This window comes from Lactuca saligna, chromosome 7, assembly GCF_052625555.1.
Source record: "Lactuca saligna cultivar CGN05327 chromosome 7, ASM5262555v1, whole genome shotgun sequence".
NCBI classification, from domain to species: Eukaryota; Viridiplantae; Streptophyta; class Magnoliopsida; order Asterales; family Asteraceae; genus Lactuca; species Lactuca saligna.
Genome location: NC_136423.1, coordinates 5382687 through 5454775, shown reverse-complemented (window position 1 = coordinate 5454775; position 72089 = coordinate 5382687). Strand labels below are relative to the sequence as shown.

The following is a 72089-nucleotide window of genomic DNA, read 5'->3' as shown; positions in this document are numbered from 1 at the left end:
AACACCCAGATATGCTAGGTAACTATCCGGTTGAAATAGACCAAAAGGGGAGGCCAGCAAAAAGATATACCTGGTTAAGTATGTTATTGTATGTGTGTGGTATGATGGGGGAACTCACTAAGCATCGTGCTTACAATTTTCAGTTTTGTTCCAGGTACCTTTTCAGCGATGGGGAAGGAGCCGGCACGGTAGCTGCACATCACACGCACATCAGATTTCTGCATTATGTGATTCATGGGATTGTACTATGATATTATTACTGTTCGATGTTTTGATTTCGAGACATGTTTATGATGGGTTTAGGATTGATATGTTTTCGGCAAGTGTTTCTGTAAACGATTTTATAATCTCCTTAATTAAAAACAAAAAATTTTAGACTTGAAATTTGGGATGTTACAAGTTGCTTAGAACCCTTTTCTTGGAAGTAAATGGCCATTTTTGGTGCAAGTCGGAGTCAAACTCAGATCTGTACTTATCACAAGGATATGGTTCCAGATCTGGACCTCTCTAAGTCCCCAATGACATAAAGTTGCTCACTTTATCTAGCTTAGTCCCTTTCCATGCACCAAGACCATGTAGGAAGCTTAGTTATGATGATATAGCCTTGGAGGGCCTTGCATGCACGTAAATTTGGCAACTTTACGTAGTTTTTGCACTACGGGAGGTTGGATATGAAGTTTGGGACCTTAGAACCACTAAAAAAGGTTGAACATTAAAGGGACTGAAGGAACTCATCGAGTCCCTTAGTTGAATCGACGAGTCGGTGTGGGGTTTGCCCGTTTTTGAGTTTCTGATTGAGTGCAGTGAAGGATTAGGGTTTGGTCTGAATGGACTTTAGGCTTTCAGGACATTTGATGAAGTCGACGAGTCACATAGGTGACTCGGCGAGTTGGCTCAGGACTCAGTGGAATGAACTCGGAAGGAACTCGACGAGTTTCTGGACGCACTCAGCGAGTTAAGGTCAACATGGACTGTTGACCTTGACTTTGACAAGGGTGGACTAGGGTTAACTTTGAGGATATTTATTGGGATTATGATAAGTTAAGCACATATTGATCATAGGCAGTTGAGGAGGAGCAGTGTGTGGGAAATATCTGGTCTTAGCCTATCAATTCAGCACTTGAGAAGTGAGTCTCCTCACCATACCAAAGGGTCGGATGCACTAAGGCCAACCCATTTATGATCTGTGATACTCGAACTGAATTTATATTTTGAGACATGATAGTTGGTTATGTGCTAGGATTGTATACTTGTATGGAAGACTATGGGAGATCCCATGGCATCTGGATGTAAGACCATGTGGAGATCCTATGGTTTTCCTACTAAAGATCATGTTAAGAGCCCATAACAATAGGATGTAAGACCATGTGGGGAGCCCATGGCTTTCCTATTAAAGACCATGGGAGAGCCCATGGAATTTAGGTGTAAGACCATGTGGAGAGCCCATGACATACTGGAGTAAGACCCTGGGGATGAGCCCACGACATCCCTATATGTTATATGCATGGCTTATGTGGTATATGTAGCTTTTGTAGTTGATATGATATGTGTTTATGTGGATTATGTGTGTGGTATGCTCTGGGGAACTCACTAAGAATTAGCTTACAGTTTGTGGATTTGTTCCAGGTACATCTGAGCCTAAGGGCAAGGGCAAGGCTTGATAGCGTAGCGTGCACTCTCCGATAATTGTTTATATGGGACACTCTGATGTTGTGAATAAAATGTTAATGTTATGAATTTTGAAAACAGTGATTAATGTTACTTCACGCTTTATGGAAATGTTTGGTTAATTAAAAATAAAAATTTTAATTCGAAAAGTTGGGGTCATTACAATCATGTAGTTTTTCGGGCTCAAAAACCTTTACAACTTGTTCATGCAGACTTATGTGGTCCTATTACACCTACGTCTGTTGGAGGAAGTAAATATTTTCTCCTTTTAGTAGATGATTTTAACCGGTGGACGTGGGTTTACATGCTATCGGAGAATTCTCAAGCCTTGAGCACTTTCAAACGGTTCAAGTTAGTGGTTGATAAAATTTGTGTTATCAAATGAAGACACTTCGAACGAATTGAGAGGGAGAGTTCACTTCAAAAGAATTTTCATTATTTTGTGAAGAAAATGGTATTCAAAGGCATCTTACGACACCATATTCACCTCACATAACGGAGTTGTAGAAAGGCGAAATCAGACCGTTTGGACATGGCAAGAAGTTTGCTCAAAGAAAGAAAGAAATGTCTCGGGAGAAGTGGTTAGACATTCAGTTTATCTTCTCAACCACCTGCCAATAAAGATACTTCCCGACATGAAGCCTTATGAAGCATGGTTTGACAAAAATCCCAACCTTGAACATCTAAAAGTTTTTGGTTGTGTTGCTTTTGCTAAACTTGTAGGTGGTCACTTGAAAAAGCTTGATGATCGAAGTAAAAAAGATGGTGTATTTAGGTGTGGAAGATGGAACTAAAGGAAACCGTTTGTTTGATCTATAAGCCTGAAAGTTATGAGTTAGTCGCGATGTTGTTTTTGAAGAAAACGAAGAATGGAATTGGTACAAAAACAAAGAAGAGATGGCGACTCCCAAAACCATTATTATAATTGAACCACAACCTAAAATACACCTCGAAACACCTCAAAATGACCCCACAATCAACCCAAAACAACGAGACAGTCCCGGGATCGATGCTATCCAAGTTGGACAACCATATGCTGAATTTGACGAGACTGAATCAACCCCACAACTCATGTCCCATCCCCTTTTTCTTCAGCCTTACCCCATATGGAAATCCCTTCTAGTGAGATTGGGCCAAGGGGATTACGTCCGTTAACCGATATTTATTTTGAAGCTGAAAATGTGTTCCTTGAACCCGACAAATTGTTGATGATTGCAGTGGATCAACCCTTGAATTTTAAAGAGGTAGTAACCTCTAAAGCATGGCAGGAGGCTATGCAAACAGAGTTGGAGACAATCGAGAAGAACAAGACATGGCAACTCACCAATTTGCCACCCGGACACATAGCAATCAGTTTGAAATGGGTGTTTAAAGTGAGGAAAGGCAACTTGGGAAAAGTGGTGAACCATAAAGCTCGAATTATAGCAAAAGGATTTGTACAAAAGGAAGGAGTCGACTTTGATAAAGTTTTTGCACCGGTAGCACGACTTGACACCGTAAGGCTCATCCTTGCATTAGCAGCTAAACATGGGTGAGTTGTCCACCATCTTAATGTCAAGTCGGCTTTTTTCAATGGATATCTCAAGGAGGAGGTTTATGTCACCACACCAGAAGGATGCGTTGATAAAGCAAACAGTCACAAGGTGTTCAAGCTTTATAAAGCTCTTTATGGTCTAGGACAAGCTCCTTGAGCTTTGGAACATTCGTTTGGATAAAATCTTAAAAAAAAACTTGGTTTTATGAAAACTACACAAGACCCTATTGTCTAGAGAAGGAACTCGAAAGACAAAATTCTTATTGTTGGTGTATATGTTGATGACCTGATCATTACCAGTTCTAACACCAACGACATTGTTGAATTCAAGGAACAAATGAAGAAAGAATTCGAAATGAGTGCTTTTGGATTATTTTCTTAATACCTTGGAATCGAAGTTTCGCAAAAGAAGTGGGGAATATCTTTGCGGCAAACGGCTTATGCAAAGAAGATTTTAGAGCAATTTGGGTTGCTAGATTGCAATCCGACAACGTCACCAATGCAACCTAAGTTGAAGGTCAAGAAGGATGAAGATGGTGAAAAACTTGATCCAACTGAATATAGGCGAAGGGTAGGTTGTTTGAGGTACTTGACTCACACTCGACCATACCTGTCATTTTCGGTTGGAATTACTTGTCGTTTCATGGAGCAATTGGCCACTTCGCATTTCCAAGTTTTAAAACACATCTTACGGTATGTGAAAGGAACCATTGATTATGGACTCAACTATGGAAGAGGTCGTCAAATTGAAGATTTGGTTGGTTTTACCGATAGTGATCTTGGATGTGACCCTGTTGATAGTAAGAGCACAAGTGGAATGATTTTCTATCTGGGAAGGAACACGATAACTTGGCAATCCCAAAATCAAAAGATTGTTGCTTTGTACACATGTGAAGCCGAGTTCGTGGAAACTACAAAAACAGCATGTCAAGCCATTTCGCTTGCAAATCTGCTGAAGGAGCTCACGGGACATCATATCATGCCTATCACCTTATACGTCGATAACAAATCAGCAATTGCATTGATGAAAAATCATGTGTTTCATGGTTGAAGCAAACACATTGACATTCGTTATCACTTCATATGGGAATGTGTTGAACGTGGGCAAACTATAGTGGAATATGTCAACTCGAAGGATCAACGGGCAGACATCTTTACAAAGGCTTTAGCATACGTGAAACATGGTGAAATGTGAAACATGATTGGAGTGAAAAATCTCGATCCAAGTTCGGTTTAAGGGGGAGAATTTGAGTGTAAACCTAACTTTGGGTGTGAACCTGACATCAGTAGTTGCACCTCCATCTATGTTGACAATAACGAACTCAAATGACAACTTTGTATGTTCACATAATAAACACAATAAATGGTAACAATAATAATTGTAGGCTTGTTTAGGTATAAATAAGAGCTCTAACTTCAGTTGTAGAGCACCACAAAACAAAGAGTGATAAAGAAATACTTAGATTGAGTATTTGAGTGAAAAGGGTTGTTTTCTTTTCTTGTAATATTGAGCTAGTATGTAACGACCCAAAATTTAAGACCAAAAATTTCTTTAATAAATCATTACTTAAAGTAACATCATCATTCCAAAACATAATATGAGTATAAGTTTTCAAAACATATGTTCGTTATCAGAGTAAACATTCCCAGGCTGTCTAATCTATGGTGTGTGCCATGCGATCACCCCGAGCTCTTTCCTCCGCTACCGGAAGTACCTGAAACCAAAACTGAAAACCGTAAGCACGAAGCTTAGTGAGTTCCCCACCCTACCACATACCATGCATAACCACATACTGCACATACTGGGCCACGCCCCCTATCTTGGGCCTCGCCCCCTACCTCGGGCCTCACCCGCTACAATGGCCCCGCCTGGCTCCGAGCCCCGCTCGGATACAGATCTGTTTTACTTAGGCCTCGCCTGTCACAGGGCCTCGCCCATCAACAAATAATAACACATAAACATTTCATAACACATACTAACACATGCAACTGGTTCTGTCCTAAGGCCTCGCCTTTCCTGGGCCTCGCCCATGTCCTACTACTGAGGAGTCATGGAACCCCATCCATGCTCCTAATGGTAGTGAGGTACGGGCCTAGCCCACTCTCACTCCTGTTCTAATTCGGGCCTCGCCCCTAATCTGCTACTAGTGAGATATGGAACCCCATCCACACTCTGCTATTGGTGAGATACGGGGCCTCGCCCACACTCACCTCCCTACCAGGTACATACATGTATCACACAGACAACAAGTATAAACTATCATATATAAACAATTCCTTGGGCGCCCGCCCGCTATTACTGGACCTCGTACTGCAAACAATGCTAGCATACTGTGCCTAGGGCTAACCCCCAGGTCTTCTACTCATAACTACATGGGCCGGCATTGTGGCCTTAGACCCATTCACACAAAGGGAAACTCACCTGAACTGGCTGAACTTGCTGATGATCTCACTAGCTGCTTCCCGACAACTCACGGAACTCCTGCTCCCCTTGCTCTCCGAACTACCAATATCAATGCAACACTGAGTCTAACTGACCCCCGAAAGACAATCAAGTCCACCCTGGTCCAAAGTCAAAGTCCTGGTCAAAGTCAACCTTCCAGGTCAACCCTACTCGCCGAGTCACCCTAGTGACTCGCCGAGTTCAAAATGATCAGATTCCTTTCATTCGCGACTCGACTCGCCGAGTCAGTCCATGACTCGCCGAGTCTACCGATTTCTGAGTCCAGACCTGATCAACTCACTGAGTCTCCACCCGACTCACTGATTCGAGTCACAACTCGAAGGGTTTGGGGTTTCGCGACCTGACTCGCCGAGTCCAAGGCAATCTTCATACGACTCGACGAGTTTTTCATCCCACTCGTCGAGTTTCTCCAAAACTTCATGCTACTCGCCGAGTCCACTCAAAGGACTCGTCGAGTCCCTTCAGATCTCCTTACATGCAGAGGATTTTTGGGTCATGCATGGACTCCAAACTATAGATCCACCCTTCCCAAGCCTATTCCACACGTAAAGTTGCAAACTTTACATGTAGAGAAGGAGATCTAGGCAAGATACGCCATTAACTAGGGTGTAAGGCCAAGGGACTTCAAAATCGACTCAATGGCTGATACTTTATGCTTCTTCAGGCCCTAAAACACTTGAATCTGAAGTAGCAACTCCAGATCCGGCTTCTAACCCAAAATAATAACATTATGGAAAAAGAGCCCCAACAACCACACATAGATCTAGGTGCAAAAAGGGTCCAGGAACTAGTTTATTACCTCCAAGTGCTCAGAATGAACTCACAATCCCAGATCTATAGCTCCTTCTTGCTTCTCCAAGTTCCTTCTTCCTTTTCCAAGCTTTAATGCACCTTCCAAGGCTCAACTAGGAGATATGATGGCTAGGGTTTGATATCCAGGGCTAAAGAGGCAGTAAGGAACCCTAGGAAGAAGATTAAGACATTTATATAGGCCCCAAGTCCCGAATTTAGGGTTTTCCACGCACAGACCAGACTCGCCGAGTCACCTTGACCGACTCGCTGAGTCGGTCGCTTACACCTCGACCCGGCTCCCGCTCGGACTCGCCGAGTCCCTCACCAGACTCGCCGAGTCGGCCCTTAAATTAGGGCTTTTCTTTCCCTTCTTGGCCTTTGAAACTTTGGGTGTTACAACTCTCCCCCACTTAAACTAAACTTCGTCCTCGAAGTTTACTATACTCTACTATCGGCGATCAACCTCCAAAGCCCCACCATCTATTCTAGCACCAACTGCCTAACTTTGCTGGCCTTCCGTTTAATCATTCAGACCAATGCCAATCCTTATAGATAATAACTTCGGATGCATCCTGACCCTGAACATCCTGGAAACACAACTTACTCCACCAACAATCTTTCTGGTAATCTCTGAGTACTGCAACATAAGGGTCCACCCCTTCTTTCCTTGCGCGATTTCCCTGTCTTCCCAAGGCAACGCTCCATAACCATCTATCCCTTCTGCCGCTGTGAAGACCCTTTCCTCACCAAATCTAATACTCCTGCCACTCCCAGTACGGGTCATCGTTGCCAGTACCCTCTGGGCATTCATCCTGCTATCATTTGGTGTTGAGCACCCCACGATCGACTAACTGAATTCCACCATACTCTGCATCCCCGCACTGCTACTGACTAGGAATCCTGCTATTCTTATCTGGCTTCCGAATGAATTGAGACCATCCTGGTCCCTACCAACCTATCAACAACTGGATTACCGACCCTCACCGATTATTGACCCAGCACAACCACTAGTCGCTCCCAGCGACATTCGAAGATACTTCCGCCACCTATACAGCTCAATCTATTCTACCATGCTGGCACTATAATTTCCTGGGATCCCCGATCCCCTTGCCTAGACGCTAAGATCCTACCAGGTCCTACCTGTGCTGCTAAAACTCACGGGCCTCGCCCACGGGTCTCACCCAACCGTACTACTAAGCCACCCGGCTCTCAGGTCTCACCTATACTGCTATCCTCATACGGGCCTCGCCCACGGGTCTCACCCGACTGTATCCTAGAGAGGCCTCTTCCAAGGTATCATCTCTCCATGGCTATATAGGAAACTCCATACCATTCTCATCCTTTTTCCATTCCCGATCCCTATCTGAATGTTAGGAGATAAGGGCCTCGCCCCGACTCCGCCAACGAGCTACTACAAAATGCTACGACTACCCCGTAGTCTCACATCACTTTCCACCACTGACTGCTGACACGAAAACATCTCCTGCTATTTGACCTCAAGATCCCCATTTCGACTCACATGAGCTCTACATGTGGCCCTTTAACCTGAATCCGAACCACATACCCACCATTACCCTTCACACGCACGCACTGATGGGAAGTTCTCAAACTCCCAACCCTGAACTTTTAAACGCTGAACTACCCCTTTTCCTTATCAGAAATCATATACCCGATCTGGATTCGTGTGCCCTTACCCTTATACACTCGGAGGATTCTCCCCCACTTGGATCCTGCTTACACCTCGATGATCGATGAGAAGAAATCCCAATCCTTGCTACCATAATCAATCCGCTGAGGAATCCCAAGCTTACCATAGCTAAGGATCCAACCTGTCCATTTTAAAACTTATACGGCTCCGAACTAGCGAGATATACCGAGTCTCTCCGAGGCATGCTACGGATGCTGCACTCAAAGTAACTTTCTTCGATACAACTCATCCCTTAATTACTAACCAATAACCAAGGTATGCAAATGGCATATAACTCGATCCTAATGAACCCGCTCGAAAATAAAATTCTCAACCGCTAATGATGCAGAACCATAACAATATAATCATGCACAAAATAAAAGAACTGAAAACGGAAGTCGCATACCTGCAATGTCCGGCGTTGCTCGCATCTCCAAAGTAGCCATCTGAAAAGCCCTGCCTCCTACCGCAGGCGCCTCCGCACGGCCCTGACGACCGTCTGTGATCCTCAAAGTTGCAGGGGCGGGTGCCATCACCCGTCCTGCTGAAAACAAACTAGGGCACTGGGCCTTCTTGTGGCCCCGCTGGTTGCAGTGAAAACATATCAAGTCTGATCCCTGGGTGATGGTAGCAGTACAATCTCTGCTAAAATGACCCGTCCGACCGCACCTGAAACAGCCAGACTCACCACCACTACCACTCCTGCACGCGCCCCCGTGCGTCCTGCCACACCTTCCGCATCGACTGCGGTCCTGATAATCCCTCGAACTTGAATCCGTTCCCTTGGGCCTTTTTCCCGAACTCGCGGCTACCTGAACCTCATCCGGCTTCCTCTTCCGGATCTGCTCCAAATCAATTTCCCTCTCCTTGGCCCGAGAAATCATATCCTCTAGAGTCTTACATCCGGACCTGCTCACGAACTCCCTAATGTCATCCCTCAGCATCTCGTGATATCGTGCCTTCTTCATCTCCTCATCCGCGACATACTGCGGAACAAGAAGGGCTCTCTCTCTGAACTTGGCGGTGATCTCCGCCACAGTCTCAGTAGTCTGCGTCAAATCCTGAAACTCCCGGGCCAACTGTTGTACCTCAATAATCGGCTAAAACTCCGCTCTAAACCTCGCTGAGAAATCACTCCAAGTCATCGCGTCCAACGCGACATCATCCCCTAAAGCGTGACCAATCTCCTCCCACCAATCCCTCGCTCTGTCCTTCAGAAGACAGGAAGCGAGTCTGACCTTGTCCTCCTCAGGACACCGGCTCGTACGGAATGCGTTGGCAACTTCAGCCAACCATCTGCTGCTAGCGATGGGGTCCCTAGCCCCATAATAATCTGGTGCCCCGCAAGCCCTGAACTCCCGAAATGTCAAGGTACGCGCTCCCAACAAAGCCATCATCTCCATACGGAAGGCTCCCAGCCTCTCATCCAAAATCTCCAATATACCCTCCTTGACCGTGCCAAAGATCACAGGAGTCTGAGCTAGAATACTGCGCGTAACCTCCGCTGATATCAACTCCCTCATCCGCTCCTCGAGCTGCTCGACCCCTAAACCCGAGCCTAATCCCTCTCCGGCGCCTGATCCACCCGCTGGTCCCTCTTGCAATGTCACCATACTGAAACGTACAACATAACCACTATCAGAATACTCCTCACTACTGCGAGACCAAACATACTCACTACCAGGTTCCCGGTCTTGTCTCGACCTTCCCTGAATCGAGTACGGATCCTCTGCTTTCAGTAGTACGGGCCCATACTACCTTCCACATCTATCCGTACTTTCCTCAGGAACTGCTTTGACTCCACCAGGTCCCTTTTTCTACTTCTACTGCTCCCAGCACTACCTCATCCTAGGCTTACCCTAGGGAAACCTTTGACTCAACTCAACCAGTCCTCAGCTGCTGAAGGCCTCCTCGCAATGCCAATTATCCATCACCTGGATACCATCACATGTGATGAGGCTTAGATAATCCTTCAAGTAAAAGACTCGTTCCTACAACGGTTGGACTCAAACAAGAGCTGCGCAATAGGACCAAATCCAACACTCTGAGATTATTCAACCCTGATCACATGTGACGTGACGTATCCACCTAATGGCTAACTCCCATCACTTAGAATCCCACAATGCACAAAGCAAGCAACATTCATACAAGGGAAAATCTAACCATAACATACTCAAGAAATCATATCCACATAGCAAGAATCTGAACTAGCATGCAACACAACTCATAACTCAGGCATAACCTCATCAGGCTATCCTACTACTGACTATTCAGCACTATCATGCAGATCAAAAGCACATATAACAGGCACATAAGGCATCCTCCCTAGATCCTTAATCTAGCATGCTGCTCTATTAACTGATAGTCAAAACATAAACTTGTATGGGTATTTTGGGGTACTTACTTGAGCTCGGTTGATTGCATGCATCACACCTCTTTTCTCTTTTCAAGTTCTTTTCTTTCTGAATTCTTTTTACTTTTATAAATCCGTTTTCTTTCTCAAAACTCTCTTTACAAAACTATCTTTTCGCTTTTGAAAACTTTTTATCCGACCCCTCAGTTTGAGTTCAGGCACACCCGAGAGTATGCCCGAATCCCTCAAACCAAGGCTCTGATACCAACTTGTAACGACCCAAAATTTAAGACCAAAAATTTCTTTAATAAATCATTAATTAAAGTAACATCATCATTCCAAAACATAATATGAGTATAAGTTTTCAAAACATATGTTCGTTATCAGAGTAAACATTCCCAGGCTGTCTAATCTATGGTGTGTGCCATGCGATCACCCCGAGCTCTTTCCTCCGCTACCGGAAGTACCTGAAACCAAAACTGAAAACCGTAAGCACGAAGCTTAGTGAGTTCCCCACCCTACCACATACCATGCATAACCACATACTGCACATACTGGGCCACGCCCCCTATCTTGGGCCTCGCCCCCTACCTCGGGCCTCGCTCGCTACAATGGCCCCGCCGCTCCAGGCCCCGCCTGGCTTCGAGCCCCGCTCGGATACAGATCTGTTTTACTTAGGCCTCGCCTGTCACAGGGCCTCGTCCATCAACAAATAATAACACATAAACATTTCATAACACATACAACTGGTTTTGTCCTAAGGCCTCGCCTTTCCTGGGCCTCGTCCATGTCCAGCTACTGAGGAGTCATGGAACCCCATCCATGCTCCTAATGGTAGTGAGGTACGGGCCTAGCCCACTCTCACTCCTGTTCTAATTCGGGCCTCGCCCCTAATCTGCTACTAGTGAGATATGGAACCCCATCCACACTCTGCTATTGGTGAGATACGGGGCCTCGCCCACACTCACCTCCCTACCAGGTACATACATGTATCACACAGACAACAAGTATAAACTATCATATATAAACAATTCCTTGGGCGCCCGCCCGCTATTACTGGACCTCGTACTGCAAACAATGCTAGCATACTGTGCCTAGGGCTAACCCCCAGGTCTTCTACTCATAACTACATGGGCCGGCATTGTGGCCTTAGACCCATTCACACAAAGGGAAACTCACCTGCACTGGCTGAACTTGCTGATGATCTCACTAGCTGCTTCCCGACAACTCACGGAACTCCTGCTCCCCTTGCTCTCCGAACTACCAATATCAATGCAACACTGAGTCTAACTGACCCCCGAAAGACAATCAAGTCCACCCTGGTCCAAAGTCAAAGTCCTGGTCAAAGTCAACCTTCCAGGTCAACCCTACTCGCCGAGTCACCCTAGTGACTCGCCGAGTTCAAAATGATCAGATTCCTTTCATTCGCGACTCGACTCGCCGAGTCAGTCCATGACTCGCCGAGTCTACCGATTTCTGAGTCCAGACCTGATCAACTCACTGAGTCTCCACCCGACTCACTGATTCGAGTCACAACTCGAAGGGTTTGGGGTTTCGCGACCTGACTCGCCGAGTCCAAGGCAATCTTCATACGACTCGACGAGTTTTTCATCCCACTCGTCGAGTTTCTCCAAAACTTCATGCTACTCGCCGAGTCCACTCAAAGGACTCGTCGAGTCCCTTCAGATCTCCTTACATGCAGAGGATTTTTGGGTCATGCATGGACTCCAAACTATAGATCCACCCTTCCCAAGCCTATTCCACACGTAAAGTTGCAAACTTTACGTGTAGAGGAGATCTAGGCAAGATACGCCATTAACTAGGGTGTAAGGCCAAGGGACTTCAAAATCGACTCAATGGCTGATACTTTATGCTTCTCCAGGCCCTAAAACACTTGAATCTGAAGTAGCAACTCCAGATCCGGCTTCTAACCCAAAATAATAACATTATGGCAAAAGAGCCCCAACAACCACACATAGATCTAGGTGCAAAAAGGGTCCAGGAACTAGTTTATTACCTCCAAGTGCTCAGAATGAACTCACAATCCCAGATCTATAGCTCCTTCTTGCTTCTCCAAGTTCCTTCTTCCTTTTCCAAGCTTTAATGCACCTTCCAAGGCTCAACTAGGAGATATGACGGCTAGGGTTTGATATCCAGGGCTAAAGAGGCAGTAAGGAACCCTAGGAAGAAGATTAAGACATTTATATAGGCCCCAAGTCTCGAATTTAGGGTTTTCCACGCACAGACCAGACTCGCCGAGTCACCTTGATCGACTCGCCGAGTCGGTCGCTTACACCTCGACCCGGCTCCCGCTCGGACTCGCCGAGTCGGCCCTTAAATTAGGGCTTTTCTTTCCCTTCTTGGCCTTTGAAACTTTGGGTGTTACATAGTAAGCTCCTTTTTTTGTTTTAGTTCTGAATAAAAGTGTGTTTCAACCCCAACATAAACTAGTATTGGCTTTAGATTTATCATCAGAAGTAATATGGAGCCCATTATAACCATAGCAATATAGCAATGCCAAATTTTCCAATAGAGGACTCCCAGATATTATATTTGCAATCAAATCTTCATCTAAATACATATCAGAAATACATAAACTCCTAAGATTTTCACAACTAATTGCCCCACTTGGATTCAACTTGCATCCTGATAGTCTCAGATCAGTAAAACACGAATTCATGAATATAAATTCACTTAAGAGAAACTCTGCTTCCCCCTCCCAAATGTATAAGTTCAGCTCTTCTACAACTTATAGCATAACGAATCCAATTGTTGAATTACGATACAAATTGGATATCATAAAAGGTATGTACTTTGAATTTCTTAAGTTTCAATTAGCAACATTGAGTTAGGTTTTATCCAACAATAATGTGAAATCAGACCTTTACTTATGGTTTTTTGATAGTTAGTGAATGATCTGAATGTGTAAAAATAAGAGTTGGTACCTAATTCCAAAGATGTTTCCATCGCTTGAAGAGTGTACCAGTTCTAATGGTGTCTTTTGTTGATGGTAAACGAAACAGGATTTCAAGAAGCAGGCAATCAGGAATCGCACTGATTCTATCATCTTCCATGTTCTCCTTGATTTCTTGAAATTTAGTCCGTTTCTGGGAAATTTTACATTGATTTTGTCATTCTTCCAACATCTTTCGACAGAGCCTTGTTTTCCCCCATGAAAAATTGCACAAAACTCAATTAGCCCTTTTTTGTTCTTTTGGGATTTTTTTTTGGGGGCTAAAAAGTTCTTTTTAACAAAATGACTTTTTGACTTTTGGTTTTTCACAAAAGAATGTTTTGAAAAATGTTTGGTTTATCTTTTGAAGAACTAAAAACTAAAAACTCAAAAGTCATAAAAAATCACTAATTTATGACTTTTGAAATAGCCCCTTTTTGTTCTTGCCAAAAAGTTGATCTAATAAACTTTTTAAACTGTCAAACATCTTTTTTGACTTTTAACTTTTTGAAAAAGAAAAAAGTCCTAAAAGTCATTCTCAAAAGATATATCAAACACCCTCGTATACAATACATCTATACATCTGAAAGTTTTGCTTTACCACCCTCTCTACTTTGAAAATATACTATTCATTCTATTAAAAATAAATATTTTTTCATATTTAAATTATTAATCCATCATTAGCCAAAGGGATAAATGGATAATGACTTACAAGGGTAATATATTTTTTTAATTTGTATATATTTAGTTACTGAGTTTTTTTTTCGTCTACATTTACCCTTTCAACTTGTTAAACTGTACACATTCAGTCCTTATGACCGGTTATTCCAGGGTAATATATTTATCACTTTGTACACATTTAGTCCTTAATATTTTTGTATATTTAGTCATTTTTGTTTGACAAAATTACAAAAATGGTCTGTATAGTCTGCCAAAAGTCACGAAGTCAGACCCTCCTAATTTTTTTGATACAAATGGTCCTTGTGGTTTGCAAAACTTGCACTGATGACCTTTTTACTAACGTCGTTAGTATTTAGCCGTTAGGGACTGAATCTGTAAGGTCATTCTCGTCTTTTCAAGTATACAAGGACTAAAGTCGTGATAGTTGATAAAACATAGGGACCATTTTTGAAATTTCTTTGCCGAGCCTGACAACGACCAGCCTCTGATTGTTTCTATTTAGATTCTATAAAATCACGCTACGAGGGTAAGTTTCACATTCCCACCTTTTAATGTTTTCGGGGTGGGGGGGGGGGACGCATGCTAAATATTGTATACAAGTTAATATTATGTTTATATGATAGTATGTTCTTATCATCATAGATAGTTATTAACCGGGATATAGTTGTCTCGTATGATATATACCTAGAATATACCTGATATTTTTAAAACATACGACTATCTTAAAATTGCTAGCATGTTGTTATTATAGTTTATACTAATATAGCCCCTGAAGTTATATTCGGAAGTTCTATATATACTTGTTAAGTATGTTGTTATTATTGGTTTTATGTTAAGATAAAACTTGGTTTTACTTCAAGTTATAACTATTATACTGCCTAAGTATTATGAAATTAGGAGTAATGTTTAAAATCATAGTCAAGTAACTTAAGGTTTTAGACACGAATATGCTTTTGTTATTAGAACTATAGGAGGTCGACAAAGTCTACATGATCTATTTTATTCATCGAATAAGATTGGAAATCTTAGGGCAAATCCTCTGACCGTAACTGTTAATCATGTGTGAGCGAGGAAGTTGTGTGTATAGATTTATGTGGGTTAACACCCCACTCGTGGTTGCTAGCTACAACCTAACGGTTTTACAGGTGATGAACTTGCCCATTTTTTTCTATTCTGACGTAGATGAAGCGTCCAGAAATCTATTATTAAGGTGCAACACTTATAGCATCATTCAGAGGTAGTGGCGTCGTATTAGCAGCAGTTACGGACTCATGGTAGCACAATTTTAGAAGCATTATACTTTGTCGATACAATATGAATGTTAAGTTTAAGTTTCCTAAACAATTATACTCTAAGTACAATGAACTTGTAGGTATACTACTTGGTCATCAAGTAGACAATTATACCTAGTACACATACTCATATAGAATTTAAATAAGATTTATACGTAGCGGTTTTACTCATATAGAACTGAAATAAGATTTATATGTAGTGGTTTTACTCGTATAGAATTGAAATAAGATTTATACGTAGCGGTTTTACTCGTATAGAATTGAAATAAGATTTATACGTAGCGGTTTTACTTGTATAGAATTGAAATAAGATTTATACATAGCGGCTTTACTCGTATAGAATTGAAATAAGATTTATACGTAGCGGTTTTTACTCATATAGAATTGCAATATGATTTATACGTAGCAACCGTCATTTTTATGGGATTACAAACACTTAAATTCATAATATATGAGACTTATAGATATACTACTTATTTAGTAAGCAAACCATTATACCTAGGATATATATATACTATATGTTAGAAATAAGTACGAGTCAGAATGATATTTTCAAACTATGTTTTATACTTTTCAAACTTGGAAAAAAAATACTATTTTACTCAGAGTCAAAACATATGGACTTACCAACTTTATGTTGACGTATTTTTAAAATACATGTGTTTTCAGGAATTTGATAACTTTGATACAAGGAATGACGTTATACCGTCCGATGTTTCCACCATCAGCTGGGGGCGTGACACACGATGTAGCGGTTGACTAAGGTCAACATTAGCCATTAATGTTTTCCGTTGAATTTTGGCATGGGTTAAATTTTAGTCAAATTTCTATTTTTAGAAAGTAGACTTAGGGTTTGCCTTGTGTGGATTGATAGGATGTGTTTAACACCCATCTTTTAGCGGTAAGAGCTGTTAGTTACGGTCGTCGTGACATTGAGCAGGGGTGAGTCTCTTCACTGCACCCGTGGGTCAAAGGTACCAATGTCGGCCCATTGGATTATGTTTATAGGATGATAGTTATTTTTGTGAAAATTGTTGATATGGTTGCATGTGCTTCTTGTCTTTGCGACTCATGATCATATGTTTGTATGCTTATGTCTGTGTGGCGAAACGGACACGGGGGTTGATATGGACCTGACACAGCTACAAGTTGTTATATAGAGTCATTATTCCACAGAAATGTTTTAATAACAATATTATCATCTTTTAGGAACAAATTTCGCATCAATTTTTATACTTTGAAATAAATTAAGCATAAATAAAAAGCTTTAAATTTGCGGTAAAAATTGAGATGTCACAAGTACCGTAAAAAAAACCAAATTAATACAAAATTTTCACGCAAAATGAATAAAACAATTACAAATTCAACATGATTTACAACAACTTGCAAAGTTAACAGAAAAGCAGGGAAAACGATCAACAAGTTTTCAAGACGATGCTTCAAAAGTTTCAATTTAATAACAATAAGAGGCTGTTGAAATTTATCCATATTTGTAAACTTTAACCGCATCCCCAAAATGAATAAAAGAGTACAGTAGTGATAAAGGTGGTTCAAAAGGTACCAAAGTTTCCAAGATGAGTTACATTATTTTATCAGATGCACATTCTGGGCTTTATTTGAACGGAGAAGATGAACTCGAACTTGAAGAGGTAGTTCGTCCGATAGATATTGATAAGGTGAAAAAGAGAGGGTTTCGTCGAATACATCGGGAATTGGAAGAGGAAATGTCATTCAAAAGGTTGCTAGTAATCTCAAAATTAAAATTTTGAATTCAAAAACCGTTTGAATTTTGAAAATGAGAAATTGGGGGAGAAAATAAAACTCAAGAGGAGAAGTAAGAAGGTGAAAAGAAAAAGCAGTCGCGATAGAAAATTTCAACAAAATAATTATCGATCATATCATCGAAAACGAGTTCGATATGGTTTTGAGAGCTAGAGCGAAAATCATGAAAAAATATGACAATTAGTCTTATTTTATAGTGTTTTAATTTAATTAGTGTTTTAACTATGTAATCGTTTTTATTTAAAATAATAGAATATTTTTCTTTATATTATTATAAATATGTATTTTAAACATTTATATAATTAATAAGGTACATTTTAAAAAAATATTGCAAAGTATGTTACCACTCCTATCAATTTTGTGAGAGGAAGGAGCATGGGAGAAAATAATCTAACTATATATTATAAGATATGATACCATATCCGCAGGTCTTAAATATGTTTTTTTTTCTTTTTATCAAATTCAAATATATACTTAAAAGAAATTTTAACTGTTAGCGATTTAATTAAAAATTGGAAACAATTACTTGTGCGTAGAAGAAAAGTCACAATAACTTCATAAAAGTCTAAACTCATAACTCTCAAGTGGTCCCACATCTACCATGTCATCACCCCGTAATATTTGAAAACTGAAAAGGATCACTTTTGAACTTTCAACGAATTCCAACGGTCTACTCTCCTGTTTCATCATAATTACACACCGTACGATCATTTGGAAACGGCCCCTTATTTAATTTTACCCCCCTCAACTTTTCAAAAACTGTGCAAAGAAACTTACAAACCATTTTTTCTTTGGCAAAATTGGGCTGTTGTTATTGTGAATTTGTGATAGTTGAATAATAAAACTGGTGTTAAATAAATCACCTAACAAATATGTGAAGTTTATCCTGAATCCTCAAAAAAGTTGAATCTCAAACAACCACCAAATACCCATATCAAAGAGACTCGATTCTCACATCTTTTAATTGAATAACCGAGTAAAAAACCATTCTAAAAAAGGAAAATTATTATGAAGAAAATCTTTATAATGCTCTTGACGTTATTATATGTAATTATGTAAAGTTGGCTAAAACGAATACAATTTATTAATCTAATTTGACGCAAACCTAAATTTAATAGATCCATTGAGATTTAATGTGGTGTCAAGATGATATTTTCGTGAACACTTTATTTAACATAAATTTACTAAAATTTAAAATTAATAGAATATACAAATAATTAATATTTACATTTTTACTATAGGGTTTAGCATCATTATTATTATTCATATTATTATTATATTTTTATCCATTTGAAAAAATTTGATAGTGTCTATGAATCTAATCCATGTTATAACTCAAAGCACGTAAAGCTAGTTGCGGATGTAGAAAAAAAAAAGTTGGGATCTGCATTTGATTGATCTAGAAATAATTTTATATGTCAAAACATAATGAATAATATTAAATAAAAATATCATGATTAATTACATTTTCACTCAATAAATTGGACAGGTGAATAATTCTTTATTTCACAAATTACATGATGTTTATATAATTCAAAATTTCAACTGCAAAAACAACATTCACAAATATACAATGATAATACTTTGTTAATGATCTTAGTTAACATTATTTTTATCAAATATTGCATTTTTTTAAAACATCAAATATGTCGAAACCATCAACTTACAATGGGTTTTCGGAACAAATATGACAAACAGTCTCGTCATGTTTTTCCCACGTTTTATTAAGAATTTTTGAACTCTTTAAGGATAAGTTTGATTTTTTTTAAAAAAAATCAATTTTCTTGTTTTGAGAATAGGTGGTGTGATTTTCTTAAATAAAAATGATATTTTTTAAAGATAAATAAGATACGAAACATCTATTTTATCCTCATCACTTATCACGACGGTGCTTTCTTGCTTTCTCCGTATGCAAATATTTTGAAGAGGATATGCAAGATTAGTTGCAATATATAATTTTTTTTTATAGAACATAGATAATCACATTCTTGTAAAAAGTCAAGCCATATTTTTATTTACAATAACAAATAAAGATGCTAGACGATCTGCTATTTATAGCTAATAAAAAAAACGTACGCACAAACACTGCATTTTGGGTCCGTATATGATGATGTGATTCTAATTTTTCAACGTGTTATCTATAAATAAAGTCAGTTTTATAGTGACGTTCGTTAATATTTCACCAATCCCCGTTTCTATAAATCATTTCAAATGCATAGTTATGTAATGAAGGTTTGTATAAGGTAAATAATGCAAATTATAGAACAAGAAGGACTACTATCGTTAATCTCAAAAACCAGAAGGATATTTGGCCTGCTACCATTAACCAAGGTATATTTAAAAGTAATTTCTCTCTCCACACCAACACCCATAGAAGCCAGAGAAACGATGCAGTCATAACTTGAAATATATGCATAAACGCTTGTACAATTTCTATGATTTTGTGTTTTTACCTCTGTTTACTCTGAACAGTTGTTTCATAAAGTGAATCTTGGAGCTTGCGTCTGACATTAGAGAGGGATTCGAAGCAGTAGGAAGAAGCGTTTTTTTGATTTTTGAATGCAATTGTTCTTGTCGTCGTGCTTGCTTCACTCCATTGTCATCCATTTGCGAGCTTGATCGTCTTCATTGCAGGTAAACTTCTAAATTTTAAATTTTAAATTCTTCCCTGATTCTTGTGCATTTCCGTTTTTGGATACTACATTTGACCGTTGGGTCTTCTATTTCTTCAGCATTTCATGGTCAAAGTTGGTGTTTTTAAGATCAAATCTTTGGTGGGTGTTCCTAAAATTTCCTTCAGATCAATCTTTACCATTTATAAGGTGTTTCGATATCTTTAGAAATTTGTTGTTTAGTCACTGTTTAGGTTCTCTAAGTTTAGGGAAATTTGTTATTTTAGATCAAATTCAATTCTTTGTTGGGTGTTTTTGACTGTTTGTCAAAGTCAACACTTCAGTTATGAACTTATGATTTAACACTTGTGAGGTAATTTCGGAAAATAGGTTTTAAAGATTAAATCTTTGAGGGTATTTCTCAAAAGCCAAATTCTTTGAGATTGCTGCATCTATTCTTGTCTTTTTTTTGGAAATTTTCGGAAAATAATATTTGAAACGTCAAACCCATCATTACCCTTTTGATGGAATTGTTCTAATCTATGGTGGGTGTATTCCAAATTTCCAAGAAATTTATGATTAAATCCTTGATTGTGCATTCTAATTTTAGATAATAGTGTTTATAAAGATCAAATCGTTGGTGGGTATGTCTACAAACTTTTAGAAACTTATTGTTTAATCTTTGAATGTACTCCGTGAAATAGGAAAAATAGTGTTTTCAAAGCATGATCTTTGATATTGTTTTTGTACAAAGCAACAATTTTCAATTCCAAAAGCAATACCGATTCATATTGTGCATTAAAACTTATACATTATCCGCAATTGGTCTAAAAAAGGGTAACCTTAATCTTTAGGAGGGTATTTCACACATTTCTTAGAAACTACTTTCCGAATCCTAGATTGTGCTTTTAACTAATTAGGAAAGTTTTTTTTTTTTTTTTTTTTTTTTTTTTTTTTTTTTTTTTTACGTAAAGTTCAAATTTGTTTAAAAGGTTTTTGCTTGAAGTTCTTCTAAAACAACACAGCCAACAATACCCCACCAAAGCCCCTTCCTTTTTTCAAACTCTCTGATTTTAGTTTTTGTTAATTATTCATTTTGTATTTGTTCTTCACAGAAGCATTAGTCTTGGATTTTGAGTAATTCAAACGATGGCAAGAAACCAATCACATTGAGGTATGGATTTGATCTTTGTATTAATTGCCCCAAAATTTAATTTGCATTTGGTGGGACCATCATCGACATGGGTATAAATGAAATTTTAATTATGGACCCATAAAAATTAAAAACAATAGAATAAAAAGATGAACTTTAAGTTAACTTGGGTATTGATGGATAACCGATTGACCTTTGTTTAAATTCGAATATTACTCGGTCCCTATAACTATATGGAGGTTCGTTTTCAGTGACTCTAGAGCATGAGTCAACTACTCGGTCCCTATACCTATGTTTAAATTCTGATTCCACCGGGATGTTCCTTTTTCCAAAAAAAAAAAAATAAATAAAAACTTTTAGTTATTTGAAAAATAATTTGATGGGTTGGTGCCATTTCAATTTTGTAAAATATTGTATTGTATGAGTTTGTAGTGAGGGTTGATAGAGACCCTCTAAAGTCCCCACTTCAAAGCAAAGTCTCGATTCAGTTTTCTTCATTTCTAAAGAATACTTGCTCTAAAATTTTGGAAAAATCCAACTTTTTATATTAAAAACTCTAACATCATAAAACTATTTATAGTTTTGTAACACCAACATGTTTTCATTCAATGTAGTAGTTATCAAATCTCGAGCTTGAAACGAAGCAAAATTCGTTTGACTTTATAGCTAGAAGTTAACTCGATTGACTCTAGATTCGCTTTTCGAAAATAAGATATATAATGAGGACAAAAAAGGCCCAAATTTGAATCTTAGCATTTCGAAACATGACTTCACATATACATATATAATTTTCTGATAAATAATAGACATAATTGTCCTTTTACGGTTTATTTCACAGAGAAAAAAAACGTACATGTCATATCATTTTCATAATAAAAAATCAGAAACTTTCTTGATAATTGCCTTTAATAGGCGGCTCTTTCTTAGCCACTGAAATGTCGTCCCCTCACTTTCATCATCTTTACACTACAATCGTGTAAAGTAAATCAGAAAGAAAAATAAGCAACAATTTTGTTCATATATATAGATAGATATATCTATATATAATTTCTTTGTATTATTAGAACTTGATTGTCATTTCTCATTACACACATGTGGGGTTTGCATTTCCTTGTAATTACTTTGCCTCTCTTATTTTTAGTAAACGGATTATATATGACGATGCAAGATTCTCCAATCTTCTATACATTGGTCCCTTTTTCTTTCTTTAGTCTTTTTATTTAATTATTTGATAATTTGAAAGTTAGGTGATGCAAACTTTTCTATAGTTTAACGAAAAAGTTGTGATTTTTTCTGATTTTTAATCTTATTTTCGATAACTTAACTTGAGCATGTTGGTTTCTCAAAGCTTCAAGAATCAAATTTGATCTTGGTTTCCTTAAATTTCTTGATCTTGCTCCCTTTTTTCTTATTTATTTTATTAATAAAGTTTCATGTTGGGATTTTTCCACATCTTTTAAGAACGAGGTTCGATTTTTTATCTTGTTTTGGATCGCTTTGCTTAAACATATCGGTTTCTTTGAGCTTGTCGATTCAAATTGACATGAAAAAAGTCAAAATTGAGGTCTTAGATCTATAATATCCATGTAAAATCTATATGTACATCTTTTTAGTCTTAAAGCTTCGATTTTTATCGATTTTCAGTTCAGTATGTCGGTTTCATTAGGCTTACAGATTCAAATTTGACCTCAATAACTCAAATTCGAGTTTATTTTAATTTAAACCCCTGAAAATATTGCCTTTTGTTTCGTATTTTTTGCAGATTAGAGTTGGTTAAGTTTCAATGGCCGACCTCCGATTAGCCGATGAGTCGCTTTCACGTGCTAAAGATCTTGTTCCGGTGGCTTTGGAAAAGGCACGAGAAGTGAAAGAATTCCCAGGAAGATGGAAAATGATTATATGTCGATTAGAGCAAATCCCATCTCGTTTATCAGATTTATCAAGCCACCCATGTTTCTCGAAGAACACGTTATGCAACGAACAATTAGAAGCAATCTCCAAGACTTTGAATGAATCAATCGAGTTGGCAGAAACATGTTCAAAGGGAAAATACGATGGAAAGCTCCAAATGCAAAGCGACCTCGATTCATTATCAGGAAAACTCGATTTGAATCTTCGAGATTGCGGGCTTTTAATCAAAACCGGTGTTCTTGGTGAGGTCACCATGTCAACCGATCTTGAAGGTACAAGTCATCGAAGCACGGACAATAACATCCGGGAATTACTTGCGAGGCTGCAAATCGGTCATTTGGAAGCTAAACATAAAGCTCTCGACACCCTTGTTGACGTGATGAAAGAAGATGAAAAGACGGTTTTGTCCATTGTGGGACGTAGTAACATCGGAGCTTTGGTACAACTCCTCACCGCTACTTCACCAAGAATCCGGGAGAAAACGGTTACTTTGATCTGTTCATTGGCGGAATCCGGTGGTTGTGAAAGTTGGCTAGTTTCCGAAGGTGTTCTTCCACCTCTAATCCGGTTGTTAGAATCCGGAAGCTCAATCGGAAGGGAAAAATCCGTAATCGCCCTTCAAAGATTGTCAATGTCTGAAGAAACCGCAAGGGCGATAGCGGGACACGGCGGAGTCCCGCCACTCATCGACATTTGTTCCACCGGAATCGGTGATTCCGTTTCCCAAGCTTCGGCCGCTTGTACTTTGAAAAACTTATCTGTAATCCCCGAATTGCGCCAAACCCTAGCCGAAGAAGGAATCGTGAAAATCATGATTTCGGTTCTCGATACCGGAATCTTGTTGGGATCAAAGGAATACGCGGCGGAATGTTTACGGAATTTAACCTCGAGCAACGATGATCTAAAAAGATCGGTGATTAACGAAGGTGGGGTCCGCAGTCTATTGGCTTACCTCGACGGCCCATTACCTCAAGAACCTGCGGTTGCGGCTTTACGGAATTTGGTCGGGTTAGTGTCAATGGAAACCCTAATTTCACTCGGACTGCTTCCGAGAATTGTACATGTGTTAAAATCGGGCTCACTTGGGGCCCAAAAGGCCGCCACATCATCGATATGTCGTATTTGTAACACGACGGAAATGAAAAAACTCGTGGGTGAAAGCGGGTGTGTCCCGTTGTTGATCGGTTTGCTCGAGGCTAAATCGAATGGGGTTCGGGAAGTGGCGGCTCAAGCCCTTGCGAGCTTAATGACAGTTCAATGCAACCGAAGAGAGGTTAAAAAAGATGATAAAAGTGTCCCGAGTTTGGTTCAACTGCTTGATTCTAGTCCACAAAATACGGCTAAAAAATACGCAGTTTCTTGTTTGGGTTTGCTTTCTTCGAGCAAAAGGTGTAGGAAACTGATGGTTTCCTACGGGGCAATCGGGTATCTCAAGAAACTCAATGAGTCAGAGATACCCGGTTGTGGGAAGTTGCTTGAGAAGTTGGAAAGGGGGAGGTTGAGAAATTTGTTTGGGAAAAAGTAGATTTTGTTGTTTCATTATCTTGTATGAAACAGAAACACTAGTGAATGTATGAATTTATTAACTTTTGGGATGTTTTCATAAGTTTCTACAGAAATAAGTAATTGTTGTAAGTAAATTATTTATTGTGTTTTGGGTTGTTACTTTATCTTTTGAAGGTAGACAGTATTATGATGCTATGAGAAAAGAAAGTACATAGATTCATATGCATTGAATTATAGGTAAATTCGTCGGTTTGCTAAATTTTGTTTCTAATGGATTAGATGAGTAAAAGCTAAAAAGGTAAGGATGAGTAGAAACCAAAAGTTATTGGATGCGTAGAAAGGTCTCGATTATCACATGTTTGGTTTGATCCAGCTGTGGAACACTAGAACCTGATTTCTTACGTATAGAACTTCAAACTCAGTATTTTCAGTTTAATTAAGGGTTTTTTTTTTTTTTATTTATTTTTTATAATTGTTTTTCTTAAATTAATAAATCGTGTTATGTTAGTGATTTCATCACATATATTTTACGCAGCTATTATAAGCAATTTTTGTTGCTTCTAAACCTCAAATTTGTCATACCAAATATTGAACGATTGGAATGGGGCATTTGCTTGTAAATGTTAAGTGTATATATAGATAATATTTGTATAGTCCCATGTATTATATATAATGTGAATATATTAGCTACGGGAAATGTGTTGTCTAGCATGTTAGTGGATATAGATGATAATCGTATAGGCATGTGTATTAGACCATTTATTATATAGCCCACTCTTGTATATTGTATATATATTATGTTTAATAGGAAGATAAATATATAGTTATGATATTCCCAAGTGGTTGATTTTTACCAACCCTTGGTTTCTGTGATCAAATCATGTTGTCATCCTCAAAGGTCCTTATTGGTTTCAACCAAACTCCTCGCACATAGTTCTATTGTTTTACCTCATTTACTACATGTATGGGGTTCCATCACAGCCACACAAACTCTTTCTTATATATCACATAATGTCAGATTAAGAGAATGGAAACCAAAAGAAGTGTAAAATGCTCTAGGATTTATATCTAAAAATCTCTTTTGCACTCATTGGTGTTTTCCTTTCATATTTGCTCCATTATCATAGCCTTGACCACACATATCATCAATTTCAAGACCAAGAGATTTTAACTAATCCTCAAGTGTAATATCAAATAGTTATTTTCCAAAGGTATCATCAACATTCAAAAAACCTAAAAAGGACTCCTCGACAGTAACAGAATTATATGATAAAGTTAAATATCTCACTATTATAGTCATTTATTCCTGGTGACTTGAATCGGGAGTACAATCAAGTATGATTGAGTAGTACTTTGCTTCCTTTATCTTCTTGATAAGTTCTTTTTTAATTTCTTGAGCTGACAAAGATATTAGTTTGTTTTGGATTAAGTGACCAAGATAATACACATGAAGCCCATCACTTGTGATCTGTCGCACATGCTCTATGATAACTGGGTCAAACTCTTCCAACATTTCAATGACACTCAAAAAATTTCCGTTACCTATTAAATACAATTAATAAATAAGAAGTGAAAGCAGTCATAACAATTAACAAAAAGGTATTTGTTAGAATTAGAACAAAAAAATTACAATTTATAGTTACCTTTTTATATAACTTTTCATTGGATCCACGAAATGCTAAATTATGTTTAGCAAGAAACTTCACTACTGCAACGATTCTCAAAATGACTTGTTTCCGTAATCTCTTTCTTTCTTGAATTGCTAGTATTAAACTTTATCAATTGTTTCATTCGAGTTCAATCTTTTACGCATATCAAACCACTTATTCTTATTTGTAAGATCATCCAATGAAATTTCATGTTTTTTAACCCTAGTGGTGACATGGTATCAATCTGCATAACCTTCACCATCTAAATTACCGTTTGAAATCCCTTTTCTAAACACTTTACAACAGAAACAAAATACCCTATCTAGATCTTTTGAATATATTGGCCATTCTCTATCACACTTCTCCAAATTTGGTAAAGTTCTTGTATATAAAGCTACCGAAACCCATCTACCAAATTTATCGTAAGGACCATACATAATACTGTTATCTATTTTAGGGCCTTTCTGGACCAAAAGTTTAATCTCCTCATAATTAAGTTTTTCCCACCTTCTTGGATCATATACATCAACAAGCTTTTTAACGGGCTCTTGCTCTTCTACCTCTTCTACTTCGATATGCTCTTTCTCTTCAATGTGCTCTTCAACATGTGTCAGCCTTTCTCTTTTCTTCATCTAGTTTTTTTTTTTTTTTAACGTTTTTGACTACCGGATGGTTGTTTAGACTTCATCTCTACAATTTTACAAACAATAAACATAATTTGATTCTTTAAACACTATGGTCTCTGAATTCCAAGTTTCTAATAAACAATTATACAATAAACATAATCTCATAATGTAACATCCCAAGTTCGGAACAAGAAGTGAAGGGTGCTAAGTGTAATTTCGAAGAAGGGACTCGACGAGTAGGTACGCTTACTCGTCGAGTCGTAGGGGGTTTGGGTCGCGAATTAAGTAACCAACTCGTTGAGTCGGAAGCTGGACTCGACGAGTTGGTATTGGAATAAGAAAAAACCCTAAACTTAGGGTTTGCATCCTATTTAAAGGACTTTATGTCCTTCTCCCAGCCTCTTATTCCCCCCAAAGAGTTTCAGGAAAACCCTAATTTCGTGTGAGGCTTCATTATTGAGGAGATTGGAGCTTGGAAGAGGAAATTGGTGGGAAAGAGCTTGAGGAATTAAAGGATTGCTGCAAAGGAGTGGTGTAGATCCAAGATCTACTTCAGTTGGAGCTTATATTGGAGGTAATAATATGTTGCTTGGGTTCTTTTGCATCTAGATCTTTTATCATTTGAAATTTTAGGGCATTCTTGGTATGATTAATAGCTACTTCGAGTTAGAGGCTTAGATCTAGGCTTGTGATGGTCCATAATGTCATAAAGTTTCAGTCTTTAAGTTGTTGGTGAATCCCCTTTGTCCAAAACCCAAGCCCTAGTGTGTTTTGGGCCTAAATCTCCATGGTTTCACGTAAAGTTTGCAACTTTACATGAGGGTTAGATTGTAGAAGGGTGGATCTATGGATTTAAGCATCTGCATAGCTCGAATAGCTTCTGAATGGGTTGAGAACTGGAGAGACTCGGCAAGTCACATGGGTGTACTCAATGAGTTGTATGAACATAAGCATGGACTCGGCGAGTTGGAAGAATAACTCGGCGAGTCTGTTGAAGATTGCCTTGGACTCGGTGAGTCTGTTCTTGGACTCGACAAGTCTGGTCGCAGAACCCGACCTCTTTTAGTTAAAGCCTTGGATTAAGTGAGTCGGTTGGCGACTCAGTGAGTAATTGAATTGAAAATTTAATTGGATTAATATGACACAATGACAATACGACATAGTGATAAACAATTAAAAATTCATGAACAACATTCAAGAATCTAAAAAAATAAACGGCTGAAGATAAACAATTAAACAATTACACAATTAAACATAACATGAATCTCAAAATTTGATAATACATTCAACTGATTCAAGTATGTAATTGAATTGAAAATTATAATTTACAAACTCATAATCCTTAATTCCTTATTCCTCATTCCTTAATCTCTCATAATCTATTACATTCACAGGACCAAGAATGAAGAATCATTTTCATTGATAAAGTGATAACAGTAATACATGATAAATGATAAATGGATAATCGTATAATTGTCTAAGACTCTAATCGACCCTCACCTAGAACATGTTGTATCTATATTCAATGGAGGATAGATGATTATTCAATTCGATGAATGATAATCGTTGATTGATGCACGTTGTGCCGATGTCGCTGATGCACTGCCCTTTCGTTTCCCTGCCCTGATTCCACTGATTTGTATTTGTTGATTGATTCAATCGACTTTTTGTTATAACTAAAACGAATAAGATGAATCGATGATGTATTGAATGAATGATCGATCGCTACTGTCTTCACTAATTCGCTTTGATGTTGATTTCCGAATCCAAAATTCTAATGATGTTGGATGGATTGTTTGGGGCTGAAGTGTTGAACTGATATACTACTAAAAAAAATTGGACCCCTTCAAATATTGGGCCCTGTTCCATTGCCCATGTGGCACCTACCCTAAACTAGACCTGCTTCAGAAACTTCCAAAATGTTGAGTCGTTTTAATGAAGTACAATGTCATTTTGGGACTCTAGGAGAAAAACACGATCTTGTAACGGGAAGCATAGTTGTGTAATCATGTTGTGGATTGCCTGAGATGCTTCAAAGGTTGTATAACACTTGTGGTAGTCTTACACGATCATGTAATCTTGGCGTGGTTTTATGCATGAGTAAATGGTCCATAACTTCTCTTACATGGTCATGTAATAGGGTCACACAACCGTGTAAAGGCTTTTCCATGTGTTTCATGCATAAATCTTAAGTTTTAGCTGCTTCCATCCAATGCCCATCTTTTATTAGTATTCAACTCCAATTATGCTTCAATGCTTCCTTAAGTGCATCCTCAAATCTCAATGTTCTCGTACCGATCCAATTTACCCTGAAAATTATATTAAAAGTGAATAGTAGTACATTCTGCAAAGAAAACTGAGACATACACAATTTACTGAAAACACAAGGGAAACCGCCATTAAATGATAAGCTAGAAGTAATAAAAAAAAAACATGCTAAAAGATGCATAACAATTGCATCTAACACATATCTTTCACATATATTATCAAGTCGCCACACCCTTAACACCCCGCTCCCGAGTTGAATCAAAGAAAAGAAGAGAAAAGAAAAGGAAGTAAGGAGAGAAAAGAAGAGAAAAGAAAGGAAAACAAATTTGTCTTTTGTGCTCTTGAGTTGGAAAGAAACGGAAGGAAAGTTAAACATTTTATTCTTTCTTTTCAAATCCTCCCAAATCAGAAGGAAAGTTAGGAGGGAAAGTGATCCTTCCACTTCTTTCCTTTAATGAAACTCGTGAGCATCAATCTCTCTTACTTTCCTCTCATTTTCACTAATTTCTTTTCTTTTCTCTCCTTAAGTTGAACTCAGGAGCCGGGTGTAATGGTTTATACTTAACATGTGATTTTTTTTCGAACGTTGTCATTAATGAAGTCTTCGATTCACTCTAAACCGTATAATTGTCTCTTGTAAAAATAGTTCACATTTACCACACAATTAAACAAAAATATAACTTTTGTTTACAAGTAACTTATTCAAAATTTTAAAAGTACTTGTTTACTCATCATGTTTAACGAAACCAACTTCACATTTCTTTCAGAAAATAATGTTTAGATTTCTATAAGAAAATAAAGGAAAATCTTATAATACTTAAAGTTAATGGCCCGATAATGGTTTTAGTTAAGTAGCAACATCATATCACATTGTGAATTTAAGGGCCACATGTTTTTGTTTAATTTGTTTTTATCATTATCTATTAACAAATGGCCAAAACTGTCACTAAGAATGAATAAAGCAATTTCTTCTTTCATACAGATTTAACTCTAATTGAATGAAATAACATATTTAATAGTTATATGAAAGAAAAAGTTGAATCGTATGAGTATGCAACCACTCATGTCACATTGATTTAAAATAGGAATTTAAATAGAAAAGTTTGTAATGATTCATCTCATATTGATTATGCTAGAAATCATCTCGCATTGATATAAAATAAGAATATATATATATATATATATATATATATATATATATATATATATATATATATATATATATATATATATATATATATATATATATATATATATATAAAATAAAATGATCAATTATCTCAAACTCTTGGAAACTTTAAGGAAACCTTTTATATATATATATATATATATATATATATATATATATATATATATATATATATATATATATATATATAAAAGGTTTCCTTAAAGTTTCCAAGAGTTTGAGATAATTGGTCATTTTATTTTGCCTATTAATTATTTTGGAATTTCTTTTTTTTTTTTTTTTTTTTTTTAACTAAAGGGTTTGACATAACTGGTCATTCTATTTTGCCTATTAACCATTTTGGAACTTTTTTTTTTACGGGTTTTTTTTAACTAAATAAAGTTTAATACATATCGATGGAATTGCCCGGTTTTTTCTTGAAGTTGCAATTTCATCCATTTTTATGTTATTTGTATTGGGTCGGTCATTCCTTCTTGATCCTTTTGCACCGCCATTTTTTTCTGATCCATTTACTAATTCCATCGCTTTGAACCTACTACACGTCCGTTCAGGTCCAAAGCTACCATCTACATGGTGTTTTTTCCTCTGAGCTTCTATTGCCCATGCAGGAGCTAACACCGACAATATGTTAGCGATTGAATCGTCTCGCTGTTGCCACCATCAACATCTGTCGCCGCCTCCATCTATCTATCAACAGCACCTAATTATATTGGTTACGAATCAGACCCTAAGAACTTGAAGGGGGCGTTGTTCACTGTGGTTTCACATGCTACGTAGGCTGAAACCGCACTCTACTTCCTCTGGTCTCAGCCCTTTTATCTACTATATAAGTTCGTTTACAGTTACTTTAAGACATAAAAAATAACCTTATTTTCGAAATATTGGAATACTGGATTAGTCGGTATACGAAAGTTGGTTTGGAAATCCACGTTAGGGAATTAGTTCACTTTACAAAAATAAAAATTAAAAAATAATCAATTTAGAGTACCATTTTGTGCATTATTTCGTCGGGTTTTTCCGCTACTTTTAATAGAAAAGTTTGTAATAATTCATCGTTCATCTCATATTGATTAATACTCAAAAATTTAAGCAGTTGACTAATAAGCTATCGATTAAACGTGCTATTGGAAAATAGATCGGAGTCCGTACCGATATTATGTTTCAGACTTTCGTTGGTTAGTCAACTATGTTGGCCAATGGTTTTTTGAACATAGGTTAAAGGAAAACTATAAATCCAAATGGAAACAATTAGTGTGCTTAACCTTGATAAGCTAATAACTATAAATTTAAACTTTCTCCAATTATCGATCTGAACAAGTTTAATAATATAATAAGAGTGTTTTTGTTCCTTTCTATTTAAGGTGTTAAACAATTTTTGATAAAAGTGTTTGATGACTTATGTGACGACAAAAGTTTATAAAATTATTTGATTTAGGATGGAGAGAAACTATACGTTGATAATCTTATGAAAATATTTTGATTAACTTATAGTCGTTATATAGTAATTTTAGATGAAGAATCTACTCTAATAAATAAATGTATTTTTGTCACATGTCACACTCTCATTTAATTTGTCAAATATTATTTTATGTAGGGGTGAAATTGGTACGGTACCAATTCATTTTTTTTAAAATCGTGTACCGTACCAACTATAATTGACATAAAAAAATTATTATCGGTACCGTACCAAGTATAATTGGTACCAATTTATTTGACTACCAACAAGTTTGGTTGATACAAATTGGTAATGGTATATACCAATTTCTTTTAATTTTATATTCTAAGATTTAAAAATAAGCAACGACATCAGGATTTTGATATGTAGTGTAGAAATTAGTTACATAATTATTTTAGTTTACAAAAGAATTCTAGTAAAGTAACGCTGAAGTAACATTTTAATATTGTGCTTTAACGTGGTAATAACTATTGACTAATACGACCAAATGAATAATATAATGTTATTAAAATTGTAAACACTAAATACAATTAACAGTTGATATATATATATATATATATATATATATATATATATATATATATATATATATATATATATATATATATATATATATATATCAAATGAATTGGTTGGTACATATTACCATAGTATTCCAATTTTTATACCATTACCGTACCAACATTGATCAATTGGTACGATACTACCAATCAAACTTGTTGGCTACCAAATATATTGGCTACCAAGTTTTTTGGTTTGATTGGTAACATGTTGGTTGGTTTTCCATGGTATAATTTTACCAGCTCTAATTTTATGGCTATTTTGAATTAATTTTTTTCCACATGTTATTTTATAATTTTTTTCTATATTTTTAAATTATACATACTATTTTAATATAATAATTACAATAAATATAGTAATAAATAGATATCAATTTTATTAATGAACTCTAAAATTTTCAAAATTAAAACTCATTAGTTCTTTTATTTATTTATTTAAATTATTTGTTTAAATTTAAAAAGATAAAATACATTTTCATTATAATAATTCATTATTTTTCTTCTTTTAGTATAAATTCAAATTCTCAAATATATCTTTAAATATTTATATTTAATTGTTTTTTAAAATTAACCATGTATTATATTGGTAACATAACAATTGTTTTAACATTTTTCAAAAAATTTCATTCGAATGTTTTCAAAACCATTTTTCTATTTTTCAAACGGTTTAAGCATATGACTTCTTATCAAGCGAACAAGTCCAAACACCCCTTTTGTGTTCCCTTTCAAACAAGCTGACCGGAATAGCGGCCCTCACTTGTTGCCTGATGCGCCGAATCACCACTAACAACCGTCCGAATCAGGTACGCCTCCCCTCTCCCTCTCTTCTCAGCCGGAAAGCCCTACCACCCTCCGCAGACCACAGCCACCAGAGCATTCCTTAGCCAGTCACTCCATCACCATTGTCAACCTCAGTTGTCCCCATTCCAACATTGAGAATCACCGTTCTCCATCACCAGGAATCGAATTCTATCTCCTCATCTCTAGTCTTCCTTCATCTCCAACCCATCTCCCTGGTATCCCTCTCCTTCTTACCGCTTATCCCTCTACAACTACTACCGCCGGTAAACCACAACGCCGCCATTATACCCTGCTACTTCGAAAATCCAGTGCGCCGACCACCTGTCACCATTGCGACCCAGATACCCCTCCTCCCCTTCACGACAGAACCATCGTCACCCACGCATTCCCCCCTCCCCTTGCCACCGATGGCCAGAAGCCTCACCCCTTAGCTGATGACGATTCCCAGCCCCTCCACTCTGTTCGCGATTGAAAGCCAAACCACTACCCATCCCCGCCGCTTTTAACCACAGCGATATAACCCCCAGACCATTGAACACCTCACCCAATCCCCCATTTCACCGGAAAACCCACGAGTCTTCCCCATGCTGCAGTACTCATGCAGAACCCCATTTCAATCAATGACCCCAATCATAACCTCCCCCTGATCTGAATTGATTTGTTTTTATGTGCATTTTGCAGGTTTTTGGACACATAGGAACAGTTTTTCGAGCTTAAACAAGTATTTGGGAGGATCAAACCTCAATTTCAAGTACACTTACGTATCCAATTCTTGTCTAATGCTTTTGATAATGTTACTGAGAATAATTTCCCATGCTCGATGTCCAGCATTGGAGCATACATCTGTTTTCGATGTCCAGCATTGGAGAAGTGTCATCTGTGTGCGGATTTAGTAATATGTTTCTCTCATTGCAAGCAGAAGTTGGAGCTTTACTTGTTGTGTATACTGTTTAGTGTTTAGTATGTCCTGATTGGGAAAACACAAGTTAAGAAGAAGAAGCAGTGGACACAAATACAATCAGCACCTGAATCGAAATGGCACTTTGAGGAAAAATTAAGCAATGCAAAAGTGATTGCCTACAAGACAAACTTGTCAAATGATTTCATGGTTTCAACTTACGCTGACTAGGCTACATGCATCAAAGAGGGCTCCTATGCAACCAGCATTTTATAGTGTGTGTGAAGAAGCAGCCTTTATCACGAATAAGATGTTGGATTTTATGATGAGAAGACATAGTCATAGACAGTCCTATTAGATAGAGTATGTTGTGTTAAGAATAAAAAAAATACCATTGGCAGGCATGTTTACCTCTCTTTTCATTTGTTTACACACACAAAATATGTAGTTAACCGGCGAAATGAGTATATGTAATAATACTTGTTAAATTGAACAAAGTTACGATACACTCTTAGACAATGCAAGAAATAGCAATATACTATCATTGATTAATCTGTGATAGCATCTTACTTTCATTTCTTTTCAGTTACTAAATCTACCCAATTATAGCAATGTGGTATGCATACAAAGGAGCTTTTATTGCTATAATTGGGAGAGGGAAGGAGAGGATGTATGAATGTGAAAAGATCAAAATGACCTCATGAGACTTGCACATGAGGGTGGTTGACTGTGTCAAGATGGGTGGACCAAACTTGCTAATTTAATATGAAATAAGGACCAAACTTGCAACAAACAAGATAGTTAAATCGACCAAATGTTAGGGACCAAAAATGTAATTTACTCAAACCATAATTTAAGAATTATTTTACTCAAAGTATTCGTGAACTCATCTGGCACCAAATTTGAACACACCGAGTTGTATTTATGCATTTATTACATTAAAAAAACAAATCGATGTTGCCTAAGTTGAGAAAAATTGTGCCATAGCCCTCCCAAAATTGCGGCTGCTAGTTAGCACTATTGCTCATAGGGATTAGGTAATTTAATGTAAACTAATAAGTTATTATTTAATACACCAAATTTGGTGTTTTTATTTCAACATTGTACATGCCCATGCCTTGATCATCTTGCCAACTAGTAGAGCCATAAAGGTGCACTGGGCCTGACAAAAAGGGTCCGCGCCCAACCTGAGACCGATTAACACAAATAAATGTTTTGATCTTTGAAAGGTTGATTGGTTATGATATTTCAAAAATAGACTGATCATTTATGGTGTAAAAAAGTCCAACTAAGTTAAGGACTAACCAGATGTGTAGTTATTTCTTTTATCTTTTCATGAAATTTTTAATTTTATTTTTTGTAACGACTATATGGCCATTCTGGGGCATTTTTGTTACCTTTTTTGACCACATGCCCCCTCTAGTATATCTTAAAAGGGCTAATGTCATAAAAATCCTTACATTTTCAGCATTTTGTCGGTTTTGTCCAAAGTTGGATTTTATGTTCGTTTATGCCTCAAACTTGCATTAATTTGTTCACTTTTACCCTCTAGCTGGTTTTTACCTTCAATAGCAGGTGACCCCTTAAGCTGATTGGACGAAGTTGCTGAGTTGGAAGCCAAGTCAGCATTGCTGACTTTTGTCTTCAAGTGAAAAAGGTGAAAGAATTAATGGGAGCAAGGGATTCAAACCCAAGTCCCACACGAATAGAAGAGCTTTTTCCACCAAGCTGATATAATATTTGTGAACTGATTTACAATATATCCTATTTAATATGTATTCGTCTGGAACTTTTAAATAATAACTATTATTATTATTATTATTATTATTATTATTATTATTATTATTATTACTACAATTTTTCTAACGTGTTTATATATTTAAAATTGTAATTTTTTATTTTTAAAAACATATTTATAACGTAGAAAACGTATTTTAACGTATTTATTAGGTATGTATGTATTTATTTTTCATAAAAACATATTGATGCATTTTTATATGTATGAAAAAAATTTATACGTTTAAATATGTATAACAACGTTATTTATATGTATAAATAAAAGCATATCGATGTATTTTTATATGAATGAAAAACATATATAAACGTATAAATACGTTTTTTATAAATAAAAAAACGCATCAATATGCTTGTATATGTAATTATATGTATACATTACACAACAAGGAAAAAGGCCATTACCGGCGACAAAAGTCGCCGGTAAAAGTCCCAAATGTCGCCGGTAATGATAATAGCGGCGACGCGTCGCCGGCAATGAGTCGCCGGTACTGACTCGTCGCTATTGATCAACTTGTCGCCGCTAAAGATAATAGTCGCCGCTATTAGTATGTCGCCGCTACTGACAATTGTCGCCGCTAATAATATTGTCGCCGGTAATGACATATGTCGCCGCTAATAGTGTCGCCGGGAAAAGTTGTCGCCGGTAATGATAACTGTCGCCGGTAAAAGTGTCGCCGGTAATTTGTTTTTCAATTTTTTTTTTTAAATAACGATTTTCGTTGCCGGTGATAATATCGCAGATAAAAGTGTTGCCGATGATAATATCGCAGGTAAAAGTGTCGCCGGTAATAACAATATTCAATTAAATATCAAAACCAATAGTGTCGACGCTAATTACAAAACAAACATCCTATTAAATATCAAACATAATAGTGTCAAACAAACATCCAATATACAATTAAATATCAAAAGTCATACTATCCGAGTAGCAAAACAACAACATATGCAAATAAAACCCATTCTTTACATACCCTCATCGTTGTTCCCATCGTTTCCTTGATTGTTTTGGGATTGAAAAAACGAATAAAGCTCATCCCTACATGCCGGGTCGGCGAGCATTGCACGAAGATTTTCCAACTACATAATTAATAACAATATATATAAAATTATAAGTTAGATCGTCAAACATAAACAAAGTACATTGCTATATTTTCCAACTACATAATTAATAACATAAACTATCAAAATACATTGTTATTTTTAAAGTAAGATAGAAAACCAAAGTACATTGCTATATTTTGCACTTGGGACAAAAACTAAATTACCAAACTTTTTAGTAAATAACCACCACAAAACCAAAACTACCAAATCAACATGCATTTTACGATGCTAAAGTAGATTGCTATTTTACCTGTGATGGTTGTGATGGTGGTTGTGATGGTTGCGAAGGCTGTGGAATCGTCGGGAGACCAGAAGGTTTGCGGCCAATGCCTCTAATGTGGCCACGTCGCTCTCCTAATACTTTCTCGAACGTAGCTCTTTCTTGAGTTGGCGTAAACTCACTTTCACCTTGAGTTTGTTCTAGCAGCTCTTCAACTAACCGATTCTGTAACTCCCAAAAGTGAGTAACAATTAAGTATAAATAAACATTTAAATATATGATAAAATTATAATTAAATACTTACATATTGTTGTTCCGATTCAGCAGTAACAAATACACCATTCTTATCGGTGTGAGCTTTGCGAAATGTTTCCACTCTCTTAAGGTTCTGTTTAAGTTTAAAAATTAGATTATATTTTAAATAAATAATTACATGTATCGTACGGTACCTTCTTATAGCAAGTACTGCTATACGAGCTCGAACCCCCACGATTCACAGTTGTTTGCTTTTCACGGATTTTTTTGTTCCTTTCTGAAGCAATTTTGTGTTCGTCAGTTTGAAAATACTCAACTGTCTTCTCCCAGTTATCAACAAGCATACCATCCGGAGGATTTGCCAATGCTCTCGGGATATCTTCATAACCTCCGACCATGTTGAAATATTCTTTTGCGTCGGCTTTACGCTCTCGAAAACCTCTTAACAAGGCTGCTTGAAAACTCTCTGTCAATAAAGTAGCTTGTGCATCCTGGTACATTTGATTGAGATCAAACTTTGTCTACAATTAAAAAAAAAAAGTTAACCAAGTAAGAAACAATTATAGTTAAACCTATAAAATATATTTAAATAAATAATTACCGCTAAATGTTGTAATACAGTTTCCTTTATTTCAGGGGAAACTCTTTTCCAACTCCATTTGTCGAAAGGGACCATCTGCCACATTGTTTTCCCAACTTCTCGGGAAAACATGTCTCCCGCCTCTCCTACGGGATTAAATGTGATATCTCTATCAAATTGCATGGCTATTGGTTTCCCCTGGTTCTGCAAGATTGCTTTTTCAAGCTTTATATTTTTTGCTTTTCCTCGAGCTTTCCTTCGGGCACGTCCCTCAACTACAAATGTAATTAAAAATTATTAGAAACGACATTTAATTTATGATAATTGAACAAAAATAGTAAATAAAAATTCATGATAAGACTTACCGTCCTGCTCGTGCTGGCCAGGACCTCTACCACCTGGGAAAGGTGGGTCCTCAGCTCCGTCTCCCCCATGTCCACGACCCATGACAGCAGCCATGGTAAACATAAACAACAGCCACACTCTCATCATTTCCTGAAAAATTATAAGATATACAAATACAATTTTTATTATAGATACACATTACATAGGAATAAACATTTAGATAGGAATAAACATTTCCATTTAAACTAGAAATCCAAATACAGTTCATATTATAAACACATATTACAAATACATATTACATAAGAACTATTCTAATCAGAATCTTTCTCATATCCTTCAGTGTCTTCTTCGGTATCATAGTCAGAATCGGTGTCATCGTAATCAGTATCGCAATCAGAAACATCATTGACTCTACCAGTTGGCGGAGGAACTTCAGATGCACTTTCTACATCAACAATGACTCTAGGAATGTTTTGAAAGTACATGCTGAAATCGATAAAAAGTGGAGCATCGGATGAAGAGATATTTTGAAGTACATCGACATCGTCTACATTTTCGTGTGAGACATTGTCAACATTTTGAACAAGGTCATCGTTCGATGGTAGATCCCAAATACTTCGATGATTAACATGCTCGACAACACACCGATGGTTATTGTTTGGCTCTCTGATGTAGAACACTTGTTTGGCTTGTGACGCATATATGAGTTGATCATCTTTGTATGCTTCGCGTCGTGTGTCGATACTGGTGAAACTATCACTAGAAATAACTCCTATTCGAGTATCAAACCACTTGCAACGAAATAGTACAGTTGAATAATCATGTGTATACCTCAACTCTATAATCTCTTCTAACTGACCATAATACTTCTCGCCTTTCTCACCCACCGCTAAAACCCCAGAGTTTTGTGTTGTACGTTGTGTGTCACGACTAAGTACCATAAACCTAACACCATTGACTATGCATGCGGTGTAAGAATAGGCATTCATTTGCGGGCCCATTGCAAGAACCGACAACTCTTCGTGGAATTCTGGAGATTTTTCTATTTTCATTTGATGAACCTAACAATTATAAATTAATATGTATTATGTATTCGTTAGATCAATGAAAAAAATTTGTTTATTAATTTATATTACCTTTTCACGAAACCAATTACAAAATTCTCTCTTTTCATCACTTTGGGGATGCTCAGATTTGAATTTCCTATGTTGATGACCAAAAGATATAGATTTTAAAAAGATAAAATATAAAATTAAGAATGAAAGTTAGAGATAAGATTAATTACTTGATATACTGTCTGACTTCTTCACAGCTATTCAATACAAACCATTCCATGTTATGCATTTCCGTTAAATTAAGAGTTTTGATTTGAGTTGTGCTGGTCGGTCGACATTTAGACTCAAACATCCAAAACTTTGTTTTTTCAATGACAACATCTACATTTCTTTCCGGACGATTCTTTACATCTCGAAGGTACATTGAACAAAATGATAAAGCTTCTTCAGCAACATAACCCTCAGCTATAGAACCTTCTGGCTTCGCCTTGTTTCTGACATAGTTTTTTAGTTTTTTCATATATCTCTCGAATGGAAACATCCATCTCATACAAACCGGGCCTCCAGCAATTGCTTCATCAGGTAAATGCAAAAGTAAATGAACCATAATGTCAAAAAACGCCGGAGGATAAATCAATTCTAACTTGCACAAGATTGCAATAATGTCTACTTTTGCTTTCCTCATATCCTCCACCTTCAATGTTCTGGAACAAAGTTGCTTGAAAAACGTACAAAGGTCTACAATAGGTGTATAAGTATCTTTGTCTAACAACCCTCTTACTCCAATCGGTATCAAACGTTGAATAAGAATGTGGTGGTCATGCGATTTCAACCCAATAATGTTAGTATTGGTATCGTTCACTTTCTTACTAATGTTAGAACCAAACCCATCCGGCAACTTAACCTCTTTTATAAATTGACAAAAGAGTTGTCGACTAGATTTCGTGAAAGAGTATCTTGCCTGGGGTCTATGAAACTTGTCACCATTTTTTTGCAACCATTCATTTCTCCGAATGTTTAGAATTCTCAAGTCCTCTCGTGCATTTGATGTGTCTTTGCTTTTATCGTTCATTAGGAGAGTACCTAACAAACTCTCATCCACATTTTTTTGGACATGCATGACATCTATGTTGTGTTTCAACTGTAGAGAAGACCAATACTCTAGTTCAAAGAAAATGCTTCGCTTCGACCAGTTCAACTCATAATCTTGCCGCTTTGGCTCCCCGCCTCCATGCTCAGGATGTTTACCCGGTTTACGAGTTAGTAGACGACCTAGTTGCTCTTGTATGTCATCATTATTAAAGTGTCTCGGAGCGGGTCTTGTCTCTTCCATCCCATTAAAGTCCAACCTCTTTCTTAACGGATCATTAGCATCTAGGAAACGACGATGACCGATGTATACGACTTTGTTTGTTGCACGGTACGAAGGAGTGTCTTCATTGCAAGTAGCACATGCTCTATACCCTTGCCCACTCCAACCCGATAAACTACTACGAGCTGGCCAATCGTTTATTGTCCACAACAACATAGCTCTCATCGTGAAGAATGTGTTTGTCGCCGCATCTTTAATACGTACGCCTGAGTTCCACAAATGTTTAAGCTCTTCCACCAACGGTCTAAGGAAAACATCCATATCCTTACCTGGAGCTTTCGGTCCTGGAATCAACAAAGTCAACATGAATGATGACTCTTTCATACAAAGCCAGGGTGGCAGATTGTATGTGGTGAGTATGACCGGCCATGTGCTATGTGGATTACACATGTTTCCAAATGGATTGAAACCGTCAGCTGAAAGACCTAGGCGTACGTTACGGGGTTCACTCGAGAAGTCGGGGTATTTTTTATCAAAATCTTGCCAATGTTCCCCATCAACAGGATGAATCATCACACCATCTTCTGAACGTCTGGTACTATGCCAAATCATATTTTTGGCAGTGTGCCTCGAACAATATAAACGTCGTAGTCTAGGGGTCACAGGAAAGTACCGTAACACCTTATGAGGTACTTTCTTACCCTTGGTGTTTTTATCGATCCATCGGCTCTCTTTACAAACGGGACAAACTTGCAATGAATCATGTTCTTTCCAAAAGAGACAACAATCGTTTTTACACACATGTATCGACTCATACCCCAGGCCAATAGACTTTAGTTTCTTCTTGGCTAGATAATGTGAAAGGGGAACCTTGTTGCCTTTGGGAAATGCTAATTGCAAGAGCTCAAGGAGTTGATCAAATGAACTATCAGTCCATTTGTTGTTCACCTTGATATGCATTAACTTTGCTAGAAACTCAAGGGAAGAAAAGATGCAACCAGTATACAATTGAGTTTCCATTTCCTCCAACAACTGTGCAAAATCATCATCCACACCGCTACCCCTTGTATTCGAGGTTCCTTCATCGAGGTTGGTATCATTTTCTCTCGACTCCCACATCACATCGTCGATTAAATCGGCCATTTCGTTACTTGGCAAAACGACGGGAGGAATAAAAGATTCACCATGATAGATCCAAATTTTGTACGCCTTACTGAAACCATTTATAAATATATGGCGTTCAACTACAGTCGGGTACTTGAAGTAACGGTTATCACATTTTTCACACGCACATCTGATTTTACCATTACTATCAACGTGCAACTTCGACTTCTCAATAAAAGCTTTGAGTCCTGCTTGGAACTCGGGATGGTTTCGATATGGATTAGTAGTCCAGCTTTTATCAATAGACATGATGTTGCTGAAACATAATTTTGGGTTTAGAGTTTAGTATACAGAATTAGCATTGTTTTTTTTCAATCCACATTTTTTTACATCTAAAATAATACAAAAATTAAGTAATAAAGAAATGAAAAAAATAAATTAAAAATTTTTATTTATGCATTTTTTTAATTATTTTTAATTAAAATTACTTGTAAGTTAGCTTGGGTAAAAACTAGAAGCTTTCTAGTTTTTGTATATAAGTTTTTAAACAATTTTATAGTTTTTTTTTGTGTTTTTTTTTTCAATTTATAAAAATAATGTATTTTTTTTCAATTATAGCATCCTACTTATAAGAAAACCACATACTTTTACATACGTATTATGTTGTTATGTTGTATTTTTTACCATCGAGATTAAAATGTATATAAGTTTTTAAAGATTTTTATAATTTTTTTTGTGTTTTTTTTTCCAATTATAAGTTAACTATATAACTTATTGGTTAATTAATTTGGAGTTAGCTTGGGTAAAAACTAGAAGCTTTCTAGTTTTTGTATATAAGTTTTTAAACAATTTTATAGTTTTTTTTTGTGTTTTTTTTTTCAATTTATAAAAATAATGTATTTTTTTTTCAATTATAGCATCCTACTTATAAGAAAACCACATACTTTTACATACGTATTATGTTGTTATGTTGTATTTTTTACCGTCGAGATTAAAATGTATATAAGTTTTTAAAGATTTTTATAATTTTTTTTGTGTTTTTTTTTCCAATTATAAGTTAACTATATAACTTATTGGTTAATTAATTTGGAGTTAGCTTGGGTAAAAACTAGAAGCTTTCTAGTTTTTGTATATAAGTTTTTAAACAATTTTATAGTTTTTTTTTGTGTTTTTTTTTTCAAATTATAAAAATAATGTAATTTTTTTTTATTTCAATTATAGCATCCTACTTATACCAAAACCACATAGTTTTACATACGTATTATGTTGTTGTGTTGTATTTTTTACCGTCGAGATTAAAATGTATATAAGTTTTTAAAGATTTTTATAATTTTTTTTGTGTTTTTTTTTCCAATTATAAGTTAACTATATAACTTATTGGTTAATTAATTTGGAGTTAGCTTGGGTAAAAACTAGAAGCTTTCTAGTTTTTTGTATATAAGTTTTTAAACAATTTTATAGTTTTTTTTTGTGTTTTTTTTTTTCAAATTATAAAAATAATGTATTTTTTTTTATTTCAATTATAGCATCCTACTTATACCAAAACCACATAGTTTTACATAATACATAAGAAGGTGAAATTCACATACTTTTACATACATATACCACATATACATCAAATACAAATACACACAAAATAACATCCTATTTAAACCAAATACACATAATTTCACATATATACATAATAACATCCTATTTATACCAAATACAAAAGTTTCACAATCATATATCACATTTACAACAAACATACATACATTCACATACACACAATAACATTCTACTTATAACAAATACATATAACTTCTACTAATATACCACATATACATCAAACACACATACATTGGAATATATATACCAAATTCACATATATTCAAACAAATACAAAATATACAATCCAATTTTCACATATGACAATTATCACATAATTTCACATATAAATACAACTTGAAGCTATACAACTAATTGCAATTAAATAACCACAAACAAAAAATTGAATAACTTGCTTCTAATCCAAAACAATACCACCAAAAACAAAAATATGAACAATTTATTATCATTCAATCACTACATAAAGCTACAAATCAAAATTCATACAAAATAAAAAAGAAATCATAAAAAAAAAACTTACCTTTCTTCAACAAATGGAGGCACCTACAAATTGATCACAAAGCTTTAACCACTTGCTTGGAACAATGCTTCTAATCCAAAACAACACCACCAAAAATAAAGAACATGAGCAATTTATTATCATTCATACAACACAAAAATGAAATCATCAAAATAAAACTTACCTTTCTTCAAGAAATGGAGGTAGAAATTGATCCCAAACCTTTAACCACACCTAGGGACACTTGCTTGGAACAATGAGGGGAGAAATTTGCTAGAAAGAAGGAGATTGAAGAAGAAATCGGAAAAATGGTGAAGGAGCTCAAAGCAAACAGAAAGGGAGAAAGGGAAATGAAGAAGGCTGTAATCTGCGTGCGTTTTTTTTTTATCTGGGATCATCAATAGCGGCGACACCTTTAGCGGCGACGCGAGATCAATACCGGCGACATTTGTTAATAGCGACGACAAACTGGAGGGAAGGGTACCGCGTCATTTTTAGCATACAATTAGCGGCGACTTTTTTAGGGTTTTAGCGGCGACATGCGTGTCGCCGGTATTAGGTTAGACCGGATAAGGCACCCCACCCGTTGGATTGGATATCTCATCGAACGGTTGAGATGCAATGTAGGGGGAAAGTGCGGATTCGGGTGACAACTCTTTAGCGGCGACACCTTTAGCGGCGACTATGGGCTTTACCGGCGACTATAGCTATAGTCGCCGGTAAAGCCCATAGTCGCCGCTAAAGGTGTCGCCGCTAAAGGATATATTTCTTGTAGTGTTATGTGCAAAGATGTTTTTTTGCATATTTATACGTATGCATTATGTAAAAAGACGTATAAATAATGTTGTTATACATATTTAGACGTTTTTTATACACATAAAAATACATCAATATGCTTTTATTGACACATATAAATAATGTTGTTATACATATTTACATGTATAATTTTTTTTCATACATAAAAAATGCATCAATATGTTTTTATAAAAAATAAATACATACATACCTAATAAATACCTTTTCTACGTTATAAATATGTTTTTAAAAATAAAAAAAATTACGATTTTAAATATATAAACACGGTAGAATAATAATAATAATAATAATAATAATAATAATAATAATAATAATAATAATTATCATTTAAAAGTTCTAGGCGGATATACATTAAATAAGATGTATTGGAAATCAATTCACAAAAGTTCTTTCAGCTTGGTTGAAAAAGCTTTCATTATATTTATGGGAGACCTTCGTTCGAACCCCCTTGCTACCTGTAATTTTTTTTTACCTTTTTCACTTGAAGACAAAAGTTAGCCATGCTGACTTGGCTTCCAACTCAGCAACTTCATCCAGTCAATTTAAGGGATCACCTGCTATTGAAGGTTTTTAAATTAATGCAAGTTTGAGGCATAAATGAACATAAAATCCAAGTTTGGGTAAAACCAACAAAATGCTGAAAATGTAAGGATTTTCATGACATTAGCTCATCTTAAAATTAAGAATAGGTCGTTTGGTTTCAACACAACTAAAAACACTCTTTAATCTTGTATGCTCGACTAATTTGGAAATGAATCCCATTTCTAATATGTATCGAGAAACAATTACAAATCATACAAACATACACAAATATGCTCTCCGATGACATTCCAAGTCATCCCAAACACAAATCTTTCGATATCCATGAACACTATGTTCTCGCTCTATGACACACACACACACAAAAAAAAAAGTCTAAAGGATGTGAGTTCTAAACATGATTAGTTTTAGTCAGTGTGAGAGTTTGATTTCCAATGTGATTGGTCTCTTTATGGACAGTGGGTTATTATGTCATCCAACAAGTAGATCGTTGTGTACCTAATTGTTATATCCAATGTTATTCTTTTGAGCCAGAATAAACCTAGTTAGGGGTTGCTTGCTGGAAAATAACCCTTCTAGAGAAACATGATTATTTCCAACAAAGAATCTTGACTATTGATTCATGGATCATCTTTATGAGTTTTTCCCTAGGTGGATTCGAGTTTTATGAATACTTGCCTTGAAAATATGGTGATCACCATGCGATCGCCATTGAATGCTAAACAAAAGATGAGCACACAAGGGTCGTCGGTGATGTTTGCAAAGAAGTTAAAGAATATGAAAAATCGGATTCTTTAAATGAAAAAGGCATACAAGTGAAAATGATTTTTTTGAAGAAATTTGTAGGTTTAAATACACCGAATCATAAAATCATCTCAATAAAATAATATTACAACCCATATTCTTGATCCGATTTAAATGCATAATTAGATCTTATAATTCTTGTTGACTTTGATTAACCTTGATGATTTTGTTATCTTCATGTTCATCTATTATGAGTGTAATAAATATTACATTATATCATGGTTCTAAATAATGTAAGTCGTGACTTGGCGGCAATGTCAAGCCTCAAGCTTTTCCGAGCCTTGGCGAGCCACGTCGTTTGTAAGGCGTTACTTAAGGCGACAATTTTGTATATAATTCATATTTTTATATGTATTTTCAACTACTATTTATCTTTATACACATATATGAGTTAAGGCGGCGTTTTGGTAAAGCTTGACGGCACATACAAGCCTTGGAGCCATGACGAGCTTTTTAGAACCTTGCATTATATACAACTGTTGTTTATTCGAATTTCAACGTGCTTGTATTTTAACCAAGGTTCTAAAAAGCTCGACATGGCTTCGCCATGGCGCGCACGGCTCCAAGACTTACACCTGCCGCCAAGCTTTGCCAAAACGCCGTCTTAACTCATATATGTGTATAAAAATGAATAATAGTTGAAAATACATATAAAAATATTAATTATATATAAAATTTTCGCCTTAAGTCACGCCTTACAAACGCCGTGACTCGCTAAGGTTCGGAAAAGCTTAAAGCTTGACATTGCCGTCAAACCACGACTTTCGTTATTTAGAACCTTGGTTTTAACATTTTTATTTTATTTTATCTATTTGGCATGATGGAGATAAAATTGCCGCTAGCTTCATCAATTTTGGTTTTGCGTTATGCATTGGTTTTAAAACTCTTGGTATATGATAGACTTGCATAAAATTTGGGGCTAATATCACAAAAAACCCTATATATTGAGATTTTTCCGTATTATATCTCAATTTATTTTGTTTTCCTAAAAATATCTTGCATTTTTAAATAATTTTTTGATTTGACCCTTTAAAGATGTTAACCAATAGTATTCCGGTTTTAGATAAAAAAAAAAAGTTTGAACAAAATCTCAACCATTTTTCCCCAAAAACCCTTAACCTTTTTTTTCTAAAAAACCTTAACGTTTGGCAAAAAAAAAAAAATCTGCTGAACCGTTTTTGTTTTCATTTTGGTTCATAATTCTCCTTTTTTTTTTTTTTTTTTTTTTTTTTTTTCTTAGTTTTAACATTAAAATTAAAGGAAACATACGATTTTTTTTTAATAAAGAAAAATATGTCGTGTCAATTATTGTTGGCGAAATATATATCAAAATCTATTTGCAGGATGTTCAAAGATTATAGCAGATAAAGAACAATTATCTAATTTGGCCTGATAATGTTTCTTACATGGAAAACATGGAAAGTTATATTATATTCTAAATATAGATTAATATTCGTAAATTGTCTTTCTTTTTTGTTTTTAAAACATATAAGATATCAAGCTAACTGAGACCGTTGTTCTTTACTTGATTCAATCTATTAGCATATAAGATACCAAACTAACTTAGACCGTTGTTCTTCGTAATAGTACCATCAAATGTTTTTTCCTTTAAATTCTAATGCTGAAAACTATTACAAAACTATAAATAACAATAAAAAAGAAAATCAAAATTACGAAGTAAACAAAAAGTTGGTTCAAATGGAAAGAAAAATTAAGTGGCAAAGGAATATAAAGGAAGGTTTCAAGATTGAAAATGTTTCCAATCGGAACAACATGAAAGTTTGTATTAAATTTAAAAATTGAGGGTATTTTTCAGGAAAAAAAAAGTTGAGTTTTTTTTTTTTTATTATTTTTTTTTAATACATGAAATCGAAGGATTACCGATAAACTTGTTAAAATGATTAATTGAAAAAAAAAATGGAGTAAAAAAAGTTGAGCCTTAAAAAGAAAACCCAAATATTAAGATTTTTTTCTGATATTAACCCTAAATTTTGTATGATAATCTTATAAAAGCTTTCATCAAAAAAATAATTCAAAGAATTACTTTACATAAAGTATTCATTAACACACTAACTTATATTTGTGCAATAATTTATTAGATCCATAAAACAAATGGTTTTTACCCCAAGATTAGAAGAACCATGCTAAATATTTAGCAACTTATGTCTATTAATTAAAACGTTAAGAGATTACAAAATAATGATTTAATAGATAAAGGATCAGACACTACTATACCCTTCCACCTCTATTCGTATCACCATCTCTCCTATGTATTATTATTATTTTTTTATTATAAGGTAATACTTATAATATTTAATTAACTATAACACTATCTACGATTGGGTGAGCATGGTGCGGTTCGGTGCGGTTTTTGGTAAAAATCGAACCGAAAACCAGAACTTCGGTTTTTTGAAGTTTAGAAAGCGCACCGTTCGGTTTTTATGCGGTTTGATTTTTGCGGTTTTTTTTATCTTTTTTCCGGTTCGTTTTTTTCTTTGCGGTTTTTTGTCGGTTTTTTTATTTGGTTTTTGTTTTGCCTTTTTACTAAAACTCAGGTAACTCAACGAGTTACTTTGAATCGGATGAAAGTGTTAATCATTTTCTGAGAAGCTTTATGTAGATGAGGAGTGCCAAAATTTTCATCCTCAACAATGTGCGACTCCTCAAAGATGTAGGTTAAAAATCATAGAGTTGACTATCTTATATGAAATGTGAGAATGATGAATGTTTTATCTCAAATGTGATGAAGGATACTCTTATAAGGCTGACAAAATTAAAGCCCAAATGATATATTGGAGATGAACCGATATCACCACCTCTTGGTTTGAAATCAAATAGTATAACACTCATCCAAGATGCTTCTAATGCTTGAATATAATACGAATTAAATATAATATTTGTTTCACGTGTACATACAATAATATCAATTAATGTATTCATAAAAATAATACTATCATCACTAATACTCTTAATATTAAAATGTTGTAAAATATAATAAACATTATTTATTTTTGTAAATATCACTATATGTATGCTTAAAAATATACAATCATCATATGGTAAGATAAATATTTATATTTATAGAAATTTTAATTGTCATGAGTTATTCGTTTTTACAAATATCAACACTTAATATATATATATATATATATATATATATATATATATATATATATATATATATATATATATATATATATATATATATATATACACGGTGCGGTTCGGTTCGGTTTTTTATGGTTTTTGCAAGACTAGAAACCGCACCGCACCGAACATTTTCGGTTTTTGCAAAACTAAAAACCACACCGTCGGTTTTCATTTCGGCTTCGGTTTTTCGTTTTCGGTTTATGCGCTTTTTTCGATATTTTCGGTTTACAGTTTGGTTTTTGCTTACCTCTATTATATTTTTATTATAAAGTAATAGTATAAACATGAACATATAGTAAAATAAGCTGTTTGAAAATATTTAATATATTTATATTTGAAAAGGATATAAATAGATATTTTTTATTAAAAAATACTTTATTAAATATCTATTCTTTGTTATAAAAATATAATAACATCATGTATTTCTGTTATATCCTAGAAATTAAAAATTAGAACTTACATTTAGATATATTGTATCCAAATATTGATAAAATATGGTATAAATCTTAACAATATACTAAAACAAAAAAAAAAATCATTTATTATTATATTTTTCTTTCATAGTTTATTTAAAATTATAAAATATATCATATGAATTACATAGCATATGGTCCATTATAAAATAGAACCAAGTCACCAACTACCAAACTTTAGTCTTATTTGAAACGAAACATTACTCAAAGATGATATAAAAGATTCAACATAGAAGAAACCAAAAAGTTAGGTAATTTTAATTCATTGTGTACATAACAAAAACACATTCAATATTTCATGTGTATACAGTATATACATGGGTGTTATTAATTATTATCATATGTGACATCAATATTATTAATTATATTTGTTCCCGACATCAAAGACTTTCAGATTATATATATGTATACTAGGTATATGTACCAGATGTGTTTATAGAGGTATTTTTAGGAATTTCTGAAAATATTGTAAAACAGTTATTATTGGTGTTAGGAATTTAAGTATCAGACACAATAAAATAGCAACATACTTAGCTATTTAGCCAATATAGGCAAACGGAACTGATGCATGTTACAATGCTGTGAATTTTGTTGCATGTCTCCATGTCTTCACCTGATTTATCCCCAAGTAAATCACAATGTTATTTTTTTACGCATTGACATGCAAATGTAATGAACATTCTATATAGTTGATTGGGATAGGTTTTTTCATAGTATAATGCCTTATAAGGCTTCTTAAATATAATGATTTTGCAAATAAGAGTGTATTCAGTAAACACCCTATCTTTACCAAACTAAAGATAAATGTCAGTGCAACAAAATTCCCAAAAAGTTTGGAAACAGAAATCAAATTAGGAGATTCTTCGTTCAAAAAGATTTCAATAAATTAATAGAATAGGGGTTAAATACAAATTAGTGGAACTATAAGCATATTAATCGTCAAACAAACATATTCAATGAAATGTAGTTCTTCATTCAATGGGTTGAAAATTACATCAGAGCTCTAAAGTGGAGAATGATTAAATGAACTACAAAGAAAGAATTAAGAACATTCTCAATCCTCAAAGCTAAAATTGAAATAAATCTCATATTCAATATGTTTTTTTGGGCTGTAAACAAGCAGATATGAGTCCGATCCTACCCAAGCTTGAGCTATTCCTGTTTAAATTTATGAGACTTGAGTTGAGGTCGGATCGTTTCGAGCCTCGTTTTCAAAGCTCGAGATCAACTCGCGGAAAATTTAATAAACTCGAGTTTAGCTTGGACTCGACTCGTATGTCAAGTTTTATTGTTCAAGTTAACAAAAGAGATGATGCAGTTATTTTAGTCACATATCCCATTTGAATATTCATTTTCACTTATTTGTCCAATAACCTATTTCACAAAAGGCATTAAAATTTAGAGTGACAATTATTGGGCAAACCTATTTTGCTGGGTCATTTATACGAAGAAATGCCAAATTATTGCAAGATTTGGTTAGAGGACCGGGTGTGGGCAACGCCAAAATGGCGTTATCTGATGTGGCAGCGCCATAACGGGGGAACACCGCCCCCCCCCCCCCCTCCCGTTATTAGGTGTTACGTTATGGCGTGTGATGGTTGTAACGTATGAAAATTCCGAACGTTTGCAAATTCAACCGTTTAAAAATGGTAACTTTAATAAAAAAAAATTACTAATTACATTTTCCTTTTATATATATATATATATATATATATATATATATATATATATATATATATATATATATATATATATACCTCATTCTTTTTACTACACATATTTCTCTATATCTATCTCTATTTCTATATCACTCAAAACACAAACACAAAAATCAACCAACTATGAATGAATTTGATCCGGCTCATCCGTACAATGATGATAACGACGAAGACGATTTGTTCATGAGTATGATGTACCAGTATTACACAGATAACCTACTACAGCCAGATCCAGCTCCACTACTCACGCGACGTGCGACGTTAAATAGAGATCGTGAGGAAGGGCATCGGCGACTAGTTAACGATTACTTTGCGGAAAATTGTGTCTACCAGCCAAGCGATTTCAAAAGAAGATTTCGTTTGCGAAAAAATATCTTCGAAAGGATAGCCAACGCTATGGAAGCAAGGTATCGTTTGATTCAACTTTTATAATTTACAAAATGTCACTTTTAGATAAAATAAATACAAATTTACATGTTTAATATTTAATTAGGTATCGTTTGTTTACTATATATTTAGGTATCGTTTGTTTCAACTTTTTTAATTTATAAAATGTTACTTTTAGATAAAAATAAATATAATTTTTACATGTTTAATATTTATTTAGATATGAATTTTTCCAAATGAGATATGATGCTAGAGGCAAACGAGGCTTCACAGGGCTGCAAAAATGTGTTGCTGCAATTAAACTTATGGCAATGGGGGAGTCACCCGATTCTGTTGACGATTATATAAGAATGTCTGAGAGGACCGCACGAGAAAGTTTGTATTTATTGGCAAGAGGTGTTGTCGAAACATTCGGTGACCAATACTTGTGCAAACCTTCGTTGCATGATATGCAACAATTATATGCGGCGCATGAAGAAAGACATGGTTTTCCGGGTATGCTTGGGAGCATTGACTGCACACACTGGAAATGGAGAAATTGTCCCGTGGCGTGGAAAGGCCAGTATTCGAGCGGTCATCATGGAGCACCTTCGTTGGTATTAGAGGTTGTTGCTTCACAAGATTTATGGATTTGGCATGCTTTTTTCGGGGTTGCGGGTTCTAACAACGACGTCAACGTTCTCGATCAATCACCGATATTTGACAATCTTTTGTCAGGAAAACCCCCAGATGCTCCTTTCACAGTGAATGGAAATGAATATAAGTTTGGGCATTACCTTACAGACGGAATATATCCACAATATTCTACGTTTGTGAAGACGTTTCGCAACCCAATAGATCCAAGGGACAAATATTTCAAGAGACGACAAGAAGAAGCACGTAAGGACGTTGAACGTGCTTTTGGGGTTTTGAAATCAAAATGGCACATTGTTGAACATGCGGCGAGACCTTATGAGTTAGATACTCTACGATATATCATGTATGCATGTATCATAATGCATAACATGGTTGTTGAAGATAAAGGACGCAATATTGCAACGTATTCTCCTACGGAACCAAGACATGTGCAATTTCAACCAGGGACATCAGAATATTTACATAGAGTGGTTAATATTCAAGATCAACGAAAACACAAGCAACTCCGTGAAGACTTGGCGGATTACATCTATGTTGGTCACGAAGATGAAGATGAATAGTTTTAGGGCAAAAAATGCAGGTTTTATCATCTTTTTTTTTTTGGTTTTTAAATGTTTTTGTGTTTTGTTGTAATTTTTTTAATGTTGTTTTTAATTTAAGATTTATTAAAATTTTATTTTTTACTTTTCAAATATAAATAAATAAAAAAAACAAATTCGAAATATAGAAAAAAAAACATAAAAAAAATAATAATAAAAAAATGAAAAATAATTGGTGTTATCACATGTTATTAGATGTTGCCAATTTCCACCTTGGGTGTTATAACACTATATATGAGTAGGATGCTGAAATGACACCTTTTAGGTGTGGTAACATGTGATAACATGTTGCCCGCACCTAATAGTCTTAAAAGTGAAGTATCTTTATTGCTTATTACTCCGCTAGTGGAAAAAAAATTAAAAAAAAAATTTGTAGGCTTGTTATTTTGTATGGTCACTATGTACATTACAAACTTTCTCTTTTGTGTAATTACAATATACACTACATTTGAAATTTAATCTCAAAGTCTTTTTTTTCATGGAAGAATTTGTACCGATCTTTAGTCTTAATTGTTTTTATTATATATCTTTTTATTTGTCTCCTTTTATAACTTTCTGGTTATGTTGATTGTATAGTCTTACCATAGTATTTTTAAACTTCATAGCGTAATATAGGTTGATCACAATTCACATGAGATCAGTTTTACCGGAAACCTTTGATTAATTAGAAAAATAAATTTATATTTAAAATAGAAATTCCAAAATACGGTGACGTATCAATCTAATTTTACTAGAGAAAAATAGACGACCAAACATGGCCTTATCATATCCCTTTTCTAAAACAAATTTGTTTTTTAATTTTTAATTTTTAATTTATTTTTGTGATTTTCAAAGGATGACCGCTCGGCACATTCGCCAATACAAATCCGATCGCTCTCTCTCTCACACACTCAATGTGTGTACTCTATAAAGGGAGGAAATTTTGAGCCCTAAATTTTCTGCTATCAATCTCTTTCTCAGCTTACAGGTATACAGATTTTTTACTCTCTTCACCTTACAAGTTGATGTTTATATCGAATTATTGATTTTTCTTGTGCGAACTTCGATTGAGTACTGATCCGTTCTCTTAATGATTCAGTCTGTGTTTTCCAATTTTTCGTTTGGATTGGATTGTTGAACAGTATGTTAGTTATGATAACTTCAAGTTTGTCTGTCGATTTTTTTCGGTTATTATTCGAACAAGAAGAGATTTCTAGTACGTTGACCTTGGTTTTCCAGATATGGAGCTGTTCATGTTGTTAAATTATTTGTGCATCTGTTATAGTTCTCGATAAAACTGTAGGTATTAAGTAGAATTTCTGGACTGGTTACTTCCTTCGTTGGATTTTACATACTGCTGAATTAAAAAGCTCGAGAATGAATCGGATATGTCTCAGTTACACTCGAATAAGTAGAAATTTGTGGACCAAAAGCGTTGGTATAAATCATTTGTAAAAGTAATAATAGGCGAAAAGGAAACTTTAGATTCAAAACTTTTCAGAAAGTGGAAGGGGGCAAGTATATACTACTATAAAAGGAATCCTTTCATGAAAATGCGACAGAATTGTCTTCTTTGTGTGATAAAAGGCTATACTTCTTCACTTGTTGATTAAAATGTTTGATTGGTGGTAAAGGATAAAAAACATATAAAGAAACTGAGGAATTGCTTGTTACTATGATTGCTATTTGATTGTATATGTTCCTGTTAATTCAATCCATGAATAGAACCTTTGTGTGTATGGCATAGATGTTGTTCCATATTCATCGGAGAGTTGAACACCATTGTATAAAGATTCATTTTGGTTTCATGTTGAAGAAGTAACAAGATTCTTGATTGTTTGAACTTAATTGAATCATAATTGGTCGTTGTAAACTTGTATATCCAAATCCAACCTATCTTGATAGAAATTCTGATATATTGTCAAAAAGGTGAAGAAATAGAACCCGTTTTCCACTTGAAATTCGTGATAGAATCAAATTCTTGCATCATATAAGTGATAAAATGTTAAAACATAGCATACAAATACAAAGTGTTACATGTCTTCCATACATCGCAAAATCATGTTTTTTTTTTTTTTTTTTGTTTGCTTTGTAGATACAAGAAAATATAAAAGATGAGTACATTAGATGTTGCGAGGACAGAACTTGCTCTTGCTGTTCTGTATTTGAACAAAGCTGAAGCCAGAGACAAGATCTGCAGAGCAATACAATACGGCTCAAAATTCGTGAGTAATGGGGAGCCAGGAACAGCACAAAATGTTGACAAGTCAACTAGCTTGGCTAGGAAAGTTTTCCGTCTTTTTAAGGTCTGAATTATGTCAAAATATTCAAACTATTTTGCACCAAACAAAACAATATAGAATCTGATTTTATTTGTAAATCATATCTGCAGTTTGTCAATGATTTGCATGGTCTTATCAGCCCAGTCTCCCCTGGAACTCCCCTCCCAATAGTTTTATTGGGGAAGGTATGAAATATGCACTCTTTAATTCTTATGTTCAAATGTCAATTTTTTACTTCAATTTTCTCATTTTAATATTTCTAATAACAAAATGTTTTTTTTTGTCCAGTCAAAAAATGCATTGCTGTCGACTTTCTTGTTCCTTGACCAAGTTGTTTGGCTCCATAGATCCGGCATCTACAAGGTGCGATATCTTTTCTAGTTTTGATTAATTATCTATTCGTTTTAACTATTTAACAAAACGGAAACTTTTATAAAGTAGAATGTCATTTTGGACTCATGAAGTTATATTATTTTAGAACAAAGAACGGGCAGAAATAATTGGCAGGATATCACTCTTCTGTTGGATGGGGTCTTCAGTCTGTACTACTTTAGTCGAGGTATACAAATACATATCCAACCCTCGTCTTCAACATTTTACATATCTGACCCTCATATTCAACATTTTACATATTCAACCCTAACTCATCTTCAGATAGGAGAGCTTGGGAGGCTTTCGAAGTCAATGAAGAAATTGGATAAGGAACTCAAGGATACCAATAAATACAAGGTTTGTATTAATCAATCAAATAGTATTATTTTATGATAATTTATTTGGTTACTTAATTTACATTAAATAATAAATACAGAACGAAGAGTATCGTGCTAAAATTAAATCATCAAATGAGAGGTCATTGGCTTTGATCAAAGCGGCCATGGATATTGTGGTTGCAGCCGGGTTGCTCCAGTTGTCTCCCAAAAAGGTGACTCCTCGTGTTACAGGAGCCTTTGGATTCGCCAGCTCCCTCATATCTTGTTATCAGGTACTTACTTTATAGCCATTAATTATTTATACAAGTTAAAATTTTTTTGGACAAAAATGCTTTTACCTGAAAGTTTAAATACTATTGTATTTATATAGTTGCTACTTTCTAGAGGATATTAAGAATTTGGTCCTTGTGTTTTACTCAATATTGCAAATTGGGCCAGTATATTTAAATCTTCATGAGTTGTCCTTAAGTTTGCATTTCGGATTTAATCCCTTTGACAACGAAATGCAAGTCTTGAAAGCAGGAGTAAATTACATTTTTGCTCCCCGATTATTGATTATTTAGCAAGTTTGGTACCCAAGTATAGCTGATTTGACAAGTTTGGTCACAATGAATGAATGAAATGCGAGCTTAAGTAGGACTTCTGAAGATTTCAAAATATTTGTGATTTTGAGTAAAGTAGGGGGACCAAATGTGCAACAAAATGTAAACTTACGAACAACTTCAGGAGGATTTCAAAAAAAAAAAGAGACCAAACTTGCAATTTTTGTTAATTACGTATTGGTATTGGTTTTTGCAGTTGCTTCCATCACCACCCAAGTCCAAATCGTCTTGAGCAGATGAGTACCCAAGCTAGATGTGGACGTTGTTAAAAATTAAATAATTATTAAGATATAAATTGCAGTTACATACGATGTTTTTGTATGATTTTTTATTTGCAGTCAACAATTGCAATAATGTATGTCGTGCCTGTTTTTATCGTATTAGTATTCTGTGTATGGCTTGCTTTTAAGATATGGAAATATTACTGGCATGTAGAAAAACCATGTTTGTGTGTACATTAACCAGGTGCTAGTGTTGGAATTTTTAAAGGTTAGACTATGGCAAGTGGTCAAATGGGAAAAGCATGTGTTACATTAGCTTCCCTACCAACTCACTAAATATATTGGAAATGATTACCACTCTACAAAAAAAAAAAAAAAAAAAAAAAAACATTAAATTAAATAAAAAAAAATATAACTAATAAAACATAGAAAATAATAATAATAAAAAAAAACATTAAATTAAATAAAAAAAAATATAACTAATAAAACATAGAAAATAATAATAATAATAATAATAATAATAATAATAGGAATATAAAAGTCTAGGGTGGAATTTGTAAATTTTATAAACCAGTTTAGAGAAAGAAAATTAAGGAAGAGGTTTGTTCTGCTTTTGACCCAAACTCAAAGGACCATAATTGATGATTATTGAAAACTGTGTGTCTACGTCTATCGTCTTTTTCCATTTAATACCTGCAAATGTGAAAGATTTTTTTATTGCCTCCAAACAACTCCAATCGGTCAAAACGGGAAGCCAACCAATAGGGAGCGTCGTCTTCGCCCGTCTTAGTAGAGACGCCACACGCAAGCCACAGCGTCTGGGAACGAAGTTCACGTGTCTTCAGGCCCTCCAGCTCAGCTCCACGCATGGGTTGAAGTGCCCACTCTAGATAGCCTTAAAGTTGAGAAACAATACTAGGTTTATATGGAGTTTCTCTTTCTAAACTTGTAAAGTAATTGATGTTGATCAACCAAAGGTCAAACCCACACGCATACCTAGACATCAACATGGATGTAAAGTCGAGCTTTGGTTTTTTTTGAACGGTGAACGAAATATATTTGATAACAAAAAAGGGGTTAAAAGTGAGGAGCACATGCCACATTACAACAAAATGTTTGATAAATGAGATATACATCAAAAGGACCAATCAAGCATAGAACAATTGGACCTATTTTTAATCCAACTTAAAATATTTATTCTAATATCGTCCGCAAGAAGCATACACGCTCGCCGATTAGATCTGAAGAATATAGCGTTCCTCTCCTTCCAAATAGTCCAAAGAATCATATAAACAAGAGAAAGTTGCGGATTTCTTCTTCTTTTACACTCAATAGCCAAATTCAGCATCTCCAAAAGCTCCAAACATAAAGACAGTCACTTATCAAGAATGTCAGACCACTCCACCAACCATTTCCAAAGTCTCGAGGCAACATTACAGGAGAAGAAAACGTGATCCAAACATACCTCGTCCAAACCATAGAAAGAACACAAGGTTGACGCAACACAAACTCCACGAGACAAAAGATTAGAAAAAAGATGGATGCGATTTTCTAATCAGTCTCCATACAAAACAATTGACTTTTAACGGGATCCACTTAACCTACTTGAACTTAGGCATGTTAACATAAGACGAGGTGTCGATCAAATTCCTTAGCTCTTTCATCGAAAACGGAGCGCTAGCATCACATTTCCAAAGCCACGTATCACAACTACTAGAAACTGAAAGTTATTTAACCGGCCCGTGAGAAGCAAGAGTTGATTAGCTTCTCTCCCAAATCTAATACGCCTAGACCAACTCTAATTCCACTTTACATCGTCAACATTATTCAGAATAATTCTATCTTTGACTAGGCAGTCCTTGTTTGATTCGATACTATAAAGATTAGGGTAGAGATCTTTCAAGGTGAAATCCCCACACCAACAATCCTTCCAAAAGAAGGTTTTATCACCCCTTCCAACCTTTCTTTTGAACAAATCAGCAAGAATTATCCCTTTATCCAAAAGATCGATGCTAATTTGAGAGATGCTAAGCCACACACGTTTAATAGAGCATTTAGCAAAGGGTCTCCCATCTATCAACTTAATGTTATGAATGGAACGAATGTAAGAGAACCAAAAGGAATCATATCCAATTTTAAGCCGCTACCACCATTTGGAAAAAAGGGCCAAATTAACCCCATTAAGGCAACCAACACCAAGCCCACCATCTTTTTTAGGTTTTATCATCTATTCCCAAGCAACCCAATTATTTTTTCTAGTGTTTTCATTACCAACCCATAAGAATCTTTTTCTAGTGGTGTCAAATTAGCTAATCACCTTTTTAGGAGCTCTAAAAAGAGAAAAGTAGTAAATGAGTAAACTATTAAGAACTGAATTAACAAGGGTAAGACACCCACCTAACGAAAGAGTCTATGATTTCCATATAGATAATTTTCTCTTGAACTTGTCAATGATCAGACTCAAGTTCTTCGAAAATTTCATATTAGCTCCCACTGGAAGACCAAGACACGAGAATGGAAAGGAATCGGTCTCACACTTTAAAATGCTAGCAAATCTATTTACCCCCTCTTATCGACACCAACTCCAAACACTTTACTCTTGTGTAGGTTCACCTTCAGACCTGAGGCAATAAAAAAAACAACAGAGTAATCTATTAAGATTAACAAAGTTAATCTCTGACTAAACACCAAGAAAAGTCACATCGTCAGCGTACATCAGGTGTGAGATAGAGATCCCATTATTTGGGAGAGAGTGCCCACGGAAATAGTGAAGATCAATAGTCGCATCCATGGAAACATGAAGACCCTCCATGGCTATAATGAAGAGAAAATGTGATAGTGAATCTCCTTGCCTCACTCCCATTTAATATCAAATTCTTTTGTCAGCCAGCCGTTAACTAACACCAAGGCTCTACTAACACCGATGGGTCATGTTCTAATGACCTCTCATCGTAGGATGCAACGTCTTAGACTTAGGTCTTTTTGAGTCAAATTCTTCCAAAATGTAAGATACATTTCTTTATGTTTTTATGTGATATAATCATATTCTAGCATGTAGCATTTCTAGCTACAAGCTTCTTACTTAACGGCGATCGCGATACTTCTATTGATTGCTTTGATTATCTTTTACTTCAATCTTATGGCTTAAGTCAAATGCTACATCGATTTTGGTTCTCTGAACCACATAACATACTCATCTTAGCCGGACTCGATTTGATATGACCACTTGGGTCGGAATAACAATAATCTTCTTAGTCATTACCGAAACGATGGTAATTAAAGATATTAACAAAACATAATCAATTATTAGTTCCTTGGTAACCTTATGCATTTCCATGATCCAAGTGTAAGTCATGTGCTTCCAGTGGTATAAACCTCTACTACATTTCACATCTACTCATAGTCATCCCAAGAATTATCTCATACTTCTCCAAGTCACAATACAAAAATTTCATATAATCATTTAACACCTCGGATAATATAACTAAGACTTATACTACTTCTTGAAATGACTACATAGACATTCAAGTTCACCATATAATATGCCTCTTATGATTATAGCTACTTAATATATCCTTAATCCTAATCCCTTGCATTTTTGTCAGCTTCATTAAGGATCATCTGGAAGGTTCTTGCTTTTAGCTTCGGCGCATTCAGTCTTGTTGCTTCATTTTTCTTCGGGAAATCTTTTGATATATGCCCCTTTTCTGATTCCTATAATATAAAAAATCCGAAAATCCAAGACCGGGATTGGAACCGAAACCCGCACCGACAGTATTCCTATAATATAACAAATCCAACTCCGGTTCCGATTCTCAACAAGTCCGGGTTCTAAAGCTCTTCCACGTTGAGAAGTGGTTGACTCGACTTCCTTATCCAAAATTGAAACGGGAGTTATTTTACTTTTGCAGCGGCTAGGGTTAGAAATTAAAATTTCAATTTGAATATCACAAAACGATCCCCACATTCTGCTGCTCCCGTCTACTGTCTACCTCCAGACCCGAATCGATCGACGATTACTATAGTCCTCGATTTTGCAGGCTTCAATCGATCGACACGGTGTACCTTCTGCTGCGTATTTTTCACCTCAAATCCTTACTCCAGTTCACTGAGCGTATTTGCGACTAAGGTACCTTCTGCTGCGTATTTGCGAGGTCATCACTCCTCAATCGAACCTTTCTGACTTGGGTGAGCTTGGGGTATGTACTTGCGTATCCGTTTACACCAAAAGTCTGATTACTGCAGCAAAGTTGCTATTCCTAGGGTTTTAATATGTTCAATAACATCTTCTATTGTTTTTGGTCCAGCACAATTAAACCGACTTTGATATCTCCTCGGAACTTCGAAACATGCCTACTACAGCCGTGGAAGCGAAGATCGCGCCGTCGATGCTATCGTCGGACTTCGCCAATCTGGCTTCAGAGGCTGAGCGCATGATCAGCTTCGGTGCCGATTGGCTTCACATGGACATAATGGTACCAAATTTCCTTTGATCCTTCAACATAGAAATACAGGTTTTGATTGGATTTGATCGTTGCTTTAGCTATTGAAGATAATAGTACTGTCGATTTTTACTTGTGGTATCAGAGACTATGCAATCCTTTTGTATCGATTTACTCCAGAACCTGATTTAGCAATTAAGTCATGATGAAATCATGAATGGTTGACCTAGAATACGACTCAATGTTATCATTCTCGTATAGCTGATATTATGTTTGTTCCTTTGTCCTCTCATTTTCTGACTGTCTTACGCATTGGCAAACACACTAAGTCACTAACTCAGCACTCACACATCTTGTGTTTTATTTGTTTAATGGCATGTAACAGAGTTAGTACTCGAGTACGTTTGGTTTTGATGCATGTTTGTCTATTAATTGAGTTTGAGCTATTGTATTTCCAGATTGTGTTTGTCTCCAATTTGATACTGGTTCTGTGTTTTCTGTACACCTGAGGCAAGGCAGTTGTTATTTATCACAGACAGGATTTTAATTATCATATAGAAACTTTGGTCAACTTCACCGTCTGCTTTGTTTTCATTTCTTGACCTGCATCTGCACTCTACATTGCTTTTATTCGTTTTGGCCCCAACAGGACCCTCTATACATTAGCCTTGTGATCAGAATTTCATTTCATGTTGTGACTGTAGTATCATAATTTGCTTCTTTGGTTATAGTGGTCGTCTCTGATAGACCGCTGATGTTAATTTGCAGGATGGGTATGGTTTCAGAGTTGGCTAAAGATCTTGTGCTGTTTATCAGAAACCAGCAGATAGTTTGTTTTAGTCGACTTTAATCTTGTAGTTGTATAAATGATGACTATTAATTAACACTCATGCCTTTCATTTTATTTCAGGCATTTTGTCCCAAATCTTACAATTGGTGCTCCAGTGATTGCGAGTTTAAGAAAGCACACAAAGTAAATGAAGTTCTTTGTTTTTTCCACTATGCTCTTTAACTTCATGGCTAATGCAATAAGGAGCTTTCTTGTGATGCAGGGCATATCTGGATTGCCACCTTATGGTAACAAATCCTCTTGATTATGTTGATCAATTAGGAAAGGCTGGTGCTTCTGGTTTCACATTTCATGTTGAGGTGTCTAAAGGTGGGATTACTGTATGTTATTTGGATCACAAAGTTGTATTATTTTAGATTGATCATAGTTAGTTGTTGCACAGATAATTGGCAAGAAATTGTTAAAGAAATCAAGTCGAAAGGCATGCGGCCTGGTGTGGCATTAAAACCAGGAACACCCATTGAGGATGTGTATCCCCTGGTATGTATGTTTCTAAAACATGTTGTGATAACTGATAATGTAAAAGAAAAGAAACCCTTGTTGATTGATGATGGTTTGTTTTTCACTGGTTGATAGCTTGAAGGTGAAAATCCTGTTGAAATGGTTCTTGTTATGACTGTGGAACCTGGATTTGGTGGGCAGAAGTTCATTCCAGATATGATGAATAAGGTGTATTTATTTATGGGAACTTTTCTCTGCCTAAAATTTCCATTTGAGTTTCTCAACTGACAATTTTGTTGTTGAATAGGTGCGCACATTGAGAGAAAAGTATCCGAAACTTGATATAGAGGTTAGTGTTTCAACTTTCAAAACTCTTATTGCATGCTTGATGTTTTTACATAAAAAAAATATATATATATATATTTGTGGATGGCAGGTAGATGGAGGTTTAGGGCCTTCAACGATTGATGAGGCAGCTGCTGCAGGTGCAAACTGCATTGTTGCTGGGAGTTCAGTTTTTGGAGATCCAGAGCCGGGTCGAGTTATATCTCTACTCAGAACAAGTGTCAGCAAGTGCTTGAAACCCAACTTTATATAGAGTCAGCAACACACTTTTACACCATCAAAGACTTTATGAGTTGCTTAATTTGCTATGTTGATTTATTGTGCTATTATGCTATTGTACTGTATATGTATTATCTATTCTGTAGAGTAGTTTTGTTTGATATGAAATAATAAATGATGGTGTTGTTGACGTGTACTGCAATTGGGACCCAGGGTACAAGTGCTTCTAATGAATCAGTTGCTAAAACTACACATTGGATTGATTTCACCATTTTTGCATTTTCCAGTCACACTCACACTTTTGGTTGCTGTCTTGGTGATCCATAAATTAACCACAGATTGGTGTTGTTAATGCTACTTCATCAATTCTATACGAGATGAAGTTACCTTCCTTTCTCTTTGCTGCAATGGGTTAGTTATTCTTTTACTCCAATTTAAGAGCAGTACATTTAAATATACAAAAAGGACAACGTTTTACAATTAGACTAGCTTCAAATCATTGTATGTATGTCTATGGTATATGGTATTAAGGCTATCTTTGGTAAAAATAAACTAGCTTATTGTAATTTAGCGTTTTGTAAAATCATAAAAGTAGTTTATAAGGTAATAACTTATTGATAAACTACCTATAGTCTAAAAGCTAGCTTTTCGTCAAAAATTGCTTAACTTTAAACTTTAAAGTCGGTGCTTATGTGGTCAAGGCAAGCCGTGCATGGCTTTTTCTTTCCTAAACAAAAATGAAAAAACCCATTTTCTACCTTTGAGTCATCGACGGTGATTGCAACTTTAACATGCTATCTTATTAATCGAGATTCGTGACAGTGAAGCTTCAAATGTCTAAAATCATGCATATTAGTTATAATTTCTATTTTTATTATTATTTTTATTATTATTATTATTTTTATTATTATTATTATTATTATTATTATTATTATCTAGGCCTATTCCCTACGCGTTAGTGATTAAAAGTTTGAATCAACAGTGGACCCATGAATTTGGATTTGGATATTGATAGTAAAAATATTGGAAACAAGAATTTCCAGAAATATTTGCAACATTTCTTTTCTGAGCAGAAGAGCCGTTTTTAGGTAGTGTTTGACCAATTATGTATTAATCAAAATTTGATTGATTCGTCAAAAAAGATTTATTTAAGCCACTTCGATTCTTTTTGTCCAAGTTGCTTTTTCTTGCCTAAATCATTTCCCTCTTTTTGTCCAAGTTGCTTTTTCTTGCCTAAATCATTTCCCTCTTTGTTAGTTTTGGGAATATCACCATTCATACTTTCATAGGTCCGCGATCTACATCTATAAACCGAAATGTAGAAATGATCCACAATTTTTTAGAATCAATAGGCTTCAAATTGTTTATGTGAAAAAATTATTGAAATTGAAGGTGATTTGTAGAAAAATTGTGAAAAAAAAAACTCAATTTAAAAAAACGCTTTATTAGGCTAAAACGATGCTATCGAAGGTGATTTGTAGAAAAATTAAAAAAAAATGTTTTTTTTTTCGAGTGATGTGTAAACGTACACATTTAATATGTACAAACACAAATGTGCATTGTACACATCATCAATATAGACATTTAAAAAACATAAAAAATTATAAATGTCTATTTATAGAGGATAAAAAATTATGAATTTTTGCATTTTTTATTTTTTTTTTCTTCAATAAAAAATAAGGTCTAGAAATTGAAAAATCAAATAAATAAATTAAGGGGTTTTTTGTATCCCACCAATTTAGTATGACACAACTGTCTATATTAATAGTTGATTTTTTATTCAAATGGTCTTAAAAAAGTTAGTGATCTCAATGGATCTCATATATATATATATATATATATATATATATATATATATATATATATATATATATATATATATATATATATATATATATATATATATATATATATATATATATATATATATGAGATCCATTGAGATCACTAACTTTTTTAAGACCATTTGAATAAAAAATCAACTATTAATATGATCTCATATATATATATATATATATATATATATATATATATATATATATATATATATATATATATATATATATATATATAAAAGTGAATATACCCTTAAGGGTATATAAATTTAGGTACCCAAACTCAGTATAATATGTCATTTTGTTTGATATATTTATTATAATGTTCTTCAACTTCAATCCTTAACTTGATTTACTTTCAAGATTTTTAAAATTTCATTATTATCTTCCTCTTAAATCACATCTTTTTGACGAAGATCAATTAGGCTATATATATTATAGTTGAAAATGAAAATTATATAAGAGGAAAATAAATGTGAAATTTATAAAAATCTTTGAATGAAATCAAGTTAGAAGTTGAATTATAAGAACATTAGACAATTACAATGTATATATATGATACAAAACGACATAGTATGGTGAGTTTGGGTATCTAAGCTTATATACCCTTAAGGGTATATTCACTTTTCCCATATATATATATATATATATATATATATATATATATATATATATATATATATATATATATATATATATATATATATATATACAGAGAGAGAGAGAGAGAGAGAGAGGTGGGTTCAATTGCGAAAATAAAAAAGGTTGAGAATGAGAGAATCATTTTCAGCCACACATTTAATCTAAGTATGAAAAGACACGGTGACAAACTTGTAAATATGTTAATAACCTTCAATCTTAAATACGTAACTACAGAGAATTCGATAACAGTTCATTCATCATCAAAAATTTTCTTCAACCTTCAATAATCATCCAGATTTCTTCAACTAAATCGGAATTTCTTCGTTGTTCATGAAATTGGAATCGGAGTTCTGAACTCGCACTTACAGTCGACATTGAAGGACTCATAATCGGTACTCACAAGTTCCCAATCGGATTTTTGGAAATCAAAATCAAAATGAGAAATCGATCAGACATAAGATGTCGCATCTGAAGTCGAAATCAAAAGTATAGGATGATTTGGAATTGATAACTTGATGTTTTTAACATTTTTAAAATACTTAACTTGTATGCACTCCAGCTGTGTGATGAAAAGCATAAACTAAATTACCACGTTATATTCACATATAAATATGTTTCTCATCTGAATTAGGTTATGATTATTAAAAACACAAAACAAATATGCAAATCTGTATGTTATTTATATGTGAATAACATATAAAAATTATATATATTTGTCAAAATACCTTCAAATATTCATAAGTGAATATATTCACAAGGGAATATACTTTGTAATATATATGTGAATATACTATGTAATATTCATAAGTGAATATATCATCTTATATTCACAAGTGAATATACTATGTAATATTCACATGTGATATACCATGTAATACTATGTAATATTCACATATAAAATATTATTTAATACTCATAAATGTATATATCATCTAATATTCACAAGTGAATATACTATGTTAATATTCACAAGTGAATGCATTGTCTAATATTAAAATATGAATATACTATGTTTAATTGTATGTTATATTCATATATGAATGATACCTAAATTGTAAAAAAAAAAAAAAAAAAAAAAAAAAAAAAAAAAAAAAAATTATTCATAAGTGAATAACGAATGTACAGTAATAAAACCTGATGCATTTTTATTCACTTATGAATAACGATAGCTGAAAATATATAATATATATAATATATATATATATATATATATATATATATATATATATATATATATATTATCTTAAAACTATATCAATATGGATGTCTATTTGTAGAGAATAAAAAATCATGAATTTGGGTATATTTAAAATCATTTTTTGATAAAAATAGCTTCTAAAAATAATAATAATAAAAAAAAAACTATGTTTTTGTATATATTAAGGTAATGATGAGCATAATTTAAGGAAATATGTTTTGTTGGAAAACACATATGCATTCATTTCCCATTTCCGCCGGTACGTTGGAGGCTTTTGCCCCAAAAATAAATGATTGGCTGAGAATGATTCATCTATTCTCAACCTTTTTTTTTCTCAATTGAACGCTCTTATATATATATATATATATATATATATATATATATATATATATATATATATATATATATATATATATATATATATATATATATATATATGTGGATGGTACTTTCCACAATATTTGAGTATTTTTTCCTGAATATAATGTCTTATTAAAGCAAGTTTAAAGTATAATGCTATAGTTGAGCAGATTTCCAAAGTATAGTGCCATAACTGGTAAAAGGAAAGTATAATGCTCTAATGGAAAGAAATGAAAGAAGGATGCTACATGGTTTCTTCACTGACGCGGGTGATTTCAAATCCTAGATAATTTGTCATCATTGGAGATATTATGCATGTTTGTAGACAGAGGACATCCGCACTTACCATTCTGCAGCACCAAAGACATTCGTGGTTTGTGTGGTTAGGCACTGAGCTCGAGTAATTGGAAGAGGTGACATGAACCTGAAGTCCGGGCGTGGTCGAGGGGTTACCCTTTGAGATGTTCTTCATGTTCCCGCTATCTCAAAGGGTTTTTGTTTTACGAACAAGTTTGATAAAATTTTGTTCTAGATGGAGCTTGGGAGGATCGAGATTACAAGAAGCGTTATTTATGTTGAGAAGACGAACAATTGTTGGGGTAGGTGAGGTGTATAATGAAGAATGCTCGTAGTCTAGCATTTAGTTTTAGTAGCAATAATTTTAATGGTTGGAAATTCAAATTTTAATAATGTTATATGGTTTCTCTGTTTGTTTAATTTTTTTCGGCGTGCATGTTTATCACACACAAATGTGAAAAACATCTAGAAATGCAAACTAAACGAATTTTAAAATATGATAACAAAGATTTTGATAAATGAGAGAATCGCATAAAATCTAAGTTTACAAAAATACTGGTATGTTAAAAGAGATACAACGTGTGTGTAGATGAACTTAATGTGAGGTATGTGCAAGGTGATGATTATGTTGTTTGACATATATAGTTAGATAATTAGTTCTAACAAGGTGATTAATATAAAAATAGATAAATAGTTCAGCAATGATTCTTTATTAACGTATGAAAATCTGGTTGTTTTGATCTCAAAATGCTAGAAGATCTGAGTTTTATTTGTCAAAAGATCATAAACTAATCATTGTGATTTGTCAAAGATAACAAACTAATCATTGCGATTTTACATTACAATAATGTTCGAGACTTTTTCAACCATGCGAATGCACTAACATGAAACCCGGGATTGGGCTCAACGAGTTGGGTTGTTTGAATGGTCCATGTTGTTTTTTTGAATGATGAATGTATACGTAAACTCCTCTTGTCTCTTGACTCTTGGTTTGTGGTTCTTTATTTCTATTCAGTTTTGGTTTGATTTTAAGTATTAAAATGTTTTAATTTATTTTGATACGTTTTTTAGTTTGGTTAAAAATGATGGTTATTTCAGGAGAATGTTTGACAGAAAATTTAATTTTTAGTAGGTATTTCAAAATAAATGTTAAATTCACAGTGTCACATACTTGACAAGTCACACTCAACAGAAAACCAGACGCCAACAGATTTAGCAAGTCAATAAAAATAATAACCAGTCAAACATAGTGCAAATTGCCTAAAGCAGTTAAATTCGTTACTATTATGGTCAAAACGTAATTCCATTGTTACCTAACTTTAAGAGTCGATTATGATATAAACAATAATTTTTTGTCTTGTTAGGTCTTTTCAAGGAAGAGAATTTAGATACGATCAATGTTGAGAATTAATTATAGTATAATTCCGACAAAATAAAAAGAACACGTATCACCTCACTGTCTTTTCTCATTACAAAAATGGTCGACAAGAACTATACAATGTTTACAACATCAAATTGACACTACTGTGACACACGTACAATAGTTGTACCCAATTGAACTCTAAAAAAACCTAATACATGTAACATTTTTTCCCTAAGCTCTAAAAATCACAAAAAAAATGTGTTCAAAACCGACCATTAAGACATTACAATCATGTCTAACAAGAATTTCAATTCCAATGTGAATTGGCCATTGTAGGTACTGGAGTCTTATGTCAGCATTTGCTAGCTAGCAGAGACTAGAGTTTATTTATTTATACAGTGTCTCAGGCCGATTCATAATAGAAAAAGGGAGGGGAGCATTGTGGCTATAATAAAGCTCTAAAACTTTTAACCAAGTTACTAGGGCATATGAGAACCGAATCAATGGATAAACCACCTTTTGTGTGTGTGCAATCGATTTGTGTCAATGAAAACTTTATCTTTGTGGGCGTATTTGGATCATCAACCACAAAATCTCCGACGTGGTGGTACTCCCAATTCCCGGTGTTTTCCAAGAAACGTTTGGAAATGGCCTGTTGACCATCGGGGGTTGTGAGCTGGAACTGAACCGGTTTTATGTCCCACCCATGGACGCTCTCATGGCCGCCGTGGGTAGCCACCCTACGGCCCGGTTTTTTTGTGAACCTCCCGAGTCGGAGTTTGAACAACAACGAGTATGTCCCTGCCGGAAACTGGAACTCCATGTCTCCTTCTACCTCTAGCCACCAAATTTGTTGCAGGTATGCAATCGTGTGAAATCTGGTATATGGAAGGTATAAGTCGTTAATGGAAGATACCAAAACACAATAAGTTCACACCAATCACAACGAAATTTACCTTGATTCATCTGTGGGAATATAATTCCAGTATCTCCGGTCATCGATTCCAGTGATGGTCAATGCCTTGGAAGAAATCGACAAACACAGGCCTCCTGTTCTTTTGTCCAACCAGAATTCCTGTAACGAAAACCCCTAAATTAGAAACAATTACAAGGTTGACTTTTCCATGAACAGCCACTCAATAAAACTAATTCAAAACCCAACAACTCGAAGTTATGGTGTCGAAATCGAGACGGATTTTGAATAGTCTAGAGTTGAATTTTGTACAACTGAAAAAAGATCAGAGAAATCAAACCTTGTTTCCGCTGTCGAAAGGAACCGGTCGGGATAAGCGAGCATAAATTTCGTTTTTCCCCAATTTGGTAGGGTTCTTAATTAGGTAGTCGTCGACCAGATGATGATAATTGGAGGGCAATTTAGCGTCCCAGATGAAATCGGCAGAGGAAGCAGCTCTGAATGCTCGATTGAGTCTCGCCAATTTGCAAATCTCCGGCGGATCTAAGTATGATAACACCAGAGCAACACAGGATTCCGGGATGTCGCCGAGCTTGAGCTTTGATGGATGGTTAGACCCATCTGAACTGTCGGGACTTAGTAGTGATGAATTAGCACCCATGGGAAAGAAGTAGAGAGGTGGTTGGTTGGTAGATATGGTGGTTGACGGTGGTTAACGGCGGTTGTACCGGTGGATTTTGGAGAAGAATTCGTGGAATTGGTTTGTGTAAAATGAGAAGGAACGCGGCTTTATCCGCTCATATATTGGAACGATGACGTGGACATTCGGCTATTTTAGAACCGCTCGCGATTTAATAACAGGAGAAAATTTGTGAATTGCACGCGCCAATTTCGAGTCCTAAAAGTTTATTATTATTTTTTATAATTGATTATTTTGCGTTTCAAAAGGTGTCAAATTTTTAATAGAACTTTTAGATTTTATCTAGTAAATTTGTCGTTATGATAAAAAAAAAATACCAAAATTCATTTGATACATATTGTACTTTGTAAGAAGTTGAAATACTGTTTTTTTTTATGTGATGTCGGCAATATGTTCACCCATCTTGTACCTATTCTTAGGTTAATTGTATTTGTTTCGGTATTTTTTGTATTTATTCATGATTTTCCTGTTGATCTTTGTTAATCTCTATGGAGTAATATTATTTACGTATCTAGGTCATGATTTCCATTTTTATATCCGTGTTCGGTACAGAGCTTTTGGGAGTTTTATAACTTTTAGCGTCTGACAAAATATTTTGTTTTAAACAAAAAAGTCTCGTTTGATACTATAAACTTCTAACGTTTAGTTTAAACAAAACGCTTTAAATCCGAAAGCTACTTCACTTAGCATTTAATAAAACGCTACTAGTTACAAATTATCCGCTACCAGTTAGTTTTGTTAAACACGTCATATATGTTGTTAACCATTTCACATACCTTGGCTTACTTCTAGTTGTCTCTCTTTTCTATATTTAATCATGTTTTTTACTTGCTGATCTTCTCCCTTCTTCACTTGCAGATGTTTTGCGTAATCAAAGTTTTATTCAGACACACACTACTTTATCATCATTGTATACTAACATTTTTTATGCAGACAACATTTGCATGGGTATTTAGTGTGTCACGCTACAAATTTTGGTAGGAATATAACAAATTTTTTATATACATATTTTTTTAGCAAACAAACGAAATAATTCATTATGTGATCTAAAAGTAAGATAATTCACAATAAAAAATTCTTAAAAAAACACATTCATGATTCATTTTTAAGCAAATAAAGAAAAAAAATCACTTTTATAATAATTTTAGTGAATATCAACAAAATCATTGTAATAATGAATCATCGAAATGTTTTTTTGGGATTTTTTTTGTGAATCATATAATTTTTGATTCATCTAATGATTCATTTGTTTTGTTTACCAAGAACTATGCTGATTTTTTTTTACTTTCCTACCAAAAAACATTCTTATAGTATCCTATAAGAGAATTTTTTTATAGGATATATATGATTTTTTTTTATCATATATATCCTATAAGAATTTTTTTTTTACTATAGATCCTATAAAAAAATTTCGTATAGTATCCTTTAAGAAAAGTTTATATGACTGAGTCTAATCGAATGTCATTGATCGTGTACCAATCACATCAGAAAGGGGGATTTGATAACATTAAATCCATTGGCATGACCTAGACAGCTCTGATGCGCCAGCCTAGCCTGGGAGAAAGACTCAAATCTATCCACCTACGTTTCAAAAGCTTAGTTCTAAAACCATACATAATCTTTCTAGTTATATTTAAATTGTTGAAATGTTGGGCACTAAAAAAAAAAAAAAAAAAAAAAACCTCAAACTAGTTTACTCGAAAGAGTGCGTAGGTCAATTAATTTCTTCTCCAACAAGACTAAGGTAAGAAGAAAAAGAAGAAGATTAAACACGTAACTTCAATAGTACATTCAAATTGAAAATGATTGATAAATATTGGTTAAACGGCCATAGCCATATATTGAGTTTTTTGTAT

The 72089-nt window shown here is 34.8% G+C and overlaps 6 protein-coding genes and 1 long non-coding RNA gene across 10 annotated transcripts; 5 read left to right on the top strand and 2 right to left on the bottom strand.

Annotated features, from left to right (window-relative positions):
• Window positions 1–3701: 3701 nt before the first annotated feature.
• Window positions 3702–4253, top strand: LOC145006619 (secreted RxLR effector protein 161-like). Its single transcript, XM_078965700.1, has one exon. The coding sequence runs from the start codon at window positions 3702–3704 to the stop codon at window positions 4251–4253; it is 552 nt and encodes a 183-aa protein (XP_078821826.1).
• Window positions 4254–19712: 15459 nt separating this feature from the next.
• On the top strand, window positions 19713–24522 carry LOC145004509 (uncharacterized). 4 transcript variants are annotated; one of them, XM_078963446.1, is made up of 3 exons: window positions 19713–19840; window positions 20934–20992; window positions 22734–24522. In XM_078963446.1, exon 3 carries the CDS (start codon window positions 22755–22757, stop codon window positions 24405–24407), a length of 1653 nt encoding a protein of 550 aa, XP_078819572.1. In that variant the 5' UTR covers window positions 19713–19840; window positions 20934–20992; window positions 22734–22754; the 3' UTR covers window positions 24408–24522. The 4 variants fall into 4 exon arrangements, with proteins under 4 accessions (XP_078819572.1, XP_078819570.1, XP_078819571.1 ...); XM_078963444.1 differs by lacking the exons at window positions 19713–19840; window positions 20934–20992 and adding an exon at window positions 21934–22084; XM_078963445.1 differs by lacking the exons at window positions 19713–19840; window positions 20934–20992 and adding an exon at window positions 22051–22162.
• Window positions 24523–32834: 8312 nt separating this feature from the next.
• On the top strand, window positions 32835–34317 carry LOC145006176 (uncharacterized). The gene is made up of 3 exons (XR_013662825.1): window positions 32835–32939; window positions 33619–33688; window positions 33766–34317. It is a non-coding gene; the product is annotated as an uncharacterized LOC145006176 (long non-coding RNA).
• A 4127-nt stretch (window positions 34318–38444) lies between these two features.
• Window positions 38445–41913, bottom strand: LOC145005000 (uncharacterized). Its single transcript, XM_078964029.1, has 3 exons — window positions 39419–41913; window positions 39278–39336; window positions 38445–39175 (listed from the first exon to the last, which is right to left on the bottom strand). Exons 1-3 carry the CDS (start codon window positions 41911–41913, stop codon window positions 38445–38447), a joined length of 3285 nt encoding a protein of 1094 aa, XP_078820155.1.
• Window positions 41914–53664: 11751 nt separating this feature from the next.
• On the top strand, window positions 53665–56802 carry LOC145004587 (peroxisomal membrane protein 11D). The gene is made up of 8 exons (XM_078963531.1): window positions 53665–53801; window positions 54909–55119; window positions 55206–55280; window positions 55384–55458; window positions 55574–55654; window positions 55750–55824; window positions 55904–56077; window positions 56604–56802. The coding sequence occupies exons 2-8, from the start codon at window positions 54928–54930 to the stop codon at window positions 56637–56639; spliced, it is 708 nt and encodes a 235-aa protein (XP_078819657.1). The 5' UTR covers window positions 53665–53801; window positions 54909–54927; the 3' UTR covers window positions 56640–56802.
• A 3715-nt stretch (window positions 56803–60517) lies between these two features.
• Window positions 60518–63193, top strand: LOC145005833 (ribulose-phosphate 3-epimerase, cytoplasmic isoform-like). The gene is made up of 9 exons (XM_078964951.1): window positions 60518–60827; window positions 60936–61103; window positions 61839–61843; window positions 61981–62043; window positions 62123–62229; window positions 62303–62400; window positions 62497–62589; window positions 62669–62710; window positions 62798–63193. Exons 2-9 carry the CDS (start codon window positions 60978–60980, stop codon window positions 62957–62959), a joined length of 696 nt encoding a protein of 231 aa, XP_078821077.1. The 5' UTR covers window positions 60518–60827; window positions 60936–60977; the 3' UTR covers window positions 62960–63193.
• Window positions 63194–68879: 5686 nt separating this feature from the next.
• PP2-A13 (phloem protein 2-A13) lies at window positions 68880–70299 on the bottom strand. Its single transcript, XM_078964859.1, has 3 exons — window positions 69874–70299; window positions 69577–69695; window positions 68880–69498 (listed from the first exon to the last, which is right to left on the bottom strand). Exons 1-3 carry the CDS (start codon window positions 70192–70194, stop codon window positions 69066–69068), a joined length of 873 nt encoding a protein of 290 aa, XP_078820985.1. The 5' UTR covers window positions 70195–70299; the 3' UTR covers window positions 68880–69065.
• Window positions 70300–72089: the final 1790 nt, after the last annotated feature.

Coding starts and splice junctions, on each gene's coding strand:
- LOC145006619 (XM_078965700.1), top strand. CDS start 3,702: ATGCAACCTAAGTTGAAGGTCAAGAAGGATGAAGATGGTGAAAAACTT.
- LOC145004509 (XM_078963446.1), top strand. CDS start 22,755: ATGGCCGACCTCCGATTAGCCGATGAGTCGCTTTCACGTGCTAAAGAT.
- LOC145005000 (XM_078964029.1), bottom strand. CDS start 41,913: ATGTCTATTGATAAAAGCTGGACTACTAATCCATATCGAAACCATCCC. Junction 39,337..39,418: donor GAAGTCAGACAGTATATCAA/GTAATTAATCTT, acceptor TCATCAACATAG/GAAATTCAAATCTGAGCATC. Junction 39,176..39,277: donor AGAATTTTGTAATTGGTTTC/GTGAAAAGGTAA, acceptor AAATGAAAATAG/AAAAATCTCCAGAATTCCAC.
- LOC145004587 (XM_078963531.1), top strand. CDS start 54,928: ATGAGTACATTAGATGTTGCGAGGACAGAACTTGCTCTTGCTGTTCTG. Junction 55,281..55,383: donor CAATAGTTTTATTGGGGAAG/GTATGAAATATG, acceptor TTTTTTGTCCAG/TCAAAAAATGCATTGCTGTC. Junction 55,655..55,749: donor TCTGTACTACTTTAGTCGAG/GTATACAAATAC, acceptor ACTCATCTTCAG/ATAGGAGAGCTTGGGAGGCT.
- LOC145005833 (XM_078964951.1), top strand. CDS start 60,978: ATGCCTACTACAGCCGTGGAAGCGAAGATCGCGCCGTCGATGCTATCG. Junction 62,590..62,668: donor TTCCAGATATGATGAATAAG/GTGTATTTATTT, acceptor GTTGTTGAATAG/GTGCGCACATTGAGAGAAAA. Junction 62,711..62,797: donor ATCCGAAACTTGATATAGAG/GTTAGTGTTTCA, acceptor TGTGGATGGCAG/GTAGATGGAGGTTTAGGGCC.
- PP2-A13 (XM_078964859.1), bottom strand. CDS start 70,194: ATGGGTGCTAATTCATCACTACTAAGTCCCGACAGTTCAGATGGGTCT. Junction 69,696..69,873: donor CTTTCGACAGCGGAAACAAG/GTTTGATTTCTC, acceptor TTTTCGTTACAG/GAATTCTGGTTGGACAAAAG. Junction 69,499..69,576: donor ATTCCCACAGATGAATCAAG/GTAAATTTCGTT, acceptor TCCATATACCAG/ATTTCACACGATTGCATACC.